Source organism: Hippopotamus amphibius, chromosome 6 (genome assembly GCF_030028045.1).
Source record: "Hippopotamus amphibius kiboko isolate mHipAmp2 chromosome 6, mHipAmp2.hap2, whole genome shotgun sequence".
Classification (NCBI taxonomy): Eukaryota; Metazoa; Chordata; class Mammalia; order Artiodactyla; family Hippopotamidae; genus Hippopotamus; species Hippopotamus amphibius.
The window spans coordinates 129,970,030-130,042,118 of NC_080191.1; the positions used below are offsets into that span (position 1 = coordinate 129,970,030).

At 42.6% G+C, this 72,089-nt stretch overlaps 1 protein-coding gene across 1 annotated transcript; it reads right to left on the bottom strand.

Moving 5' to 3' along the window:
- Positions 1-18,283: 18,283 nt before the first annotated feature.
- CLRN1 (clarin 1) lies at positions 18,284-58,152 on the bottom strand. The gene is made up of 3 exons (XM_057740163.1): positions 57,900-58,152; positions 34,579-34,758; positions 18,284-18,549 (listed from the first exon to the last, which is right to left on the bottom strand). Exons 1-3 carry the CDS (start codon positions 58,150-58,152, stop codon positions 18,284-18,286), a joined length of 699 nt encoding a protein of 232 aa, XP_057596146.1.
- Positions 58,153-72,089: the final 13,937 nt, after the last annotated feature.

The window sequence follows — 72,089 nt, forward strand, 5'->3', positions numbered from 1 at the left end:
AATCCTTTATGCTTTAATTATCATTCATTTTCTTTAGTTCTTCTTTCAGTGGAGATGGAAATTTCCTGATTATAGTCCTTCCTTAAAGAATTCTGCCAATCCACTGGAAACTAAGTTGATATATTCCCCTTTTCTTCTTTGGTGGTGTGGTAAGGAAGAGAAAGAGGGTGTCAGGCCCAGGGTCAAATCCCAGGGCCTTCCCCATGACCGTAACCTTGGAGAAGTTATTTAGTTTCTCTGAGCTTCACTTTCCATATCTCCTTTGACTTACCTCACAGAATCATAATGAATATGACTTATGTGAAAATGCCTGACCTTTAGCTAGTGATTTCTTGTCTCTTATATACTAAAAATTCTCCTTTAAAAATTTTACTTTTCCCTGCCTTTATCCATTTTAGGGGTGATAGCACAGGCTAGGGATAGAGCTAGAAGTCAAAAGTCCTAAAGTATGAAGACTGGGGCATTGGTCCCTCAGTTAGTGGCCAAGTGGTCTTTAGTTGGTCACTCCATCAGTGGTATGGGCCACAGTCTTCCTCTAAAAGGTCTTAAAGACCAATGTGGTATAATGAGATATACATATGTGGTCTTTGTCTCCAGTTCCTGGCAAAGAATTGCTAAAATCCTTGGAATTTCAACTGTAGAACACCTAGGTGGTGTTGGAGAAGTAGCGAATGAGTTGGTTTGGGGGGAAAAATATCTTTCATTTGGTACTGGAAAGAATCTGAGAACCAGTATCTAGAACACGTGTCCTGGAATCAGATTGGATGGGAATCTTTGCTCTTCTGCTATATTAGTTATTTATTGCTTCACAAGAAATTACCACAAACTTAGCAGCTTAAAACAATACCTATTTATTATCTCACAGTTTCCCCCAATCAGGAGTCCAGACATGGTTTAGCATCCTCTGCTGAAGGTCTCACAGGCTGCAATCAAGATGTTGGCCAGGCCTTGAGTTCTCATCTAGACTCAGAGTCCTCTTCTAAGCTCACATGGTTGTTGGCAGAATTCATTTCGTTATGACTATAGAACTTATTTCTTCAAGACCAGCAGGAAAAAGGGAGGCTCTGCTGCTTCAAGTCTCTGATCTTGGGGAAAGCCTAAGCTCTCTTACAAAGAACTAACTTGATTAGGCCAGGCCCACCCAAAGTAATCTCCCTTTTGATTAACTGAAAGTCAAACTGATTAGGGACCTTAATTACATCTGCAAATTCCTTCACTTTTGCCATGTAAGGTGATATAATCATGGGAATGATATCTCACCACATTTGCAGCAGTCTGTTGGCCTTCTCAGATGGTCTCTTTCTTGTGTGAGTTGTGTCTTTCAAGGAATCGGTCAGTTTTATTTAAGTTATCCAATTTGTGCACATAGAGTTGTTTATAGTATTCCTTGATTATCCTTTTAATGTCCATGAGCTCTGTAGTGAAGTCCCTTTTTAATTTCTGATATTAGTCATATGCATCCTCTCTTTTTCTTAGCCTGAATAGAGGCTTTATTGATTTCATCGATCTTTTCAAAGAACCAGTTTTTGGTTTTGTAGATTTTCTCTGTTGATCTCCTGTTCTTAATTTCATTGATATCTGTTCTAATGTTTATTATTTGTTGTCTTTGCCTTACTTTGGATTGAATTTACTCTTCTTTTTCTAGTTTCCTAAGATGGAAATTTAGATGATTGAGTTTAGATCTTCTTTACATCAATGCATTTATGCATTCAATGCTATAAATTTCCCTCTAAGCACTGCTTTTGCTGCATTCCACAAATTTTGATAAGTTGTGCTTTATTTTCATTTAGTTTAAAATATTTTAACTTTTATCTTGAGGTTTCTTCTTTCACCCGTGTGCTATTTAGAAATGTGTTGTTTAATCTCCATTTATTTGGGGATTTCCCAAGTATCTATTATTGATTTCTAATTTAATTCCATTGTAGTCTAAGAATAGACATTGCTTAATTTCTATTCTTTTAAATTTGTTAGCTTTTGTAACAACTCTAAGAGTTCAACTAGTGAACCAGGTAGATGTGTTTCATGGCCCAGGATGTGGGCACCAACCTAACATCTTATAGTATGTTAGGTATGTTTTATGGACCAGAATGTGCTCTATCTTGGTGAATGTTCCATGTGAGCTTGAGAATAATATATATTCTGTTTGTAGTTGGATGAAATGTTCTATATGTCAATTATATTTGGTTGATTGATGGCATTATTGAATTGAACTCTGTCCTTACTGATTTTCCACCTGCCGGATCTGCCATTTCTGGGAGGGGGTGTTGAAGTCTTATACTATGAGAGTGGATTCATCTGTTTCTCCTTGAAGTTCTATCAGTTTTTGCCTCATGAAATTTGATGCTCTGTTGTTAGGTACATTAGAGAATTGACCTGTTTATCATTATGTAATATCCTTCTTTATCCCATATTCTGTTGATAAGAAGCAAGTCACAAGTCCCGCCAACACTCAAGGGGAGGGTATTACACAGAATTGTGACTAGTTGTGGGGGTCACCCTAGGGTGTGTCCACCATATCTAGATACCGGCAGTGATCTTGGACCAATCATTCTCCTCTCTGTGCTTTAGTTTCTACCGTTGAAAAATGGGGATAATAATTTTAACCACATCATTGGATCGCTATGAGGATTTATTAATTAATAAATCCTAAGAAGCATTTAGAACAGTGGAACATAGCAGGTATTTATGACTTTTAGAAACTGCTAAAATAGGGGCAGTTCCTGCCCTGTTGACCTCTTAGAGTTGTTACAAAACTCAGGGGGATGCAATGTCTCTGTTAACTAAAAAAGCAGCACACAAATGGGGATGGGTTATTGTTTTAGGGCTTGTCTTCCTCACTCGTTTTTTGTTGTTGTTGTTGTTGTTTTGTTTGTTTTGTCTTCTTCTGCATCTTCATTGCTGCATGCAGGCTTTGTCTAGTTGTAGTGAGTGGGGGCTACTCCTAGTTGTGGTGTGCAGGCTTCTCATTGCAGTGGCTTCTCTTGTTGCAGAGCATGAGCTCTAAGTGCATGGGCTTCCGTAGTTGCAGCATGCAGGCTCAGTAGTTGTGACACACAGGCTGTAGGGTGCACAGGCTCAGTAGTTGTGGTGCAGAGGCTTAGTTGCTCCACAGCATGTGGAATCTTCCCAGACCAGGGCTTGAACCCTTGTCCCTTACATTGGCAGACCGATTTTTAACCACTGCACCACCAGGGAAGTCCCTTCCTCACTCTTTTAACAAAATCACTTTTTCACTATTTACCTATGACTGTGCAGTGACACATAATTGTCTCTTTACATTTGTGGATGGAAGGAAGTGAGGGGTCTGCATCTATTCATCTTATTGGCGCTTCACCTCTATCTGCTTTGAGATATTTTCTGCCTTGTTTTAGAGGCTGCTTGGGCAACAGAAAGGTCACTGGGCAGCAAATAATGAGATATGAGTGGACTGAAGCTGCTGTGTGATCTTATGAAAGTCACTTACCATCTCTGAGCCTGCAGAAGTGAAATAAGGGGTTGGACAACACTAGGTAATCTCCAGATAACCCCTTCAGTGCATACCTCCTCTGATGTCAATTCTACCCAAGTCCACCTGGAATCTCTTGACTCAGGCCCATGAACTGTCTTCTATTTATAGGCTGGTCACTGTTTTGTAATGCTTTGTGCTCTCTTCCTGGACTTTAGATCATCAAGTTTTCAATGGAATCAAGAAAGCCCCTTCAGAGACAGCAGAATTCATTCTCAGGAGCATAATTCTAGGAGCCAGAAGCAGAGTAATGCTAACAAAGTCAAAAGGCAGGCAAAATTAACAGATGCTCCCAGTAATGAACAAGGTGCAGAAAGGTTTTTCATAATGACTGCCTCTATAGAGCATAAATAGGAATGCATCCCTTCCCTCCTGTCTCTCCTCACACCATCTGTTATTTGTGTCAGGCAGTCAGTAATTGCTATATGTGACCCTTGTTGTTGGTAACAGGGACAACACTGTACATTGCAGCTTTCTTTGCTTTCTCCCATCTCCTGGCAGCTGTGGCTATAAGGTTTGTGTCTATCCTAAGATGGTAGATCAGGATTTCCCTGGCTCTTGTAACTAAATATAAATAAATCACTCACCCTCCCTATTGGGAAATAAGTTATAAATATCAAGTGGGAGCAATCTTTCATCAGAGAGTCTGTGGTTACTAGGAAACGGGCACTGCAGTCAGGCTGTCTATTGTCATCATGTATCCATATGGCGTTGCTGTAAGCTCTGGTTCTCTGTCTTTGGCCTTTCAAATGGTTCTTGAGTACACTGTTCTTGCATATTAGAGTATTCTACTCTTTGGTACATTTGGGGTTCTAATTTGGCTTCTGTCATCAACTTGCTGTGTGACTTTGGGTGAATTTATTCACCTCTCTGGTCCTCAGTTTAATTCTCAGTAAAAGAGATGAGAAGGTTCAGCTAGATCAGGGCTTGCCAAATTACAGCCCACGGACCAACAAATCTGGTCTGCCATCTGTTTATATGTGGCCAGCAAGCTAAGAATGGTTTTTACATTTTTAAATGGTTGAAAACAAAGTAAAAGAATAATAATATTTCATGACACAAAATATTTTACTATTTCATAGTATAATTTAACAATACATAATTATAGTATCTAATAATGTACATTATAATATTTATGAAAATTAAATGAAATCCCAGTCTATGTCTGTAAATAAAGTTTTATTGGAACACGGCCACACATTTGTTTACATGCTGTCTATGGCTGCTTTCACACGCAGCAGCAGAGTTGAGTAGTTGTGACAGAGATCGTATGGCCTGCCACGCCTAAAATAATTACTGTTTGGACCTCTACGGAGAGACTTCACTGACCCCTGACCTAGGTGGTCTCACAGTCAGTTTACAAATTGACTAATTCTCAGCATAGCGCCTTTTCAACTTCTTTCTGGGAAAGACGTTCAGGCTTTAGGTGAGACAGACCTGGGCTGCTTCTGGAGGATATCTGGTGCTTCCAAGTTCTGATTATCGCCCTGGTTGATGGGTGGCCTGACAAGGACTAGGACTGTCTCGGCCCGAGACAAGATTGGGTGCTGGACTCTGGTCCTACCCTTTGCCTGAGTTGGCCCAGGCCCTGGGACCAGAGTAATGAGCCACATGCCTGCCCTGAGAACCAGGGCCTGCAGCGGTCCTGGGCTGAAGCTCCTGCAGGTCTAGTGGAGAGATGGGGCGTTAGGATGTTCTTACCATGACAGAGAGGCTCCAAGTACCAGTGGCTTAAATAAGCCAGAAGATCACTGGTCTTTCCCATGAAAGTCCAGGTCACTTGTATAGTAAAATGGATGTATCAGCTGATTGCATTTAATAGAATTTATTTGGATCCTTCAAAAAAGTTTATAATTCGGGAAATTAAACACTGTATGTTTGATGGTAATAACAAGAATGGACTTGTGATCATGTTTTTAAAAAAGACTCCTTATCCTGAGATATATGCTAAAATATTTATGGATGAAATGATGTGAAGTCTGGGATTTGCCTCAAAATAATCCACTTGGGGAGGATTGGAAATGGATGAGGCCACACAGATGGAACACAGTTGGTCAGGAGTTAGTAGCTGAAGATGTGTGATAGGTATACACTGGTTCATTGTATTACTTTCTCTATGTGTATATTTGAAATTTTCCATAATAAAAAGTTTAAAATATTTAATGTTCATAACCTGTGATTTAAAATTTGTTTTAAAAGAATTTAGCCTATGAAAAATCTCACACAAGAGCCAAAAGTATATAATTACAGTCGTGTTTTTGATAGAAATTTCTGGGAAAAAGTTCCCCTATGAGAAAAAAAAATTCCTTGAAGAGGAATGATTTTATTAAATGTTGTAAGCATTAAAAAAAAATTCAATTGATGGAATATAGTTTATTAATAATTTCACTATTGATATATAATCATTTAAAATCTTAAAGCAGATAAATAAAGAAAACGTGGAATTTACCACTAATTCCCTAGCCAAATACACCAACTTTTTTTTAGCTTGCATATCAACCATGTAAATATTTAGCATTTACCAGTGCCTACTAAGATATTGCATGATGCATGTTATTATATTATTTCTCCAATATAACTGTAATAAAATTATTTCTTGGGCTTGAAAATAAATCTGGGTTGGTAGTGAGTGATATGGTGGCTTCTTAATCATCAGGAACCCAGGCTTTATCCATTTTGTGTGTCTGCCATCCTCATACTTGACTTGCACCTCATGGTCCAATATGACTGCTTCACCTCCCGCCATAACTCTGTATTCCAGAGTGTAGAAAGGGGGAAGGGGCAAAGGACATGCCCTTTAAGAGCATGACATGGAATTCGCACATGTCACTTTTGCTCACAGCCCAAAGGCCAGAATCGTGTGGCCACTGCTTGAAAGGGAGGTTGGAAATATAAGTCTTAGCTGGGCAGCCATTCATTCTACTAAGAATGTTTTTACTATATTGTAAGGGGAGAATAGCCATTGAGGGGGACAATGAATAGCTTCTGCCATTGAAACCTTATAGATATGTTTAATACATGGATTCCAGAAGTCTTCCTCTTGATCTGAGTCGCATTTCTTGCTTTCCTCTTTCCTCCATCTGCATTCTGGTCTCTCCTCCCCTCTTCCTTGCCCTCTTGTAAATAGCTTAGTTTCAGAGTACAAGTGACCACATTCCTTCAGTTCTGGTGGTTCTGATCCAGACAGCCACTCGCCTATTATTCGTGCATTTCTACCCATGCAGTTACTTGTTTCTCCCACACCCACACTCACATATTTGCTTTTGCAGCACAGGAGACATAGGTTTAATTCCCGCCTCTTCTACTTAGTCTCTCTGTGACCTTGGGTAAGTCCACTAAGCTTTGTGAGCCTCACCTCCCTCGCCTGGAAGAAGGCATATTGAATCATACGAGAGAGTCCCTGCTTAGCCTACTTCCGTGATAGCTGTGAGGGTGAGAATGCTCGTGGGGAAGTGCTTGGGCTTTATAGAGGGTAAAGAGCTGCATAGCTGGGAAATAAGGTATGGAGGGAGCCCGGGTACACCTAACTTTCCCCGAATCTGATCACACTGCCCTTTTCACAGAGGGACCCCTCAGGAGCCATGTGTCTGCACCCCAGTCACAGCTGGTTGATTCAGGCATAGAATCTTGTCCCAAACAGGCTTGATTGTTTATTTGGGGAATATGCATCTGGACTGGAGGAACAGATAATGGTGAGAGAATCCTATTAGTGGTTGAGGTCTGTAGGGACTAATCACAAACCCTGGGATCCTGGAGTCTTTCCAGGGTCCTGGAGGTTAGCAAGTCTTTGTATTCTGTGAGATGCCTTATTCCTTCAATAAATTCCATTTCTTTGCTTCAACTTATTAGTTTCTTTTCCTTTACAAGAACTTCAACTAAGCAACTCATTGGCAAATTTGGCAGAGTTTAACATTTGGTGCCCTCATCTTATAAATCTGTGCCCTTTTACCCTCTTGTAGTGAAAGGTAAATTGTGGTTTCTTCTGTTTACATGTTCTTTCTCAGTCAAGGCTTGGCCATTAGAAAAGGCTCCGATGGCAATTATTGACACATAAAAAATGTGAATTTGTAGGTATATACCTCTCTCAGTGTGATCAAATCAGCCTTAATTCTAATTACATAATAAAACATTTTTCCTAATAAAAGAATTTTATGCATCAGAAAAGAAATGAGAAGGTAGACTTTCTAGAGAAAGGGAAGCACTTTCATCCCTTTCCACCTCCACTTACTGTACCACACGGGTGGCTGCCTGGTTTGCTTACATGTGTGCCCACGTGTGTGTGTTTCCACATCTGCACACATCCACACCACACCCTGTGCAATCGCAAGTAGACTTAGCCACACTGGATTTGGAGGCAGGAGACCTGGTTTCTCCCATGTTTACCTGGCTATTTCTTCTTGCCCCAGAGACACCTCGCAAGTATTTAGCCCTCCTGCATGGCTGCTCTGACTGCCCTCGCTGAACTGTGGGCCCCGCCTCTGTGGCTCTGGTCCTACATTCTGTCTTCTCACTCCTCACTCACTTCTTAGTATCTGGGTGGCTTGTCTTTGGAAAAATTTTCAGCGGACACTTACTAAAAATGGCAAGAGAGATTTTATTCAAGCTACTGCAGTAGGGGAGAGAGACTTTGGTGTAGAACTGAACTCAACTCTGAATACAGCAAAGACAGCCTGTTCCTCACCCCTCACATTTAGTCCATCATCAGACCCTGACGATTTAGCCTCATAAACATTTCTGCATCCCTCCACGGCCTGAGTCGGACTCTCATCATCTGCTGGGTGAGTTTCGGTAAAATGTCCTTGTTGGTTGACCAGTCCCTGCTCCTGTCCCTCCTCAGCAGGTCCCAGCATGTCCTTCTGTAATGTAAATCCGACTATGCCATTTCCCTTCAGTGATCTGCTGAGAAACTCCCGCACACGTGGCCCCCTCCCCAGGATGGGCGCTTGCTTCTTCTGTGCTGCCTCCACAAAGCTGGTCTCCCCAGGCCCCTAAGCGTCTCTCCACGGCCAGCCCTTAGACCTCAGTCAGCACTGCAGTGGCCTTGCTCTGGCTCTGTGACCTTGCTGAGCCAACATAGTCCTCGTTACCTTTAGTGGGGGCCGGGGTGGTAACTCAGCTGAAGGCATGGATTAATTTGACTTGGAATCTGAGGTATTTGTAATTCAAAAAGTGCTGAAGATATAGCTTTGAACTTTCTGAGCAGGGAGCAGATTTAGAAAGCTCCCAAGCTGCCTTCCACAGAAGCTTCCAACTTCCAAAGCGAGCCATTTGGAAAATATGATATAAACCTTTCCCCACTTAAAGAAAAATGGGAAGTAGTACTAATATAACCGAAGAAGAAAGAAAAGGGAGGAGAAGCCTTAAAATTAAATGAATAAGGAATACTGAGGGCTTAAAATACCTACTGTCCAGCTTCTTTCTTGGCTCTTTGGTCTGCATGGCAGGACCCTGTACAGAACAGACTTGCAAATGCCTGTGATGTGGGGCCACCAGGTTAGGCCATCTGGTACCCCCTGCTCCCCCCTGCACAAAGTCAGTGCTCCCGGTGATGTGCTGCCCTGCCTGGCCCTGCTGCGCCCTCCAGGAAGCGCTGGATTCCTTCAGATCATTAGCTGCTTCTAGTCGAGAGGGACTGTAGAGGTTTTTGAGTGGGTCGTCTTTCATATATAATGCAGCTTTCGATCCAATCCTGACTCTACAGATCGTAGGCTGGGGTCCCTTCTGGATGCATTGATAAGACATTGACAAGAGCTGATAAGCATGACCGGTTGGGTCAGAGAAGGAAGTTTTGTAGCTGGGTGCCTGGAGAGAATGCCCTCCCGTTTGTGGCATTTGGGTAGTGCTCAGCTTGTGGATCTGATTTTGGGCCTTCCTGAAAGATATCCCAGGCACAAACAAGACTAATGGGGGCACAGATGACAGCATGTGCTCTTCTCCACCCACGCCCTCATTCCAGCACAGACTCCATGCGTTCTAGAACCCTAGGGTTGCAGAGCGTCCCTGGGGGACAATTCCTCTGCCTTGGGAAAGCAGTTGTGTCACAGAAGCCTCAGAGGCAGGTAGGCTGTAATCTGCCTTGGTGTGGGAGCTAGGATAGCAGACTTGTTCCTGAGGAGACAGGTGTATGTAGGAGGGACTTGGGTGAGAGGGCAGGGAGCAATGACTTAGTGCTCTTTTTGGCAGGGTAAGAGCCATCAAAATTTGGAAATTAAATCTAGTATGATTGCTATTTATGTTCATCTACTGGGGAAATCTAGGGATATTTAGATTGGTTTCAGGTGGGTAAACAAAGGTCAGGAAAAGTTAGGTGATGCCCCAACATGATAGAACTGGCGAGAGCAAGACTTTGGGCTTAAACCAAGTTTCTTTCCCACTTCAACAAGCTGCTTCAATTTGAATTCACTTAGAAAATAATCTGTATTTTAGTGGCAGCATAGTTTCAGTGATTATAGGAAACTGATTTCAGTTCTAAGAGCAGCGGCCAACGCCTTGCACATCTTTCCCATAGGGCACGTGGTTGAAGCTTAATCAATGTCTTATGAGTCATTTGATTCATTCACAAGAACCAGCATCAGCATCTTCTCTTGAGTGTTGTAGGCAGTTACTGGCAAAGGACTGGGAAAATGTGACAGTACAGTAGACCTTATATCTCAACAGAACCACTCCCTCCAAAATGAAGGAGTGAAAGCCCTGGTAGATTTATGGTTAGACGGAAACCGAGGGGAAGGGTACATGCACGTTGGTAGGAAGGGGACTGAATTTAGGGACTTCAGTAAAGATTAGAAGCAGTCAGGTCTCTAGGACAGAAAGAAGGGCTGAAAATTGGCCATCATCATTCAACAAAGATTTATCGAGTGCTTAGCACGTGTCAGGCCTTGTCCTAGGGACCAGGGATTCAGCAGTGAACAAAACAGAATTGATTTACAGTGAAAGCATTTTGAGGATTGGGTTATATTTTATTTACATCTCTCCTTATGCCCTTGTAGTCCTAGGATGACAGAAAGACTTGAATTTGTAAAATTTATATCCCACCTTGTTCAAAAAAACTTAAAACAACTTCTGAAGTGGTATATAATTCATGAAGAGATTATAAAATAGAAGTAGAAGCAATAGGTAAACATGTTTCAAAAAATTTAAAAATCATCGGAACCCAAACCCAGCCAGGAATAAGGCTAGTTATTAGGACACAACACATACGCTTGAAATCCTCGATGTCACAAGTGAGCCACAGATGCAGCTTTAGGCTTTTTGGTGACTAAACAACAGGGGGGATGGTCCCCCCATCGAAACAACCAACCAACCATGGTTCTTTGCAAGAAGAACAAGAAATCCTAATACCAAGACCCAAAGGAAATTTCTTTAAGAATCCTCCAAAAAAAAACAGGACGCTCCGTGGATGTGCTATGGGACTACATCACAAGCCAAATGCCACTCAGGTGAGGCTGGGAGAGCTGTCACCTTGAACCCAATGGCCGGGTCTTTGTGGGTTCATATGGCATCTCCTGCCACAACTGGGGGTGAGCGTGCCTGTAGGGAGTCAGGCCCTGCCGCTTTCTTCAGCAGACATTAAACACACGGGAACGTGTGGCTATTGATCCTGCATGTGTTTCATGAGATAAAGAACTTTAATGTGATTCACAGAATAGCTGGAAGCAAGGCATGAGGAAGATAAGAAGGCTTGAAGTGAGCTTCTTGCAGAGAAATGTGTGTTTGTAAACATGATCCGAACAATCTCAGCTCAGGGCATTTACTCACCTGGCTCATTACACACACGTGGGTTTGGCCATAGGGGTGCTGCGGGGTGGGTGAAGAAGGCCAGAGGAAGGATGGAAACTGGCTGTCATGTTAGAATAGAATGAATAAGTCTAGAAATGAAACTGCTTTGCCTTTTCCATACAAATCATCTAGAGTGCCCCTCCCCCCTTTTAAAGGAAATACACACTGACCGGTCAGCTGGGATAGCTGTGAGTGCGATACACAGAGAAAAAGTGAGGCTGGGTCTCCACATCTTTCTCTCAGTGTATCTCCATGTCTTTCTCTCTCTGATTTTAGAAAATAATAAAATGGGTAAGAAATTGTGAAGGAAGTTTGGTCAGTCATTACAAGGCAGGAAACGGCTCTAAAAGGTAGCAGGGAGTAAAGATTGATGTATAGCATGCAGAATCACATACCCGGCCGTGAGGGTACCTGCCAAACTCACATCCTCTTCTGGGAGACCTACACACACACACACACTCCCTCTCTCTCTTCCTCTGTGCCCAGCCCCTCCCTGCAGCTGTGACTCATCCTTCTCTTACTTCAGTTGTGTGGAGCAAGGATGGAGGCACCTGACCAAGGGCATCTGGTGCAGAGGCTGGGCTGCATCATCCTGATATTCATTTCCTCCCCCCGCCCCCCCCCCCCCAGCCCCCTCACTTCCCTCCCTCTCCTACTCCCTCTCACTCAGTGCTCAGTGGTGCTGGATCTTGGGGGATAATGTAGATCCTGTAGATAATGTAGAGCTGGAGTTTTCCGCCTCATGCTTTGAAAAAACAAAGAAAGCTGGTATGCAAAGAGAGAGAGGAAAGTGAATTAGAGGCACAGGGAGAAACGGGCCAGAGGCCTGTGGCTTTAGACACACACACACACACACACACACACACATGTAAGAGAGAAGAGATGCGAGGAGAAAGGTAACCTTGGTCCTGCTGGCTCTCCACCACATCTGCCTCTCTGTGGGCCCGAGTGCACAAACCATCCTCATGTACTAATGTGATGGAGATGCCTTATATCTTTTATGCACTCTTGCTCTCACTCTTTCCTTTCTTGCTTAAGATGTTTTAAGTGGGTTTTTATTTCCATATTAAACCTTCCCTGACCAAGATATTAAGTAAAATAGGAAGCTTTCTTTCTTTTGAGGTAACAAATAGAGGATTAATTGATGTGGCATAAATATATTTTACATATTTATGAATTTTAAAAAGGAAATAGGGAGCATATTTGTGCAATTATTTAAATATATTAAATAATATATTTAATATTTAATATATATTTATATATATAACTGAATGTATGTGTATATATACATATATACATGTGTATATATATTCGTTTTACATATATACATAAATATTTATATATATATAAATATTCTTTTTTGGATTCTTTTCTCTTATAAGTTATTTCAAAATACTGAGTATAGTTCCGTGTGCTATACAGTAGGTCCTTGTTGCCCGTTTCACGTTAACGTGTGTGGGAAGCAAGATTTCACTGGTTCTGTTTGCTTTTCTGCTCTCCCGTGCCTGTTTCACTTCTTCACCTGTGCTCCAGACACCTCTGCCCAGTCAAGGTAGCTGCACATAAGCTTTGGGCAGAACGAGGTGACTATGGTGAACGTAAAAAGTGACGTTAAGTTTAATACTCACTAATTTAGATGTGAAATAGAGTCAGATACATTCTTGCAAAATATTTGATTTTCTCTCCAAACTAGCTAGTAAATTCCTAGGGCTGGGGATGGGCAGAAACGGTAGAGGTACACCTAAATTATACCTAAAATCTCTGCTGGAGTAAGTACTATCTTCTTCCAGCACCAGAGAATAGCGGGGAAATGGAGGCAGTGCCCAGGTGTCATCCTCATTGCCGTCTAGGTGAAGCCTCGGCTGACAGCATGATAGCAAGGAGAGGGTTTCCCATCAGCGGCCTTGCAGGAAGGACGCTGCTCAGGGCCCCGAGACTTCGCTCAGGACTCATCAGAACTGTGGAAAACCCCTCCTCCAAATGCCCTGAGCCCTCCTGAGGGGGACGTGAGGGCAAGCATTACTGTGGAAGGGAAAACAGCTGCTTGCCTAGGCATGACCCGGGTGACACCCCAAATCTGGGCGCTGATGGAAGCCTCTTCCCGTCCCTCCTGGCTCTTTCAGGTGCATTAAAAAGCTTTCCTTGGCATTAATTAAGTACAGTGTTCTTACAACATTTTGTGAAAAATGAAACTCTAGGATAATTGTTGATTTGGGGGGGGAGGGATTTATGTAGTCGAGGAATCCCATCTGATTAGCTGGAGTTTTTTTTTTTTTTTTTTTTTTTAATTTTTTATTTATTTATTTATTTTAGCTGGAGTTTTTAACTGCAAAAATTTTAAGCTCTCTCTTTAATAATAAATTGAAGCTTTAGAAAGAAAATAAGGATATCAAAAGATATTTTTCTCTGCCCTCAACCAAAGATCAAGAAGAATGTTTTTCTGACCTTACATTTCCTACGCCCGCCTTCAATGCCTTACACACAGCTAGGTGCACTCTAGGTGCAAGATGAAACCTTTTGAATGAATGAAAAGGGTTTATTAATTGTCCTTTGGAAAAAATCCTGAAGGATACCAGCATAAGCAGAAATATTTTTTACTCTTTAGATATTTATGCAGAAAATTCACTCTCTGGTCTTCATTTCAAGTGCGGATGAGTAATGTGGCCAGAGGGCCACAGCTTTGAGACGGGCAACCGCAGAGACAGCCACTCAGTGGTGGTGGTAGAGGGTGCACCTGGTCTCAGGCTGTAACTCAGGGAACTTAGAGAGTGTCTCACCGTTGTGAAGCAGAACTTTCCTGGAGAAAAGGGCTTTGTTGGCGAGGCTAAGATAATAACAAATAACCACCCAGACTCAGTAGCTTTACAGAAAGTTTATTTACCACTCTTGTCACACTCCAGGGCAGGTCACGAAGTCTGCCTCTGCTTTGTAGCCTCACCACCCAGGTCCCACGACTTCCAAGGCTGCAGAGCCAGGAGAAGATAGAGCTGGACGATCGCACGGGAGGGTCTTCAGGGCCAAGCCTGAAAGTGGCACGGGTCACTTCATCCTACATCCCATCAATCCAGACTCACTCCCACGGCCCCAACTGCAAAGGAGCTGGGAAATGGGGCTTAGCTGTGTGCCTAAGAGGAACGTGGTGGGGAGTGCGTAGCACTGTCTGCCACAGAGGGCCAGTGGGGAACGGGTGACAGCAAAAGAGCAGGGCCAAGGGAGGACCTCTGGAGCAGCAAATGTGTCTACGTCAGCTTCTCTTGGGGTGTCTGGCAGGAATGTTCATCAGACACTGTCCCTCCCCATGTGAAGACACGTTCTTCCTTTTTCTTGGCTAAGTGGAAGGATAGCAGTTTAAGTGCAGGTAGTGAGCTGTGGCATCTTAGAATGTGTGCCTGTGAATTCAATGTGATACCCTTTTTTGTACTAGGTAAAGTCCATGACAAATTGGAACCCAAGGAGTCTGCAACAACAGGGTGAGCAGCTTCTGTGCCCTGAGACTGTGTGTCTCTGGTGGGGCGTGGGCTCGAATTACTTAAGGGACCCAGCCACCTCCTCTGTGCTCCCCCTTACAAACCAGACTGGAGGAGAGAGGGAACAGCGGCTATCAGGGGCTCCTGAGACTCTCCCTCTCCTCCAGAATTAGATTGATGACCCCCAGGGAAAAGAGGGGACTTACGCCGAGTAAGGGGCACATCCAGCTTGCAACTCACCCTGTTCTTTCTGAGTGAGTCGAAGTCCCTCCGACCAAGACTCTCATAAAGAGATATCACCCTTTAAGTTATGTGCCTTTTAAAAAATTATTGAAGTATAGTTGATTTACAATATTGTGTGCCTTTTAATTGTTGGGTGGCTTTCAGAGCACCATAGCTGTTCCCCAGGGTCTCTACCACCATATGTGATACTGTCCTTTAGGACCTGCAGGGGATACTTTCTGGAGGTTTCTGACAGGGTCATCCAGTTGGCCTCGGGCTCATTCGGACTTTCCAAACAGGCCAATGAGTCCCAGCTCTGGGCGTGACACAGCAGGTGTGTCTGGACATCTGTGTGGATGTAGGGGAATCACAAAGTCTGTCAAGCAAAGTAGAAGTTCGTTGAGTGTGCATTAGCATGTTTATCCGCAAGAGGGTGTTTCCCTGAGGGGGGGTTTTATGCTGGAAGCCAGAGCCCCAGGCCTGCCCAGCCTTACTCTGTCTTTTAGCTTCAAGGAGCAGGTGCCTCTTCTCTGATCTGAGCAGCATGGCTCTGTCCCTTGTCACTTGGAGGAGGGAGCTTACCTGCTAAAGCAGCCATCCGTCCTAAGCCACGAACCACTGCCATGAACATGATGAAGGGGGCTGAGAACAGGCAGATCACCAGGTCACACCCCAAGCACCCAAATAGCACAGCCTCCTAATATCTAAATAGAAGGGAGCGGGGCAGCAAGGCGGTTAGGAAAACCAGGGCCAGTGGCTTGGGACTGGTCTCGAAGCAGCGTTTCTCTAACAGCCACCCTTTTTACCTGTACTAGGTCTTGTCGGAAGGGGAAAGGTTGAGGGGAATTGAGAGAGAAGTTAAGCTCCCTGCTTTCCACTCCGCAGAGTCTCTCCCTGGACGCTTGTTCAGGTTTCCATAGGTAAATGATTGGGACCAACGTCCACGGTGCTGGCAGGCCAGCGGGTCCCTCCTAGCTGGTGCACGCTGCCGCTGCCAGTGTGGACCCCTCCTCCCTCCACCAGAGCTGGGAGCGGCAGGCCTCCCCTGCTTGCCTCTTTCCTTGCACATGGGCCTCCGGAGAGGAGAGGAATTGTCCTGTGTGATGTGGCAGCCACCAGCCACACTAATCAGCCTGGAATGCTTATAAAGTGACATGAGGGCAGCTGCTCTGAAGGAGTAGATGGGACCTCCAGAGCGAAAGACTTGTAAACTGCAACGTGCACACAGAGGGAAGGCACCCTCCTCCTCTTCCGCCCTCTCCCCCACCTCTCCGCCAGCCCCGTCTGTGCCGTGTTGGGTTCTGAAGCCTCCTGCGGCTCCCTGTCCACTGCCAGCTCTGCCCCGGAGGACCCAGCTGTCACAGCTTCTTGGCGCGCTTTCCCACACCATAATAATGAGCACGGATGCTCTGGGGGCGGAGGGTGTGTGCGGACACCCGGAAAGGAGTTCCCCACCGCGGCGCTGTGCTTGCCGCCCCGGAGCCAGCAGGGGGACCCGCGTCCCCGCCAGAGTGTGAGACCGCCGCTGCCACCTGGGGCGGGAGGCTGGGCACCGCGTGATGACTGTCATCCCAGGGCTTCTGCTCCCCACGGAGGGAGCCACAGAGAACGTCCTGACCACACCCCTCTTGGAGGGGTTACCCTCAGGCCCCCGCCACAAACGTTTCATCTGAGAGAAGAGAGGGAGACAGCTTAAATGCTGTCCTCTGAGGGCCCAGGTTGTATCCTGTATTTTTGTGTGCAACCCGATTTGCAGGGACCAGTAGCCCTCCTCCACTTCCCATCAGGGAACATCGTTAGTTTGCCTATTAGGCTGTCACAGAATTTTCAGCTGCTGCTCTGAGTTTTCTCTGTTTACAGAACAGAGGACAGCCAGGGAGTTGTTTTCTAAAGAAGAAAGCTTGGTGTTAGAAGTTTTTCAACTCTGAGAAGAGAGAGAGGAATCAAATGGGACTGTGGGGCCTTCTGGGATCTCAGGCCCGTTACCCTTGTGGTGAAGTTCCTTGTGATTTCCTGTCCATTCCTAGAGTAGCTGCTCTGAAGGAGCAGATGGGACCATGAGATGTTTCTGTATTTAACTGTTTCATGAAGACTTCCAGAACTAGGTTCCACTAGCCTGTTACTGAAATAAGCATCCTCTTTATCACTAGACTGACTTGTGGTCTTCTAGAAATTCTCCAGGTATGTTTCCTGAATGAAGGTAGAAAGACGAATGTATGGAAACGAAGCGAGTGTTCTGATGTCAGCCTGTGGGCCGCAGATGACCATCAGAACCAGTTATTTCCCAGGTATACAGACAGTCATTTGTTTCTTGTAAATTGTTCCAAAAGAGAAAAAAAGTATTTTTTAAAACGAGCCCTTTCAAGACCTCTCGTGTGGGGGCTGAGTACCAAGCAGCGGTGGAGAGGGGCCTGGCGGCGTGTTCTCTGTCATGCGCTGTCTCTTCCTGAGTGCTTTCTCGAGGGCAGCAGGTGGAGGATAGAGGAACACTCAGTTCCAGGCTCCGTTGTAGCGTTTGGTCAGCGGCAGATCAACCTCCTGGGTAATTCAGGGGAAAAAATTGACCTGAGTCATACTTTTGTGACAGACCAAAACCCAAGATGACAGGGATACTGTCGTAATCCCAGAACATAATATAATTTTTATAACTGGGAATTAGTGCTTAAAGACACTGAAAAGTTAGAAGCAACAGCTCCAATGAGTCATTTTGCATCAAGTTTACTAGGAAGAATCATTTTCCACAATGCCTCAGTGGTCCCAGCGATTATGTCTGTTGAAAGTACTGAGTTTCTTCTTCGTTCCTTCTAGAGGTTTACAAATTTTGACCAACAGGCATGGGTAATAAGACTGTGCTTTAAATTACTTTTTAAAAAGTACACTGATATATTTGATCAAAGCTCGTTTAATGCACTATCATTTTAGGAAAGCGGTTCCAGCTCTGTGTTCTGGTATCTGTGGCAACAAATGTATTTGTTTGTATTCAACTATATTCCCTGTGCCTTTCGATTCCTCCCTGTTGGAGCAGGCATTTTGCACTCTGATGTGGATGTGGAGTAACAGTCCATTCTAGTCAACTGTCTTGACTACCCAGGTGAAGCAATTTCCCACCAGGTTAAACAACCTTACAAAACCTTCCTTCTGCTCCCCTTACTTTCCAGCCTGTATCCTAACTTAGTACATAGTTTGTAAACATTATCACAGAGGATTTGGGGCTTTAATTTGTGCATCTAAAAGGATAGACAAAAGTAACCATATCCAAGTGACCAAAGCCTTTCCACTCCCTTACTGTGACAATTACAGAAATGTTTGCCTTTCAGTACATTAGATCTGGAGCTACATTAGTTGTCTCTGTGTCTTTAGATTTTGTAAAAGGGAACTGAAATCCAGCAAGCCGTATTAGGAGCCCATTCAAAAAGTGAACAAAAAAGCAAATGAAAACCACCCAGAACGAGGTCGTATATTTTTCACTTTGCGTTTTGTAGGCATAAGTCCCTTCTTTATAATTTGCAATTTTTTCTGAGAGGTGGTGGATTTTCACTTCAGAGGCAAACAATATCATGACGAGACAGCCGCAGGAGCCTGCAAGAGAAAGAACAAATGACGTGTTGGGACAAACATTTCCTGATTGTAAGGGACAGTGAAGAGGGTTTCTGTGCATAATAAAGGAAACCTTTTCTGGTCGTCCTCATTTGCATTCTTCTGCAAAAATATATTTCAGATTTGTAATTATGAGCCTGATTCTCCAACTGATAGCTGGTAGTGCCTGGGTTATGGCTCTGAGTGAGAAGATTTGTGGGAAGGGGTAGAATCAAGCTGATCTTACAAAGACTAGATGTTCCACTTTGCGTGAGGAGAAGGCTGAATTGCTGGGCACCTTAAAAGCACAGTGGTGGAATCAGGCTACAAAGCAGCCACTGCTATGGTGTGGCTTCAAGAGAGTGAATTTCTTTGTACTTCACAGGCCATACAGGAGAACGGGCAGTCACCCAGCCCCCTGTGAAAGGACCAAGGGCTTCCTTCAGAACGGTTACGCAGCTCCTCTCCCTCCTCGAGCTCTCTTCTGGCCACAGCTGTCCAGAGGTGTCCATGAGCAAAGGCAGCCATGGATAAGGTGTCGAGGCAGAGAGTATCTGTTCTCCTTGTTTGTAACAGAATTCAGGATTTTTACCTGGGTGCGTGGCTGCCTTGAACAAAGGCTACATTGGTTGGGGGGAGGTGGGGCTGGGATGTAGGGGCAGGAAAGTTTCCTCGAAGTGTGCAGTATTAGGGGCCTGCACTTTCTTTCCCCTGTCCTCCTTCCTGTAGCTGAAATGCGGATGCAATGGCTGGAGCACCAGCAGACATTTTGGACCAGGTGCCTTAGAAATGGAAGCCATGTCATGGAAAAACAGCAAAGGAGGAATCTTGGATATCAGATACTAGGAGCCACCAGAGCAGCCCTGAACTTCAGCCTCTAGGCTTTTATGTGAGAGAATAGTAAACACCTATCTTGTTTAAGCCATTATTATTATTTCCTCTTATTTTTTCTCGTCGGTGGCCTCGTCCAGTCTTAAGTGGTGCGGCTGTGGCCCGGATAAGATCTCTGCAGGGCAGGGGCACATCATGCTGAGTGGTGCCTGGAAGCTCTGTCAGGCCCTCCCTCCCGAGGGTGGAGGGTGAGAGCCCCCCAGATGGGTGGATGGCACTGGGGGCAGAAGCAGGTGGCAAGAGGGGCAGAGTCAGGGGCAGCGTGGAGAGCCAGGGCTCCGAGGGCTCCCACAGCTACAGCTGCGTCCCAGCCGTCACAGGGCGGTGCTGGTTCACAGGAGACTTGCTGAGATGGTTTTCTGACTTTGGTCAAACCTATTTGGGTTCAAACCCCGATTCTCCACTTGCTACGTGAAAGTAGTCCATTTTAACCTCCAAGCCTCCACTTCCTTGTCTATAAAATGTGGATAATAAAGATGATTCATAATTAACATTTGGTATTAGAATTGGCACATAGAAATGCTCACAAAGTGGTAGCTGTTCAACTGTGTTTTTGGTGTTCTCTTCATCTTGCAAGTCCTTGCCATCATCCCTTACTTTACCCTACCACACACCAAAACACCCCTGACTCCATCAGGTAGGCCCCTGTGAAGAACATATTAATATTATAGTGCCTCGTACCTCCACATGCTCTCCCAGTAGGTTTATGACTCCTTGAGGAAGGGTACACGCTTTTGCCTTCAATTACAGTTAATTCAACTCCCTGGGAGCAGCAACATAGTGGCTTAAGTTCCCATTCATGAATTCACTCATTCATTTATTGCATTTAGACTTATTACGGGCCAAGCATGGGAATATTGGTGGAGATTCAACGTTAAAGAAAATGCATATGGTTTCTGCTCTAACAGAGAGTGTCATCAGACAGGGAACTCAGATAAAACACTTATAAACCAGTCGCCGTGAGGGTCATGGTGAGACGGGTGCTGGTGGCTATTCCTGAGCGGGTGGGCAGCATCCTCGAAGGCTCTTTGGAAGTAGCTGTAGGAAAGGTTAGCGAAGGGAGGCTGGACTGTGTGGTAAGGATGTTCCAGATGTGAGGTGCTACCATGCAAACGATGCCCCCGTTTCTTTTCCAAAGGCTGGCTTTGGGTTGGTAGGGTGGGACTGGGGAGGGGGTGAGCAGGAACGGTGAAATTCCGTTTCTTCTATTAGAGTTTCACCTTGGACTGGCTTGATCCTCCTCATCATATATCCCCAAATAATCAAGTGATATAATTTGCTTGAAACTTCACCTCCTACCAGCCTCGGAGAATATTCCTTTGTAAAAATGGTCAGCCTGTTTTTTGTATTCTGAGCTTAAAACCAGAGCTCTCCCCTGGCAAAATCGTATTATTCCTTTATTGTTAGGTCCAACAAAGAGGCTGCGATGCTGTTTTCACTTTATCTTTTATTTGAAAATCGTGGAAAAAATGCCATTGCTTTTACCATAAGAACCTTCTTTGTGTGAGGAGATGGTGAATTTCAGACAGAAGCGAAACACTGCATTTCCTTAGTGCTTGAAAGGAAAATTCAAGCCCAGTTTCGTTTTTCAAGTTGTTAAATATTTTAAAGGTACGACTGTGTTAAGGATAAAGCATCACAGTGAGACTGCATTTCAAATTCTTAGAGAAGAAGTTGCTTGAGTATCTTGAGACCAGTAGCCCTTTGCTGGCGCTAATACTTCAAGAGTGCAAGCTCCCAGAACACGACGTGGTCGTTAAGAGATTCCAGATGGACCCGTCCCACGGACATCAAGGATTCCTCACCCCACAGGGAGGGTTGTCAACAGGAGAGACCCCAGAACCTTCTAAATGTGGGACCCACAACAGGAGCGTCTGTGATTCCGCTCTGGAGTCTGGAGTTGTCCATGAGGTCAATTTGGTCATTTCAAAGTCAGAGCGTGGAAACCCGGCCTGAGTCTCTGCCAACCCCTCAGCAATCCTGAGACGTGAGGAGGAATGACTAAGAGTGAATTTAGGATATTTTTGCTTCTCTCTGTCCCTGGCTCTAGAAGAAATGTGGGACCACCAATACCTATTTATGGTTTATGGACCAGAAGACACCCAGGAAGAGTTTCTCTTTGTGGCCCAGCTGCCGGGGACATGGAGTGTAAGGGATGTGAGTGTTGGCAAGAGTGGGACTCAGCACATTTCCGGTGTGGTCCTAAGACTCCTGCATGCTTCCTTCTTTCTTTGCCCAGTTACCCATGTTCACCAAGAGCCCAAACTCAGCTGGGGCCATTTGGACAGATTCCCCCAGGTCTGTCTATCTGACCAACACTGCTCCAGCTCACGAGAAAGGTTAGAGTACACCAGATTTAGGAAAACCTGACAAGCCTCGCTCAAGCTAGAATTTGGAATGTAACCAGGCATAGGAGGTTTTGCTGCTGGGTGTTCTACTCAAAGGCTAGCCATTTTCCTTTCACGTGTTTGATTTCCCCACCATCTGGCTGGTACCACACTGGTGTTTTTTTTCCTTCTCCTTTTAATGACTTTGATTACTGAGTTAATTTCTGACTGAATAGGATAGCTGAGTTATAGGGCTGTCACACCATGAATTATCAGTCAATTAACAAACATGTGTCATGTGCTAGACACCGCACACTCAGGGCTCTCCTCTGGCAGCTGTCTGGGACTGCAAAATCAGGCACCTCTCTCCTCCAGAGCTTACAATACAGGGAATGAAGGTCACAGCTAACAAGAAAGCTGCTTCTTCATCCCTCAGTGATCCCTGAGGGTGACTATGCTTTTAGGGGTGGGAACATCCTGCTAGGATCCGTGGGAGTCCAGGGTACCATGGGTTTCAGTAGCAATGTGTCCTCCAAGGTGAAAAAAAACCCAACTCTGCAACATTCCCCTATTATTACTAAGATTGGATTTGGGAAATCATAAATTAGAATTCCAAGTAATGGCCAAGATTTCCAGAAAGCTAACATGTCATCTTTAAACTCTCTGAGAGATGATGAGGAGGGCAGGATTTGCCACCCCCAAATATACCACTTCAACAGATTATGTTGCATTAAAGTTACTTGAGAAACAGCTTGTGCAGGAAGGACACTCTGACCTTCCTTTGTCTCCCTGAAATCAGGAAGTAAATCTCCCACATGAAAGGTATCCTTCTTGCACCTGGAGGGTAGAAAGCATCCTTATCACCAGAGATAGGGAATTCAGGGCCGAGGAGGCTGTATAAACAAACCTTGTTACTTCTTCACTAATTTACTACCCCAAGCCCAAACCACTTTGTCTTGTCAATTTTTCACAAATTTATTTTTCCTTTGTCCAAAAGGTATAAATGTGGCCTGCTTGCATCAATTCTTTGAGTCTCATATTTTATGAGCTCCTGCACATACGAAATTAAATTTGTTCTTCTCCTGTTAATCTGTCTTATGTCAATTTAATTATGAGGCCAGCCAAAGAAACTGGAAGGGAAGAGGGAAAAGTTTTCCTCCCCTACAGTGACAACTGTTAGAGGCATTCCATTTCCTCTACAGAATAAGTTGAAAATTTCCTTCTTTAAGGAGTCTTGAGAGGTGATACTTGGGGTTGAAAAAGCCACAACTTTTAAGGTATAAGCGCTAATTTTCTGTGAAATTATGTAATCTCACTAGAAAGTCAGTTATTATTGGTGAGGTCTCCAGCAATGATTTCTTCCCCAAGTGGAAGCTGCTCGAGTTCTAAACTGCTTTAGAGACCAGTGGCTACCACCTAGACTAGTAAAGCAAGCGAATACCTAAGAGTAGATTTTGAGGTTGTAATGGAGAACAGTTTGGTCATGTGTTTCCAAAGAGCAGGTGTTAGGAAGTTATTACACCAGTTGGGTTCAGCTTTTCCTCTTCCTCTGTAACGTAATGTCTTCTGTGATGGAGAGTTGAAGAGCCCATATCTAACTGAAGTTTTACAAATGTCATGTTATTGAGAAGAGCGATTCATGAAAAGATCCTTTTCTAATTTGAATTGATTTTCAGAAAAGGAGATTATCATTTGTTACTAGAAAATATACAGAGCTGCTTCTCTTTTATTCATTTATTTAACAAACACTTATTGGATGCTTACTGAACAATTCTGGGCACCAGGGATACAGCACTGAACAAAGCAAACAAAAATCCCTCTCTTCATGGAGCCCTTAGAGGTGGAGGGAGGCAATAACAAAATAAGTAAGTCCGTTCTGTGGTTTATCAGAGTGTGATATGTACTAAGGAGAATAGAATAAAGCAGGGAAGAGGGATGGCCAGGGGAGGCCTCAGAGAGAAGATGGCATTTAGTGCCTCTTGAAGAAGGCAGGGGGTGAGAAGGCAGGGGAGGAGCATTTCAAGCTAAGGAAATAGTGAGTGCAAAGGAACCAGGGGATTTGAGCAGAAAGAAGAAGAGAACCAGGCAGAGAGGAGTAAGAGGTGAGGTACGTGTGCAGGTTTCTGGCGTGGGCACAGCAAGTGCTGCTTTGGAGGTCGTAGCAAGGACTTGGGTTGTGACTCTAAATGAAACAGAGGGGAGACACACGTGCATGTTCTGAACAGGACAGGAGTCTCTTTGCAGTTGTCATAGGACAAGATTGAGCATCTCTTTGCATGAGATCATGCATGGCCGGGCCCTGTGCAAAGGGAGTTAAACAGTTCTTCTCCTGAGTCATTGCCACGAGTACACTCGCATCACTGTGGTTCTGTCCCTTTATGCGCTGCCCTGCATATCAAAACAAAATTCCTTGCCCATTGGCCATCACGGGCTGGCTAATATTACTTCTCTTCCTTCTGTGGCCTCCTCCAAAGTTTATGCTGAGAAACTAGTAGAATATTTTTGTCGTTGACTTTTCCTACCACCAATCCTGTCCTTCCCTCAGGCTCTGTGACTTTGATGCTTGGACATCCCTGGATCTCTTTCTCAGACTGAACAACAGCTCCTCCATAAGGACTGAAGTGGAACTAAGTCGCAGGTTGTTTTTCACTAACAGTTGCAGAATAATATGCCCTAGACTTATTACAGAGGCCAGGATATTATTAATACTGAAACTGATATATAACGTAGGCATCCTTCTGTTTCTGTGCTGCTCTTTATTTTCCTGTCTTCATGTTTTACAGATGACTATGCTTATTTATGGTCCATGCCATGGTTGTAATTATCATAATTAATTACATCCATATTAGGAGTATCCCCTTGTTAAAGAAAGGCAGTTGTTTTCTTTGTTTGCTTTGCTTGGTGTAACTCAAACATGATGCCACATGTAAGAGAAGGTATAATACAGTTTGCAACAAGTCCACATTTTGATGGTTTCATCACCTCTAAAAGGCCTGAACCAGTACATTTCATAGCATCCTCAGAGAATAGTCACTGAACTGTCTAGGATGTTCTACCAAGGATCCATGGCAAGTCTTCCATGTAACCTGCTCTCTTACATGCATGTGTGGATTAGACTCACTCTCATCAGTTGGGAAACTTCTCAGTTGGAATGTATAAACAGCAAACACTCATATATCAGTGCTCCAGTGTGAAACTATGGGTCTAGTTGCTTCTGTATTCAGCTCCTTCTATTTGGGCTCCTTCTCTTTCTCTACCTCCTTAGTTTGAGTGCATCTCCCTCTCCTACTCTATGATAAATCTTGAGGGAAGTTTTTTTCACCCTCTTTTCCCCATTCTGCCTTCCCCTGCCACCCTTTCTTCCCTCTCATTGACTCTCGCAGGTGGCCCCCTTTTCACAAACCTCACTGTTGACCTGTACTCTTTTTTTTTAAACTTTTAATTGGAGTATAGTTGACAGCAAAATGATTCAGTTATTTATATGCATGTGTATATATATATATATTCACACATACTCTTTTTCATGTTCTTTTCCATTATGCCTTATTACAGGATACTGAATATACTTCCCTGTGCTATACAGTAGGACCTTGCTGTTTATTTATTTTATATATAGCACTTAGTATCTGTTAATCCCGAACTCCTAATTTATCCCTCCCCTCCCCTCTTCCCCCTTTTGGTAACCCTAAGTTTGTTTTCTGTTGTTGACCTGTACTCTTGAAACATCCCCCTCTTGTGGCCTCTGGGACACCACGTCTCCTGATTTTCCTTCTATTCCGGACACGCCTAGTCAGCGTCCTTGGCTGGTTCCTCCTCCTCTCCCTTATCAACCCCAAAATTAACTGATGGTATTCTTCAGGGAATGGTCTTAGGCCAGTTTTTCTGTATCTACATTTTCTTCCTAGATGATCTCATCCATTTTCATTGCTTTGAATAGTATCTATATCCTGACAGCTCTTAAATTTATGTCTTTTGTCTAGACCTCTTCTCTGAGCTCCAGACTCATATATCTGACTGTCTACTTGATGTGTCCTCTTGAACATCTCATAGGATCTCAAACTTGACACACCCTAACTAGAACACTTGATTTCTAATTCTAAACTCCTCTCCCAACCTCTTTTTTTCCTAAACTCTAAGCCTGTTCCTCCCCTGTCTTACTCATCTTGGTTAATGCCACCACTGTCCACTAATTGCTTACGCTACCTACAAAATGTTTTGGGTGTACTTTCAAAATGTTTTTAGAATCCATTCATCTCTCTCCATCTCCAATGCAATAGCCTAGTCTTTCACCAGATAATTCTTAAAAGGTAAGTCATCTATTAGACAGCTTCTTAAGGCCTTTCAAAAGCTTCTCATTGCAATTAGAATCCATTCTAAAAGACTTCCCATGGCTTTGGAGGTCTGACATTAACTGACATCAACTGATCTCTCTAATTTACTTTTGTTTTGGCCGTTTTCCCCTCATTGCCTATTCTCTAGTCACATGGGCCTTCTTTCAGTGCCTGCAACAAGCTGGGTTCTTTCCCTAGCATCCTCATGTGTGTTTTTTCCTCTCTTTGGGAAGCTCTCTGAGGGTCCTCAGCTCTTTCGTACCTTTAGAACTCAGCTACCTGGAGTAGCCTTTGCTGACCACCATACCAAGACCTGATCTTCCCTTCCCTTCATTCTCTATCATAACAGCCTGTTTATTACCCTTATCGGGATATTGTAATCTTTACTTCCCTATGTAAACTTTTGTTGACTCTCCCACTCGATTGTAGGCTCCACGAAGGCAGGATTGTATGGCTGATGAGTTGTGGTATCACCAGTACCTCTCATAATGGCTGCTACATGGTGGCACTCACTCAGGGTTTGTTGAATAAATGAAATGTGTGCACCTGTATCAATGGTTCTTGACACTGGTCACACATTAGCATTACCTGAGAAACCCTTAAAAAAAAGATCATAAATAAGGACATACAAGCTTTAAATGACACATTAGACCATCTCAACTTAATTGATATTCATAGGACATTCCATCCAAAAAGAATACACTACAGAATACACTTTCTTCTCAAGTGCACACAGAACATTCTCCAGGATAGATCACATCTTGGGTCACAAATCAAGCCTCTGTAAATTCAAGAATATTGAAATCGTATCAAGCATCTTCTCTGACCACAACGCCATGAGACTAGATATCAATTACAGGAAAAAAGCTGTAAAACACACAAACACATGGAAGCGAAACAATATGCTATTAAACAACCAAGAAAGCACTAAAGAAATCAAAGAGGAAATCAAAAAATATCTAGAAACAAATGGCAATGAAAACACAACAACCCAAAACCTATGGGACGCAGCAAAAGCAGTTCCAAGAGGGAAGTTTATAGCAATACAGTCCTACCTCAAGAAACAAGAAAAATATTGAACAACCTAACCTTACACCTAAAACAATTAGAGAAAGAAGAGCAAAGAAACCCCAAAGTGAGCAGAGGCAAGAAATCATAAAGATCAGATCAGAAATAAATGAAAAAGAAATGAAGGAAACAACAGCAAAAATCAATGAAACTAAAAGCTGGTTCTTTGAGAAGATGAACAAAGTTGATAAACCATTAGCCAGACTCATCAGGAAAAAAAGGGAAAAGATGCAAATCAACAGAATTAGAAATGAAACAGGAGAAGTAACAACGGACACCACAGAAATACAAAAGATCATGAGAGACTACTACAAGCAACTATATGCCAATTAATTGGATAACCTGGAAGAAATGGATATATTCTTAGAAAAGTACAATCCTCCAAGACTGAACCAGGAAGAAATAGAAAATATGAACAGACCAATCACAAGTATGGAAATTGAGACTGTGATTAAAAGTCTCCCAACAAACAAAAGCCCAGGGCCAGATGGCTTCACAGGCGAATTCTATCAAACATTTAGACAAGAGCTAACACCTATCCTTCTCAAACTCTTCCAAAATATAGCAGATGGAGGCACACTCCCAAACTCATTCTACGAGGCCACCATCACCCTGATACCACAACCAGGCAAAGATGTCACAAAAAAGGAAAATTACAGGCCAATATCACTGATGAATATAGATGCAAAAATCCTCAACAAAATACTAGCTAACAGAATCCAACAGCACATTAAAAAAATCATACACCATGATCAAGTGAGGTTTATCCTTGGGATGCAAGGATTCTTCAACATACGCAAATCAATCAACGTGATACATCATATCAACAACTGAAGGATAAAAACCATATGATCCTCTCAATAGATGCAGAAAAAGCTTTTGACAAAATTCAACATCCATTTATGATAAAAACTCTCCAGAAAATGGGCATAGAAGGAAATTACCTCAACATAATAAAAGCCATATTTGAGACACCAAAAGCCAACATCTTTCTAAATGGTGAAAAACTGAAAGCATTCCCTCTAAGAACAGGAGCAAGACAAGGGTGTCCACTCTCACCATTTTTATTCAACACAGTTTTGGAAGTTTTAGCCACAGCAGTCAGAGAAGAAAACGAAATAAAGGGAATCCAAATTGGAAAAGAAGAATAAAATTGTCACTCTTTGCAGATGACATGATATTATACATAGAAAACCCTAAAGACTACCAGAAAACTGCTAGCACTAATCGATGAATTTAGTAAAGTAGCAGAAAACAAAATCAATGTACAGAAATCTCTTGCATTCCTATACACTAACAACGAAAGAGCAGAAAGAGAAATTAAAGAAACTCTCCCATTTACCATTGCAACAAAAAGAATAAAATACCTAGGAATACACCTGCCTAAGGAGGCAAAAGACCTGTATGTAGAAAACTATAAGACACTGATGAAAGAAATCAAAGATGACACAAACAGATGGAGAGACATACCATGTTCTTGGATTGGAAGAATCAACATCATGAAAATGACTGTACTACCCAAAGCAATTTACAGATTCAATGCAATCCCGATCAAATTACCAATAGCACTTTTCACAGAACTAGAACAAGAAATCTTACAACTTGTATGGAAATTCAAAAGACCCCGAATAGCCAAAGCAATCTTGAGAAGGAAAGACCGAGTTGGTGGAATCAGGCTTCCTGACTTCAAACCATACTACAAGGCCACAGTGATCAAGACAGTATGGTACTGGCACAAAAATAGAAAGGAAGAGCAATGGAACAGAATAGAGAACCCAGAGGTAAACCCAAGCACATATGGGCACCATATCTTTGACAAAGGAAGCAAGAATATACAATGGAAAAAAGACAGCCTCTTCAACAAGTGGTGCTGGGAAAATTGGACAGCAATATGTAAAAGAATGAAATTAGAACACTTCCTAACACCATACACAAAAATAAACTCCAAATGGATTAAAGACCTAAATGTAAGGCCAGGCACAATAAAACTCCTAGAGGAAAACATAGGCAGAACACTCTATGACATACATCAAAGCAACATCCTTTTTGACCCATCTCCTAGAAGAATGGAAATAAAATCAAGAATAAACAGATGGGACCTAATGAAACAAAAGCTTTTGCACAGTGAAAGAAACCATAAACAAGACAAGAAGACAACCCTCAGAATGGGAGAAAATACTTGCCAACGAAGCAATGGACAAAGAATTAATTTCCAAAATATACAAGCAGCTCATGTAGCTTAATACCAAAAAAGCAAATAACCCAATCCACAAAGGGGTGGAAGACCTAAATAGACATTTCTCCAAAGAAGACATACAGATGGCCAACAAACACATGCAAAGATGCTCAACATCACTCATCATCAGAGAAATGCAAGTCAAAGCCACAATGAGGTATCATCTCACACCAGTCAGAATGGCCATCATCAAAACATCTAGAAACAATAAATGTTGGAGAGGGTGTGGAGAAAAGGGAACTCTCCTGCACTGTTGGTGGGAATGTAAGTTGGTACAGCCACTATGGAAAACAGTTTGGAGGTTCCTTAAAAAACTAAAAATGGAACTACCATATGATCCAGTAATCCCACTCCTGGGCATATACCCAGAGAAAACCATAATCCAAAAAGAAACATGTACCATAATGTTCATTGCAGCACTATTTACAATAGCCAGGACATGGAAGCTACCTAAATGCCCATCAACAGATGAATGGATAAAGAAGATGTGGCATATATATACAATGGAATATTACTCAGCCATGAAAAGGAATGAAATGGAGCTATATGTAATGAGGTGGATAGACCTAGAGTCTGTCATACAGAGTGAAGTAAGCCAGAAAGAGAAAAACAAATACTGTATGCTAACTTATGTATATGGAATCTAAAAAAAAAAATGGTACTGATGAACCCAGTGACAAGGCAAGAATAAGCATGCAGATGCAGAGAATGGACTCAAGGGCACGGGGTTGGAGGGGTGGGGGGCCAAGGGGAATCTGGGACAAAGTGAGAGAGTAGCATAGATACACTACCAACTGTAAAATAGATAGCTAGTGGGAAGTTGCTGTATAACAAAGGGAGATCAACTCGATGATGGGTGATGCTTTAGAGGACCAGGACAGGGAGGGTGGGAGGGAGTCGCAGGAGGGAGGGGATATGGGGATATATGTATAAATACAGCTGATTCACTTTGGTGTACCTCAGAAGCTGGCACAAGAGTGTAAAGCAATTATACTCCAATAAAGAGCTTTAAAAAGAAAAAACTTACTGAAATAAAAAAAAAAAAAAAAGACTGGTGCCCAGGCTCCACTCCTATAGACTCCAGTTTAGTTACTGTGGTGGGGGACTGGGCATCTGTTTATGTTTAGAACTTTCTTCTGGTGATTCTTTTGCACAGTCCAGGAAGAAGATCACTGTCCAAAGTGATTGATGGGAGATCATTAAGATATTACTAAAATCCTAACTCAGGGAAAGACTTCTCAGACCTAGGTTATAACTGACAAGATGAGAAAGAGCAAATTAACTGACTTGGGTGGGTTTTTGTGGAACAACGATAGTGGGCAGAAGAGTTACATGAAGAAAAGTTACATGGCTGAGGAACGTGAGCCAGACTGGCACCCATGAGAAGTGGAAGGCACTTCCGGTCCAGAAGGGCGACAGGATATTGGACCACAAGGACAAGCAGGCTGTGGTGCCTGAAACCATCGCTGGCCTCATCCAGAGGTTGGCTCCCTGTCCTTTTCTCCTCCTAGGCCCTGGCATGCGGCGCTTCGGGAAACACAAGGAGATGCTCGCAGCATTGTTGCTCTAGGCAGCGGGCAAGGTCCCAGACAGACAAGCAGGAAGAGCTCTTTCCCTTCTCTCCCCCCCCCATCTTCATACCTCGGGATGCCAAGCCTGGGGGGTCCCGTGCAGCAGGGAGGTAGACAGCTGAAGAAGCAGCCCTGGCATGACATTAACGCAAGGAAAGGGGGGCATCTTGGGGAACCCAGGGATGAGTGGGAGAACCAGAAAAAAAGGGAAGGAGCTTTTCTCTGCTGGCTGTGAGGGAGCTCACCTGGGCAGAGAAGCGGGAGGAAACTCAGCAGAAGAGAGCTGCCCCAGCGGAGGGGAGTCTCTGATGGAGTAGACTCCCACCGGCACTGAAGTACCCCCAGTACCGGCCCCAGCCCCTGAGTGTGTGATTCATTGGCTCATATTCCTAGTGCTTGTGATGAGGGCGGTGAAATCCTCATCTTTCCACAGGAGGGGTTTAAAACTGGAGTTTCTGTGAATATTAAAACTTTAGGTAAAGTTTTCCAAGCCTCCAGGGGCTTCCAGATACTATATGTAGATCAAAGGGAATGATGTAGTTAGTCTGTGATTCAAGAGTGACCTGTTACCCCTAGAGGTCACAGACTGTCATTTCATATGACCTTCGAACATCTTTTGTTGTCATGTAGTTTTTTAAAATTGTTGAAAATTTTGGTACTTAAAAGTAGCAGTTTGGGGCTTAAAAGAAACATAATCTGGGAACACTAGGCCTTTATCCTCTGCAAGACTCAGATCTGGAGCTGGCTCCTTCCTTCCTTCCCCCCACCCCGCCCCCCCACCATCCACAAACCTTTACTGAGCACCTGCTTTTGCAGCAAGTTCAAGGATAAATAAGATACAGTGTAAGCACAGGGCCTGTGTTCCCGCATATATTTCTGCGCTCAGGTTTTCTTTGCATTAGACTTGGCTACAAGCCGAGATAAGATCTGGGACTTGGAATAAATTCTGCATTCTCTGAGTCATCCTGCCTTTCAAGTGCGCTTAGTTTGGTCGTCCGTTAAAACTGTCAAATAATTTGTCTTCCAAATGGGTTGTTCTCAGTTTCATTCAGAAGCTGGAGTGTGAGATGGCTGTGCCAGTTAATCAGCTGTTGTGTCTCAGCCTCAAGCCAGCTCTTCTTTCCTCTGCTTTGTGATGCTGGGTCCAGCCTCCCCATGCTCTGGTTCTACCAATAGGGAGGACACCAGGGCAGGGAAGGAAGGTCTGGCTGGCCTTGCCACAGGGTAGCACTTCTCAGGGCATCAGCTGAGGAGTTCCCAAGCCTTCTGCACAGTCCCAGAGCTGCCTGCTCGTGTCACATGATGGTACCATCTCCTCTAGGTACAGTGCCACCTCCTCAGAGGTCTGAGCCCCAGTACCCCGGGGCCTCTCCTTAAGCCTCTAGGTTCTGGTAACCCTCAACTCTTCCCTGGGTTCTCTAGCCCTGGAGCTGGCCACTGCTTTCTGACACGGCCATCTCTGTTACCTCAAGGTCTCCTTTTTTTCTGTCCTCCAACATGTTTAATCAACTCCCTGTAGCCCTGGTTCTCAAACCTGAGCTTGTGTCAGAATCACCTGGAGGGCTTGGTAAAACACAGATGGCTGGGCCCCGCGCTAGAATTTCTGGCTCAGGAGGCTTGGGGTGACGCCGGAGAATTTGCTTTTCTGACAGGTTCCCAGGTGATGCAGATGCCGCTGGCGTGGGGACTCCACTTGAAGGACCCCTGCTGAACCGTATATTCCTCTGTTAAAACACTGTGTATCCCGTTGTCTAGGTGGCCCCTGGTTGGTTCAGGGCCTTCACTAAAATAGCGCACCACCCACATCCGCCAGTGTGGTTTGCTGTTTTGGTGGGGGGGTGAAGTAATCCCAGTACCCACTTCTGACCTTCCCTTGAGATTGAATCACTCTCTTTGTCTGTCTGTGTGCACCCTGTACCTGTGCTCTTGCTCCTCTGCCCTGATTGCGAAGCCCTTGGCCTTCCTTTCCATGATTCTCTCCCATCTCTCTGAATCCTGTCCCGCAGCCTGCATAGGCCTACTCTGCTAATTCCATCCCATTCGAATTCTGATTCCTCTAACCTGTGCGAAGTGACCATCTTAACATCTCCTTCTGGCCTTGCTTTTGCAAGTCAGTGAATGTGTATTGAATTGTTTACTGTGTGCAGAACCCCATGCTGGATGCTTTTGGCCTCTTTCCAATTTCTGTTGATTAAGGAGCCTAAGAACCCAGGTCAGTAACAAAGTGTGCTCAAGTAATCACGCGTAGAGGCTAGCATACTGCTTTCTAAGCTGAGTGAGCACCCGTTAACTACAAGGCTTTGTTTGATAGAGAGGGAGCGATGCAAGCTTGTGGCTGGAGTTGAATTGTGCAGGGAGAAGGGAATGGTATCAAGAAAGAGAAGGGGCCTGGGGGCTGGCAGCTGGCAGCCAAAGGGCAGCTGCAGAGGAGAAGGAAAGAGTCTAATGTGGATCTGAATTCAATGCACTGTTTGCTAGTGTGAGTTGTATTCCCTGTCATCTCTCCATGAAATCACTAATAAAATTACTTGCTTCCTGGGGACAGGACGAAGCATTGAGTCTTTTTGCAAGTTTGGAGTGGGGTGAAATCAGAGACCTCCCATAGACGACCGATGCATATGAGTTATGTAGACACTTTTGATTTTCTTATCTGTCTCTTTCTCTTCCTCGTAAATATATCCTAAGCTCCCCATGGCACTGACTGGCTTTTATATTGTTTCCCATCAGCCCTAGTTATTGAGTAGGATGTGTTTATTGATAATCTAATTTTGGGGTTTAGAGTTTTCCTTGCCCAGATACACCTGCTTAGGCTACACAAAGTCCCTATGGGCCTGAATATGGTAACTCTTGTGTGAGTGGACACTGGCTCTTTACTTTTTTTTGATGGCTTTTATTTATTTTTCTGATTATGAAGAAGTAAATGCACATTACTGAGCATTTGGAAATATTAAAAAGGATGAGAAAAAATGAAAGTCACCCATAATTTTACTGCTCAGAGATAACTACCCACAGAATAGACTCTCTTTCTCTCTCTCTATGTATATATATGGAGGAGATATATATGGAGAGTCTGTTTATAATATATGTATATATTCTCTCTATATAAAATCAAATTAGGTTGATGTTTATAAAATCTTATATACTGTTTTTCTTGCTTAACTTTTTAAGATTTTTTTTTTTTTGATGTGGACCATTTTTGACGTCTTTATTGAATTTGTTACAATATTGCTTCAGTTTTGGTCCCCAGGCATGTGGGATCTAGCTCCCTGGCCAGGGATTGAACCTGCACCCTCTGCATTGGAAGGTGAACTCTTAACCATTGGACTGCCAGGGAAGTCCCTCATTTGACTTTTTGGTACAAGCATATGTCCTTTTGATTATGTCTTCTCCAAAAATATAATTTAATGCCAGCTAGTCAAATAGACTACCATAGTGAAGTTCTTGAATTCCCTATTGTTTGATAATTATATTTTTCTCCACTTTTTGCTCTCATAAATACTGCCGCAGTGAACATCCACGTATATGTACCGTCACTTTACATTTGGGTAGTTCTGTCTTTTGCACATTGAAAAGCCCATTTGTTTTCAAAGGTAGAATTTTGTACTCACCTGAAATGAAGCTCAAGAGGTACAACCCCAGTGGGCCGTGCAGAGTTTCGAAGGGCTTGCCGAAAGCATTGTACATGAAGAAGGCTGTCCCCACCAGGGTTAAAACGATAAGGATCGTGGAGAAGAGAATGACATTGACGTGGATACTCACTGGGATGGCTTTGAGCAAGTCTGGGAAAACTGAATATAAAACAAAGATTAGAAGAAATTTCATTAGTGGTCGTCTGCAAGTGTAATTTAAAAAAAGTAAATCCCTCTTTTTTTTAACTTTAAAAATAACTAAAATCCTTCAGATGAATATATTCTCACTTACTAATTTACAAGGGATTTACGGAAAGGTTTAAACATGGAATTATTTTATAGAACTCACCAGTAAAAACTAGCAAAGGGGAAGATTTGAAGGAATTTTTTTTTTGCCCTCGGTTATATGTAATTATTTAAATAAACAAATGCTGGGTTTATAACCCAAAACTATACATTCTAATGACCAAATTTTAATGACATTTCTCATTAGTCTTTTAAAAAATCTATCTTAACTTGTAATGACATTTTCAGAACTGGGGAAATTCAAACATCAGGAGGCTTTTATATTTCCTTTGCTACAAAAAAAAAATTGTTTCTAGCCCACACCAAGATTAAAGAATGGGGTATTTTCAGTCAACTTCAATATTTTGATGTAGCACAAGCTGTGGGAAAATAATTTCTGGTGATACAAGAAATATTTTCCATTTAGAAAACATGCCAATTCTATTTCTAGATTTTGTGTTCAGGGCAAGTTTTTCTCGTTTGCAGAGGAAATGAAATACTCTATAAATGCAGGATTTCTCTTATCTGGTGAGGCATCAGCAATCTTAGCATCAGTGAACCTGACAAAACTAATCTGGAGAAATGTAGTCCATTTTAGTTTCCCAAACTTTATTTATCGAGCACCTACTGTGTTCCAGACGTTGTTCTAGGTGCTTGGAAATAAGATAGACAAGGTCCCTGTTGTCTTGTGGAATTTATAACCTAATAGGAGTTGATAAACAAATAACAGGTAAAAAAATGAATGTGATAGTTTATTGCCAAAACTGGCGACCATCAATTCCTTGCTTCTTTTTACATCATGTCACTTCCGCTTTAAGGGGTAGAATTTATTCCTCAGTCCCCTTGAACCTGGGCTGGCCTGTCACTGCTTTGACCATTTGAATTTGGCAGCAGAAATACATCATGCCACTTTCAGGCCTGGCTTATAAGAGGACCAACCATTTCCACTCTTTTCTCTTGGAGGCGTGAGCTGCCACGCAGGAAGTCCAGTTCTCTGCTGGGAAAAGAGGCCACCTGGAGGAGCACCGGGGCACCAGACAAGGGAGGGAAGAATCTAAGACGTCCAGCCCGGAAAAGCCTCCAGATGACTCCAACCCCAGCTGCCGTTTAACTGCAACAGGGAAAGACCCAATCAAGAGCTGTCCGGCTGAACGGGTAAGTTTTCGTTTTAAGCCCCTGAGCTTTGAGCGGCTATTACACACCAGTAACATGACACTTTCAGAGGGTGATAATGCTATGGAGAAATAAACATGGTAATGGGATTTTGAGTGACTGGATGAGTGAATGACGGTGGTCAGGAAAGTGACACCTGAGCAGACACCTGGATGTTGAGAAGGAAGTGACTATATAAAGATCTGGGGAAGTGTGTGCCAGGGAAAAGGAACAGAGCTGAGGCAGGAGTGAGCCGCTACTGGTCACAGTGCCTGGTGAATGAGGTGGAGGTAGAAGTGGGGTTTCTAGGCTGGGATCATATTGTTGCACCTGCTAGATCCTGGTCTGATGACCATGGTAAGGGTCGGGTGTGGGAGGTGGTCTGCCTTTAGTCTAAATTCATTTGGAAGCCACTGGAGGGTTTTAAGTAGGAGAGTGACACAATATACTTCATAATGTAAAAAGATAGCTCTGGCTGCTGAGTAATGAGTCCGGGGGTGGGGAGGGCAAGGGTGAAAGCTGGGATACTGGGCGTGGGTGTGGGGAGGTGGTGGATATTTACAGTGATAAGAGATGGAGGCCTGACCTAAGATGCAGCAGTAGAAGTGGTGAGCAGTTGTCAGATTTGGAGATGGAAGATAGAACTTGTTGAAGGAAAGAAATCAGGGATAACTCCTAGAGTAACTCAATAAATGGTGATGCTATTAAGTGAGACAGACAAGCAGAAGGAGCAGGTTTGGCTGTGGCAGTGGGCAGTGCTGCAAGAGTTCTGTTTCAGATGTTTTAAGTTTCAGTTGTGTGTAAGATGGCCAAGTAGAGAGGACAAGTAGGATTTACATGTCTGAGGTTCGGGGGAAAGGGCGGAGGTATCTGAGGAGGTAAAGCTAGGGCGAGGAAAGCAAGGTACCTAGGGCAGATGTGGAAATTTAAGGAGACAGTCACGCTCCGGGGCCAACCCTGCACTTGCATGAGCCCAAGAGTAAATGTCTCCTTAACTTTTATGACTTAGGGACCTCAGTGGCCTCCCCCTAGTCCTGGCTCTCATACTTAAAGCCAGGGAATGGCTATCACCTGTGGAGAAGCTGTAGCTAGAGGAGAGAAGGGCCCAGGAGAGAAAGCAAGCTTGTGAGTTAGGAGCAAATCCATGCATTGGACAGACGGGAAGCCAAGGGAAGAAAATGTTTCAAGGAGGAAGTGGTCAGCTGTGCAAATACCTGTGCTATGGCCACAACGCTGTACTCCTGATCACATGCCAGACAGCATCCAGGTGAAGGAGTTACACTGGTTCAGAACAAACCCTTCACCACTGCTAGATATAGCTGACTACATACAGACGTGCATAAAACGTGCTTAGTGCCATTGGATAGGGAACATCCTCTTCACGCGTACAGACAAGGTCTTCTGTGCCCTGCCAGCGCTCACTCAGAGTCCTCGCTCAGGCGTCATGGGCAGGTCTTTGGACCACCGAGCTTCACTTGTACTGTATTTCCTTTACCTTCTCGCAATAAGAGAAATGCACGCTAAATCGATGAGATAGCATTTTCCACAAATCGTATGTACAAAGATTAAAAATCCAGTGAGATCCTATGTTTGTTAAGGTGAAGGGAAATGAAGCCTCTTGTGTACTTTTCTTGGGAGTGTACCCTGGTACAGCTTTCTCTGGGGTGGTTGGGCACTACCTATAAAGTGTTAAAATGCACATATCCTTTAGCTCAGCAATTTTACTTCCAGGAGTTTATCCTATGGATATTTTGCACATGAATCCAATAAAACATTACAAGGATATTCATGGCAGCATTTTTTCGGTAAAAACAAGATTGGAAATAATTACATGTCTATCAGTGTGGCATCCATAGGTTGGAAAAGAAGTCAGTGATCTCAAACAATGAAGTGAATCTTTAAGAACAGGAATGGAATTATCATCCAAATGTGATGTTAGATGAAAAAAACATGCTGAACAAAGAGGAAAGTGCCTCATTCTGTCATTTGGGAAAAAGCCAAGGGAGAATGTATATAATAACAAGTAATTATTTAAGTACTTTATATATCTGATTTAATTCTCTCAGTGATGCTGTGAGATAGGTACCATTATTAGTTCTGTTTCACCAGAGGGCAAAACTGGGGCTCAGAGGTGATGTCACGTGCCCAAGATTTTTACTTAGTAAGTGGCAAAATAGAGACTCAAACTCATGTCCTCACTCTTATCCACCAGGCTACAGCCTCGGGGACAGTCATGCTTGTCTAGGCAGAGACTATTTCTAGAAGATAACACATGAAACTGGTAACATTGCTTCTGGGGAAGGGGACTGAGGAATATTTCATTGTGTACCTTTTAGTACAGTTTGGAAAAAAATTTTTTACCACTGCAAGCATTATCTATTCAATAAATACATGAATACTTAAAAAGAAAACAAAAGGATTAATGAAGACAAAAAATTCCCATGACTATTCTAGATTAAAAGAGACTTAGGAAAAAAAAAAAAAAGAGAGACTTAGGAGGTGTACTAACCAAATGCAATGTGTGGGTATTGTTTGTAATTTGAACAAAACTTTATAAAAGACATTTTTGAGATAACCAAGGAGAATTGAACATGGACAGTTTTAGATGATATTACATAACTATTATTGGTTTTGTTGGTTATGTTAAAGATATTGTTATTGTGTTTTGAAAAGTCCTTATCAATTAGAAGTTGGATGGATGTATAGATACATAAAGATAAAATAAGAAAATGCCTCTGCTTTGTTTGGGAGATGGTACAGAGGCACACGGGGTGTTGAAGTGCACAGGTGCTGAGCCTTGGTCATCAGTGGTTGTACTGGACCACACTGCCCTGTGCTCTGGGGGCGTAGAGGGAAGCAGCTGGTCTAGGATCACCTGCCCTCCAGAGATTACAACCTGCTGAGACCACTCAATCAGTCCAACCTGCTGTTCTTATACTTGGTTAGCTGTTGGCTTGGTTTTGACTAGCAGTTATTAAAAAAACCTTGCTTCCTTCCATCTCCCCACCTGTAGAAAAGGTAGCCGCCTCTTTGAGTCTGACAGGGCAGGTGGGTGGAGCCCATCTGAAAATTGAGGGTTGTTAACAAATTGAAACAAAGGCAGAAGAAATTGCACTGATTTGCCTCCTGGAAAGAAAAGCCAGAAGCTAAAATAAATTTCATGTGGAGCGTATTAATTCTTACGAAGTCTCTTAAAATTCCTACTCTTATGAGAAAGTCACCCAGGAGGGCACTAATCCCTGCGTGTTATGCTTACATTTTATCAGGTTTCTTTGTTTGATGAAAATTCCCCGAGTCTGTAATGACCAATCAGAACTCTGATAACAACCCTCCACTTACCAAGGCTAATGTGACTTTTCCTTTGGGGAAGATGAGAGCAGACCACAAATAATTATTGGGAGGTGTCACTTTAATGATATTGGATATCGTGTATCGAGGAGGCAGATTTGTTTGGTCTTGCCGTTCTTTGTGGTGTAGGATTACAACACAGAAAAAGGATTTGAACATTTTGATCTGCTGAGGGGCTATCATTAATCCAGAAAGTCACTTCTGGCCTCGAGAAATTACTTGATTAGCTGTTGACAAGTGAAAGGGAGTTATTTATGAAAATGGGCAGCCAATGCCATGTTAGTAGCACGGGCTTGGTCTGTGGGTTCAGCATTACTCTCTCTCCTTCGTTCCCTTACCACTGATTTCCTCCATTCTGTCTGTGAGTCTGTGTGTCTAGGTCTCCTCATCTTTCAACCACCCCAGACCCCTAATTACCCTTCTTTTCTCTCCATTATTTCATTACTATATTTCTTCAAAGAGAAATATGCGCGTAAGAATAATATGAATAAAAATAACAGCCAATAATTATATCGCATCTGCTATGTGCCATGTGCTTTAGGTATATTGCATAAGTCAACACATTTAATTCTCACAACAATATAAGGAAAGTACTGTTTTATCCTCAGTTATAGATTTAAAAAACCCCAAAGCACAGAGAAGTTAAGTAATTTGTGTAAAGTTACACAGTGGCATTGCTGCCTTTGCTTTTACTTCGCCCCCCCCGCCACCACCTGCGACTAAGACAAAAGTAAAATTAACACAGTAAAAAATTCTCTTTAGTGTACAGTTCTGTGAGTTTTGACAAATGCTTACAATCATGTAACCACCACCACAATCAAGTTACAGAACTATTCCGCATTTCCCAAAACTTCCTGTTTCCGCTTTGTAGTCAACCCGTCCTCCACCCCCAGCTCCTGTTTGTGTGACTTTATAAGAAACTGCCAAGTGTTTTCCAAAGTGGCCGTACCATTTCACCTTCCCACCTGCAATGTATGAGGTCCCAGTTGTTCTGCATTCTCGCTGGCATTTGGCAGGTTTTTAAAAATTGTAGTCATTTAATAGGTGTCGTTTATCGTGTAGCTTTAATTTGCATTTGCCAAATGACTAATGATGTTCAGCATCCTTTTGTGAGTTTATTCGCCTTCCATATATATATCTTTTTTGTTGAAGTGTCTGTTCATATCTTTTGTGCATTTTTATTGAATTGTTTATTACTATTATGATTGAGTTTTGAGAATTCTTTATGCATGCTGGATGCAAGCTCTTTATCAGATAAGTAATTCACAAGTGTTTTCTCTGAGTTAGTGGCTTGTCTTTTCATTCTCTTATCAGTGTCTTTTGAAGAGCAGTCCTTATTCTTATGAATTCCAATTTATCAATTTTTTTCTTTTATGTATCATGTTTAGATGTCAAATCTAAGAAGTCTTTGCCTAATGCAAGGTCACAAATAATTTCCCCTATGTTTTTCTCCTAAAAATGTTTTTAGTTTAGGTTTACATTTAAGTCTGTAATCCATTTGGAGTTATTCTTTGTATATGGACAAGGTTAATTTTTTTTTTTTGTATATGGATATTCAACTGTTTCAGTACTTAAAAAGCTGCCCATAGACTTAGCATATGACCCAGCAATCCCACTCCTAGATATTTGCCTAATAGAGTTAAAAACATATGTCCACACACAAATCCACATGTAACTGTGTAAAGTGGCTTTATTCATATTTATGAAAAACTGGAAACATCTTAAACATTGCTCAGCTGGTGGATGGACAGACGAGCTGTGGCCTGTCCGTAGAATAAAACGCTACGTGGTAATACACAGGGATGGAATATTGGTGCCCACAGTCGGGTGGGTGGACTGAAGTGCATTATGCTCGCTGAAAGTAAGTGGATTCAAAAGGCTGTATATTGTATGATTCCATACATGTGACATTCTAAAAAAAGCAAAATGATAAGGACAGAAAACAGATCAGTGGTTGCCCAGGGTTGGGGGTGGGGGAGGAGATGGACCGCAAAGGGGCACAAGAGAAATTTGGGGGGTGATGGAAGCGCTCTTTATCTTGATTGTGGTGGTATTTACAGGCCTCTGTGCATCAGTCAAAATACATAGACCTGTACACCTAAAAAGAGTGAGCTGTACTGTGTGTAGTTATACCTCAATCAACCTCACTAAAAACAAAAACGAACAGGAGGAACAAGGTCTAGAATGAGTAGGGTCCTCCAGATGTGAGTGATAGCCTTAGCAAAGGTGACCATTTGGCAGGGAAGAAGGAAGAGCTTAAAGACAAGGAAAGGAGCCCTGGGCTAGGAGTCAGGTACCCAGGTTCTGATCCACTATGGGACCAAGTTAATGGGTCCCACTTTCTCTCTGTGAAATGAGTGTTCTGTGGAGAGGCTGGGGAAAGGACCAGGCCTTTGAAATTAGACAAAGGAAGTTCACGTTTCAGCTTCTTTCTAACTCTGTGAACTCCCTAAACCTTGATTTCTTTATCTGAAAAATAACTCATCCCACTTTTCTCTCATATCTGTGAGGATTCAGTGACATCACAGATATGAGAGAAATAGGTATGTGAATAGGTATGGAGAACCTAGCACATGGTAGATGCTCAGTAGAGGTCTGCTATGGTGCACCCCTGTCTAAGGCCAATTCTACCACAGTCCACCCCTTCCCACCTCCTCAAAGATACTGCTGAGGAATTCTCTCCTCTCCCTGCCACAGCATCAGTTTCCCTCATCTATTGGATCAGTCCCAACAGCACACAAACATGCTGTCATTTCCTCATTTAAAAAAAAAAAAAAAAAAGCTCACTGAAGTCCTCCTCCAGCTATTACCCCCTTTCTCTGTTTCCCTTACAGCAAAAGCTCTCAGGGAGTTGCCTATACTCTCAGCGTCTCCTTCCTCTCTCCACTTTCTCTCTTCAACTAATACTGCATTTCCCAGGGCACCGAAGAGCTTCCAGCTGCCAAACCCAGTGGTCCATCTTTCTCCTCATCGTACCTGGTCTACGTCTGACACAGTGTTCACTCCCTCCTCCTGGAAATGCTTTCTTCCCCTGGCTCCCAGAAACGGCACTCTCCTGGGTTTGCGACCTCCCTGGCTACCGTCTTGATCTACTCAGCTGGTCCATCCTCATCTCCAGAGTCATCCAGGGAATAACTCAGTTCTCTGACCTGGTCTCTTCTCCCTCTTCACACACACCCCTGGTGCCTATGCAGTATCATGGCTTTGACTAGAAGTACTCTCAAACATTGTATTTCCAGCCCAGACTTCTCTCTGAATCCCACACTTGTATGTCCTCCAGTTACCTTCTGAACATCTCGACTGGGATATTAAATAGGCATCTCAAAGTATCCCAAACTGAACTCATAATCTCTTCTCCTCCTTGCTTCCTTTAGCCTTCTTCATTTCAGTTGCTAGCCATTCCATTCTTCCTTGGCCTCATCCTTGATTCTTCTCTTACTCTCACATTTCATGTTTAACCCATCAGGAAAACCTACTGGCTCTACCTTCAGAGTCTGACCACATCTCCCTGTCTTTACTGTTCCACCTGGTCTAAGCCACCATCATCTCTCACTTGGATGACTGCCAGGGCTTCCTAACTGGTCTCCCTGCTTCCATGCCTCCATCCTCCAACCTGCCCTCAACCTAGCAGCCAGTGGGATCTTTTAAAAATGAATTGGTTTACTTCAGTCTCCTGCTCAGACCCTTTCAGTGAATTCTAATCTCACCCAGAATACAAGCCAAGCCATTACAATGGCCTACTAGGTTGTACATGATGGGCCTCCTTGTCAGACCTCTGACTTCATCTGCTACCTGTTTCCTTGCTCGGTGTGCTCCAGCTACTGACCTCCTTACTGTACTTCAAACATGCCAGGAACACCCCTACCTCAGGGCCTTTGCACATACTGTTCCCTCAGCTGGTGTGTTCCGCCTCCATGTTTTTACTCAGATGCCACTTTCTCAGGGAGGCCTTCTTTATTTAAAGTTGCAACCCCCTGTCTGTCACCCACCCCGCCCCTGAACTCCCAACACCTTTCTTGTTTTTATTTTTCTCCATAGCAATTATCACCATTTGATAAGTTGTGTATTTTTACTTATTTGTTTCTTTGTTTCCCCCATGACATGAGGACAGGTGCATTGGTCTGTTTTATCCATTGCTGTATCCCTAGCACCTAAGAATGCCGGCAAAACAGTATTTCTCAACCTTTTGTTTTCACTGTTGCTCCTCACCCCAGGAGTCCTTTTAGATGTTTCTCCTGATCACCCTCCACTCATGAGATTTTAATACCACAGATATATTGTATATTGGTTTCTGTATTGTACTTGTATATGTACTTTATACATATATAATACATGCTTTTTAAGGAGAAGGGGTATTTTCTTCCCCTCAAGAATCAATTTTCACCTCCTTAGGGGGATTCTGCTGCTGTGAAGAATGCATGATGTAGCTGCTGGACACAGATATGTTGGATGGATGCGTTTTGCTTGGAGTAGGAGGCAGGGATGGAGTCTGGTTAGCAGGTTTGGGGTTTCTTGGTAGAAGCCAGTGATTCTGATGGAAGGGAGTTAGTGCCACATCGGTGGGGAGGGAAGGAAGGAGGAGAGGACAGTGCAGCTAGTGACCCCAGGGCCAGAGGAGAAGAAGAGGGGGGTGGGCACTTTTAAGTGTGATGGGAGTTTCTGGTTGAGAACCAGAATTTGTCCTTTGAGTCAGGCAGTCACTGGTGACCTTGATATAAGTTGTTTCTGGGGTTGGTGGTAATAGAAGCTGAATTGAGTTTTTGGAGAGAATCTGGGACAATGTGGAAATAAAATAGAATAGTTGCCAAAGGGATGATAGGAGCCAGTGTGGTTTTTTTTTTTTTGGTTTTTTTTTTTTTCTTTTAAGCAGTTGAAAGACCTGGCTGGCAACTGGAATAGAATTTCAAATGTCTTTATTAAAAGAAAAATTTTAATCCAACATACTTGGGAGATTGTCACCATGTTAGATGGAAACTGACGGCTGTTTATTAACAAAGTTTAAAGTTTGGGATTTGTGAAAGAATCTGTCTCAAACTTGAACATGACACATCTCTTTTTTGTTAGCAGGGCAGGAGGATGGGGGAAGATGGACTTGCTCTCCCCATGTTTCTGTTAGTTTGTCCAAAGGTCCAACTGTTTATGGAGAGATCTTATAACTGAACAACATTATAACAGTGAAATAGAAATTAATGTACAAATTTTACCCACAATCCCACCAACATAAAAAGCAAGCTTTTCCTTTATTTTTGTTCCTTTCAAATCTTTGTCCATCTTAATATTTACTTCATATATTACTATAATCATAATGAAGTTTTGAGGTCACATTCTGGTTTTTTTTTTACTCAGAATAAAAGCATTTCCCATATCACACAGATTGTCTTCATAACTACCATTTAGATAACTACATGATTTTCCATCAAACCAATGCCATCCATTAGGTTGCCTTCCATTATTTCAGTATTATAGCCAATGCTTCCATGAACATTTTCAAGTATGTACCTTTTTCTTGCTTATGGGGATGGAATGAGCAGGAATAACCTTTCTGGGTGAATTCTCAGGAAAGGAATTACTTGGGCCAGCATGCTTTCTAAGAGAATGCTATCCAGGTATGTAAAGATCAAGGGAACCTAAAGATAGTGAGTTATATTCTGTAACATACATGTTAAATTCCTGGTTCAAAGCTCAATTTCCCCTTTGTAAGTCTGAAAAGCAGAGATTTCTGACAAGATATCGAGTCATAAACAGAGCTAGAAGAAACTAGCCATTGGCCTGACTCTCCTAATAGAATAGAAGGCACCCAAGTCACAGGAGGGAGAGGGGAGAAAGGAAACCCACATCGCATAGCTCTCTCAGCACACAGAGGAAGGCTGTGGTACCCTCATGACTACAGTCTGCTTCTATAAAACGGAGCTGTGTAAATCATAAGTTAATGACTGGGAGGTAGAACACAGTCACGGGGAAGTTCACCCTCCTGCCGTCATTTGGTGGGAGGCTCTATTCCTTGGGCTGTACGTCTTGCCTCTGGACCCCAACTTTCCTTGAGTCTCTGATCTGTGGTCCCCCCATTTCTGCAAAGCCTTTTCTCGTCTTTCCCTCTTCTGTCCCTCATCAGATATTCTAAACCTCCCCCTCTCTTAAGCACCTGTCACACCCCCACTCCATTTACCTTAGCCCTGTGTGCCTGGCTTACAAAAGGCTCAGAAGTATCTAGCAAACCGAACTCTTCCATTTCACAGAGAAAACAGAGGCTATCAGAGGAATTCCCTTAACTTTTCAGTCCCCCAGTGCCACCCTTCTTTTTGGTTCAGGCCAACCTTCCCTCCATTCTTAATGAAAAATGTTTTCTCCTGTTCAAGGCTTGGCCTCTTCCCTGTGCTCTCAGACCCTTTTCCGCTTCACAGGGTCCTTTCGAAATCCGTTAATTACCTACCTGTGCTACCTGTCTTCAGCCTTTTCCTCCCTACTGCTCTATGCCCTCAGCATAGAATCATACTCAAGATTCTCCCATTGTAAACACACACACACACACACACACACACACACACACACACACCCTGAGCTTAGGACTCTTGTAGCTACTCCCAGACCTCAGTCTTTCTTTGGGTCCTTACCTCTCATTCCCTCCTCAGCTCCTGCAAGGACCTCCTTTCCTAACGGAGGACCACTCCATCAAGATTGTTTTAGCAAAGGCCCCCCATGATTGTGTGTAAGATTCACAGGTCTGTCTTCGTTGTCTCTTACGCGACGCCTCTGTGATGGTCAGGACGGTTGACCATAGCTTCCTGGTTGCTCCTCCCACGGTTCCCCCTCAGCCGACTCCCTCCCAGCTCACTGCCCATCCTCTCTCAATCTCCTTTGCACGTCCCTTCTCCTTGACCTGGAAATATTGGTGTTTTCTAGAACACATCTTCGTTTGCCTCTCATTTGATTCCCCTCTCTGGGAAGCCTCCTCTTCAGCTGTAGCTCCAACTACCACTTCCAGTCTGCCAATTCCCACCTCTCTGTCTCCTCCCCAGCCTCACTCATGACCTCCAGATCTGCCTAACTGATGGACGTCTCTTGTTGCTGGCCCATAAGTGAACCTCATTAAACGTGACCCAAAGTAATTTCATCTTCTCTCTAAACTTCCCCCTTCTGTATTTATCTCGGTGAATGATCACAGCCATCCAGCCAGCGGAAAGCTGGTGTTCATCCTCTGTCACCAAGTCCCGTTGATTTTTGCTTCTGATCATCTCGGAAATATTTGCCCCCCTTTCCAGTCCTCTGACAGTGCTTTGGTTTGGACCTCCAAATCTTGGAGAGGCCTTCTGACTCTCCTCTCCACCTCTCTTTTGGTCTTTGAATCCATCTTCTGTCCTGACACATACCTGCTAAATGGTCTTCCAATGCCTACAAGATAAAGTTAATTGCCTCCATACAGCAAAGTCCCTCACATTCTGGTCCCTGCTTCCTCTCCAGCCTTACCTTCCTCCTCCTTCTCTTCCTCCTGTCTCTCACGCATCCTCTGTACTCTGGCCACGATAGGCTCTTCGTACCGTGGCTCACAATGGCTTCTTCAATGCCATCTGGTGAAATTGGACTCTGATCCTTACTTTCCTCTGAGGTCTCTGTGCCTTGCCCTGACAGAGAGTAATTCTCCTTCTTGGAGCTTTCTGATCAAAAATGTTGATGGAGATGGTAGAGAGTGCTGTTCCACCACCCACAGTTCTGGTTCTTCCCCACCCTGGGCTCACAATAGGATTGCACGTTTTGACCCCTCTGAGGGCCCCTTGTAACAGCCTTGGCCAAGAAAATATAAGTGGAAGTGGTGTGTGTCAGTTCCGGGTCAGAGAATTTAGCTGCTAGTGTGAAAGCCTCCACAGCTCTTTGTTACAGCAGCTGGTCACATTCCAGATGGTGGCTGTGTCCGGGAATGGACCGACAGCTAATCTCTGATGAATATGTACTGTGAGCAAGAAATCAATCTTTTTTTTTTTTTTATGGAATCTCAGATCCCCAACCAGGGGTTGAACCCAGGCCATGGCACTGAAAGCCTGGAATCCTAACCACTAGGCAACCAGGGAACTCCCATTCTTTGTTGATTTAAACCTATAATATTTGGCCTTATTTATTATTAAAACACAACTTAGCCCATCTTGACTGAGGAACCTGTACAGTGCTTACAAGTGGTCAGTTATGTAAAAACACTTCTGCTAGATTCTTAGTTGTTTGTCCCATCCCTTTTGTGTCTCAGAGTCTAGAAGGACACGGGTATGTAAGCACCAATGATCTTTTTTTAGGGGGTGAGGGGGTGAGGGCACATAAATTTTAACTTACAAAGAATTTGTATCTTACATGTGAAGTCACACTTTTCAATAGATCATTGGAAAGTAATAAGAATAAGATAAAAAAAGATTTGCTTTTACTAAGTACTAAGTATGTTCTTTTATTACTTGCCATTAATCCATGTTTTATTTGATCTCTCTAAATGTATGGCTTTCATTTCAGTTGCCTTAAAATTTATTTTATTTCTATCTCCTGGGTTCTTCTGTTATATTTTATCCTGAAACTTTATTCTCTTTTTATCTCTTACTGATTCCAGTCTAACAGTCATATCTTTCATCCTGCGCTTCTTAAAACAGGAATCAGTAAACCTGGTCTAAACCTATGTTTAGGCACTAACCAAGAGTGTGAGGTGGTTAGAATATCACGCATGACCAAAGCAAGAAGGTCAGGGAGCTGGTGGGAAGAGAGAAAAATAGCCAGGTATTAACCAAAGGACAACATGGCAGGTTCAAAAAGCGTAGCTTTTGGAATTAGGAAAGTTAGAGATTAATCTGGTTTTGCCGTTTACTACTCATGGGGGCCTCTGATACCTCAGATCCCTTATCTGTAAATGTAGGTGGTAATAGAATTAATTCACAGACCTTTTGAGAGATACAGTGAGGTCATTTATGTGGAAGCTCTTTGTAAATTTCACATAATCACTTAAACATTTTTTAACATGACAAGAATGGCAGAAGACTTGTATTTCCACCAAGAGAGGGAGATTTAAGAACTCCGTGCAGTGGGAGTGCCGGCATTTTCAAGTCTCAGATTTGATCACCGGGGTGGGTGGGAGTTATCTGGCCCACAGGTGGGGCCACATCTGTACATTAGGACCTAAGACCCTCCCATAGGAGCCCTTAGATTACATGGAAATCAGACAAACTATCTTGTAGCTCAGTTTTTTTTTTTTTCCTGACCCAGTAGGTGACTATTGCTGTGCGTCCTCCAAGAACTTTGGATGTAGAGTTAATCAGTTGTTTGCTAGCTGTCACATGCTCCCCTCAGTGTCTGATCTACTGTTCCCATTCTTGTTTCTGTTTCCCTTGTACAGTTTCTTGCACATTCTCTGTAATGGTTTGTCTAAAATGATGTTTGGGCTGATGGTGCACCTCCTAAGAGGACCCCGGTCGTCTCTTAGAAGGAGCAGAGCTCTTCTCCTCTACAGGAGACCGGCAGAGGGAGGCCAAGATATTAGCTTTATTTCTGACAAAGCTCTGGAGAATGTAGTTTAGATCATCCACCCAGTCGCACTGAATTAAGCAGCCTCACCCTCCACCCCAGTCACAGGCAGGGCTGGACAGCTGAAGGCCTCTCTATCTAGGGCAGAGCCGGCTTCCTCACCCCGGCCACGGACAGAACAGACTCCTGTAACTGGTGGGTAGATTTGGAAAGGGGGGAAGACTTTCAAGCCACCGGGGCTGGGAGCCAAGTATGCTCAGTTTCTTACTGCAAACGCATCAATCAGATCTCTCATTCCCTCCGAGGCCAGGTGGGTGTGGATGAAGAGTGAGACCCTTCACAGAAATACGCAGCTAAAGGGATGGAAAGCAAGCATCTCAGCTTGAATTTGACCAGAAACCCTCTCAACTGTGTGGAAGCAATGCCAAATACTGCTTCTGCCCTGCCCCCCTGCCGTCCTTCTGGTGACCTCGCCCAGCCCTAACACTGAGGGCTTCTGACTCTCGGCCTCGCCTGATGCCACCCGGCTTGGTCGTCATCCACCGCAATAGTTCTCAACCTAGGCTACATATTAGGATCACCTGGGGGAGCTTCTAAACCATCCGGTGCTCAGTCCTGCCTCCAGAGATCCTGATTCAATTGGTCTGGGTTGGAGCCTTGGCATCAGTAGTTTTCAAGACTCCCCGGGTGATTCTAAAGCACAGCCAGGGTTACAGACCACTGATCTAATGGGTTAGGTCTCATCGACCCTCTTCGTCTTCATCTGGCCAGATGTAAACTGCAGGTAACACCATCTGTGAAGCTCTCAGAACGAAGGCAGCCTCTGATAATGGTGTCAGCAGTGGTGCCGCCACTTCTTCCTAGATTAAAGCCACGATGGTATAGCTTCAGAGGTCCTGTTTTTCTTCTCGACTTGTCCTTCACATGAATGGCAGGTTTCAAAAAGAAGTTGTATCTGGCCCCTTGGTGCTCAGCTATTCGTTTTCTTGAAAGGGAGTAAGGGGGAAGATTTCTTTCTTGTTACAGAAAGGCTCTTGATCTGACTTTCCCCTCAGCCCATCTGCAGCCAGTCATTATGAAAATGCGGTGAAAGACGCTCCCAGACATACGCTCAACGCATTCATCTCCTTTAACTTCACCCCTCCTCTCACACCCAGGCATCGAGCCAGGCTTCTGATGGCTCCATGGTCAGCGAGAAGGAAATCTCTGACCCCAGCGCTTAAAAAGAGGAGACTTGATGATATGATAGAACCTTTTAAAATACAGTTTTCTCGGTACCTCTCCTGAATTTCTCTCAGCTGAGCTGTACCTACCTGACTCCAGCCTATTGGAAGCAGCCCCATCAGTGAGTCTTAATCACCCACAGTGGCTGAGGGACGGCAGATGCTTCGGTGCATATGTGTCTCTGATAACAGAACCCATTTAACTGCTCCGAATCCACGGGGTGTGATTATGTTGGGGTAATAACTCCCAGGAATGGCTTTGTTACAGTTATAACATGCTGAGAGGGAGCGAAATACGAATCCTGCATAAATTAGCCTGCCAGGTACAGTGAGCTATTCGTCCGTGCTATCATACCTGTAATAAAGGGCATCACACCACAACCAGTCTGGGTGTTCAGCTGCATGACTAGATGAAACGCACATTTGCCGTTGTTTAATTTGAGTTTTGTTTTTAAAAAATATGCCTTTAATGTTATGAAATCCCTGATATAGTTCAGAGATTCAAATGAGCTTTTACTTTTCATCTTTTGAAAAAAAAGAAATCTTAATCTACACGCTAATTCTATCCCATTGATTCCTCCTACAATATCAGTTTTTGTAGTGAATCAAATGTACCTGCTTTTTTTTTTTTTTTTATCCCTGCCTCTGTTTTGGAACTGTTCATGTCACCTCAGGAAGGAACCTACCATTTTGGTCATTGCTGTGGTAAAATATTTATTGTAGTCCAAGTAACTAACTTTGAAGATCATACCAGGAAGATTTTAGTTGGCAGGATTTTAAATCAGCTAACTGCATGTGCAATCAGATATCTCTGCCTTCAACATAAACTACCAACATAGTAGGTTAGGTAATATAATTACATAACCCAAAGATGTAGCCATAAGCATATGACCTGCTCAACCTAGATTCTTAAACAGGCTTGGCTTGACAGTTTTACTTTCCAAAGGTCAAAATTGGGGCTGAGATCTCAGGGCCACTGAAATGTGAAATAAAAAGGCAATGAATGGGGACTTCCCTGGTGGCTCAGTGGTTAAGAATCCACCTGCCAATGCAGGGGACACGGGTTCGATCCGTGGACCAGGAAGATCCCACATGCCATGGAGCAACTAAGCCCGTGCACCACGACTACTGAAGCCCACACACCTAGAGCCTGTAAGAGAAGCTGCCACAATGAAAAGCCGCACCAAAATGAAGACTGGCCCCTGCTCACCACAACTAGAGAAAGCCCGCGTGCAGCAATGAAGAGCCAATGTAGCCAATAAATTAAAAAAAAAAAAAAGGCAATGAATGTATTCAAATCTTAAGGCCAAGTACCATCAACTGGTTAAGGGATGTAAGGAGTCAGGAGCTGGGGTTTACTATGTGGTATGCATGGGTTTGGTGGATCACTGTGTATTGTCGAGTAGGTAAAGGCTTACTAAGAGAGTGAATACATAAGCCTGGATTATAGCCACGGCAAATTCGAGAATAGTAAGATGAGGATGAGGAATGTGATAAAAGCTGTAGCCGTACTGACACTCATTAGTGCTAGAGTTGCTAGCCCTTATATGAGAACTAGTTCTTGTGAAGTACCAGTTTCATTGTTTTTCATCTTTGTGTTTTTTTTTTAAATTGAAGTATAGTTGACTTACAATAGGATGTTAGTTTCAGGTGTACAACATAGAAATTTGATCTTTTTATAGATTATACTCCAAAGTTATTGTAAAATATGGACTATATTTCCTGTGTTGTACATTACATCCTTATAACTATTTATTTTATAACCAGGAGTTTGTGCCTCTTAATCCCCTTCACCTACTTTACCTCCCCCACCCATCTCCCCCCTGGTAACCACTAGTTAGTTCTCTGTATCTGTGAGTCTGTTTCTGTTTTGTTGTGTTTGTTCATTCTGTAGTTCAGAGTCCACATACAACTTTCTCTGTGTGACTTATTTTACTAAGTATAACATCCTCCAGGCTGAGCCACCCTGTCACAAGTGGCAAGATTTCATTCTTTTTATGGCTGAGTAATATTCCATTGTATATACAAAATGTATCTTTTTAATCCATTCAGCTGTTGATAGATACTTTGTTTCTTTTTTTTTAATGAATTTCTTTTTCACATTAGTCACTTCATTTTTAAAAATTTATTTATTGGCTGCTTTGGGTCTTCATTGCCACGTGCAGGCTTTCTCTAGTTGTGGTAAACAGGGCTACTCTTTGTTGCAGTGCTCGGGCTTCTCAGTGCAGTGGCTTCTCTTTGCAGAGCATGGGCGCTAGGCATGCAGGCTTCAGTAGCTGCAGCATGTGGGCTCAGTAGTTGTGGCTTGTGGGTTCTTAGAGCACAGGCTCAGTAGTTGTGGCCCATGGGCTTAGTTGCTCCGTGGCATGTGGAATCTTCTTGGACCAGGGCTCGAACCTGTGTCCCCTGCATTGGGAGGTGGATTCCTAACCACTGCACCACCAGGGAAGTCCACATAGTTTGTTTCTATATCTTGACTATTGTAAATGATGCTGCTGTGAACGTAGGGATGCGTATATCATTTTGAGTTAATATTTTTGCTTTCTTGGATCAATATCCAGGTGTGGAATTGCTGGATCATGTGGTAGTCCTAGTTTTAATTTTTTGAGGAACCTCCATACTGTTTTCCATAGTGGATATACCAATTTACATTCCTACCAACAGTGCATGAAGTTTCCTTTTTCTCCATGTCCTCACCAACACAACATAATATTTTAAATAGCTGGTGACACTGAGGCCTACTCTTAGATTTTCATCTCTTCACCTCCCTTTTGCATAATGCAAGGAGACAGAATGTGGCAGAGGAATGAGCAGATTTTCAGTCCTAGGTCTGCTACCTACTAGATCTGTGTCTTTGGGAACTTTTGTGACCTCTCTGAGTTTCCAGTTTCTGTACTTGTTCAAGAGACGTAGCAACATAACACCTCCCATGTAAGGGTTGAAGATAACATATGCAAAGTCCCTGGCACCTGTGAGGCACCCAATAAATAGGCAGCAGAAATTAGTATTTTTTCTTTTGGATTGTCTGAAAGTCCTTGGGGAAGATGAGTCACCCTCAGAGATTAGAAGTGAAAGCAGAGCAGCAAATTGTGAGAAGAATTGAGGAGTCATCCTCCAGCAGGTAAAGTTCACACAGCAGGGCTGAGTTCCAGAAGTTCCACTGAGGACCTGCCACGCAGAGCCTCAGAAGCAGCCCCGTCAGCCTCTACCTCGTCTCTAGGAAAGCCCTGGTCAGTGACTTCACTGGCTGTCAGGGTGGAGGGAAATTTATAGGGAAGGAAGGTGTGTGTGTGTGTGTGTGTGTGTGTGTGTGTGTGTGTGTACACGTATATGCAAAATTATAGTTGTCAAACAAGGCTGATTTTGTGGATTTTTTTTTCTGATAAGGATATTAGAGGTAGTTGTTAGGGAGGAGGGAGAAATAAACATTCTTGTCCTGGACGAGCCAAGGAGAACAAGAAGTTCCTTTTCTCAAAAGCACCTTTTCCATATTTTTCATTAATTCGAGGATAATTTATGCTTAAGTTCTGCCTTTGGGTAAAGAATACCCGTGGAGTGTTAAATATACTAGTCATTCCTCATTTCTTGCCGTTACCAGTTTATGAAATCAGATTCAGGAAAAAGGAGTTTTTCAGTAGGGGTAGAAGAGGAGTTTCTAGAAAAAATGAAGGAAAAAAAAATGGAAGGAAGTAGGGCAGCCTCTCCCTGCCTTTTGACCTTCTCCCATTTTTACTTTCTCAATAACTCTCTCTTAATTGCCCGAGTGTTGATGGCTGTTCCTGCTCTCTGGAACCCACTAACCCATCTCCCTAAAATTTCAAAATATCCCATTTTTCGTTTTCTCCTTTAACCTGCAATTTTGTACACAAAAAGCAAAAGGTTATGATAGGGAAAACAAGAAGCAGTCACTTTGATAATGAAGTTCATCTGGGTCCTAATAAATGGTACGTACTTCAAAATACTTTAAAAATCAGGAGCTTGAGAATGAAAGAGCAGAGGCACACGCAACTTGCCACTTCTAATGATGGTGGCTACAGTCTGTCAGTGGAGGCTTCAGTTGAAACTTGAAGGGTCGCGCAGATTTAAAGCTGGAAGGGCCTCGTCTAGAACAGCCAGCCCCCTCTTATACAGACCATAGAGTGTTTGAACTGGAAGAGACGTTAGAAATTGCCTAGTTTCACCTCCCATTTTATAGATGCAAGAACTGAAAACCAGTGAAGTGACATAGTTTGCTGGAAGTCTAATCTCCAGGGAATGGCAGAGCCCTGCTCTCATCCCAAATTACTTCATCTCAGTAGTGCCAGTTTACCAAAGATGCATTAAGTACCCCTTTGTGACATGCATCATGCTAGGTCCTGGTTTGAGGGAGTACTGGGGATGCATAGTACACAGTCCCTGCCTTCCTGGGGCTCAGCTTCTCCTTGCAGTGAAGTACACATTCTCAAATACTTTTAATACACGGTGATGAGAAATAGCAGAGTGAACGTCAAGGTCTGGGAAGGATGAAGGAGGAAACAGTGATTTGGCTGTGGGAAGCTGGCTTTCCCCTTCTCACCAGTGCCTCCTAAACAGTACTATTTTGTATCCCACTAATCACTTTTTCCCAGCAGTGGGAGGAAAACAAGATCTCTATTAGCTGCACTGTTTTAATGGGTGAGTGAGACTGGACAATCGGGCCTCCGGGCTAAAAGACCGGAGGGGCCCCGGTACGAGTGGCTTCCTTCCCCCTTCCCTCCCACCCGGTAGTCCTCCTCAAACTCAGTAGGTGTCCCTCCCACCCCCACCATGCCTGCTTCCACACAGGCAGTGAGCTAAGGAAGGGGGGGGTGTGGGGGTGTGGAAGACAGGCAGTGTTACCAGAAGGAGGTACACCAGAGACCTTTGCAGCTCCACCATGTGTAGGCGGGGTGATGGGAGAGATGCAGGGCGTATAGGATGGTGATCAGTAAATCACCTGAAACAGGTGGGATCAGCAGGAGACGGGAGTCACACTTGCAGGAGACCCTGGGGATAGAGTGATGGTCACAGAGACCCTGAATCCCAACTATTCTACCCCAAAATATGTTTGAGAAACCATCTGCTTGCTCACAGAGGTAATTTCAACATTCCCTCTGCAATCTGGGTCATATGCCTCATTTGGTCAAGAAACTCTGCTTCTCTAAAATGTTGTAATTTTTACAAATTTTCAATCATAAGTTCCAAATTAAGATGCTCTTAAAAGTATGACTCAAGTTACAAGCTGTGATACATGATTGGTTAAATTTTATTTTTCACATTTCAGAAAAAATATTCCATATGTTTTCCCCAGCTCATTGAACTGTCTTGGCAATGAAGAGATCAGCGTATCTAGGAATGATTGATACCATATGACTCTTGGGCATCGTATTTTGACGATGCTCCGCACTGTTTCAAACCAAAACAGAAACCCACCCAAACACCCTGAGCTCAAAACTGGCACTTTTTGTCTTGATGGCTACATTTAGAGTTTAAATATCATCATTAAAATTTTACAGGTGACATATCAGGGAAAATTAAGCCAACCAGTTGTGTTGCCCTGAAAGGAAAACAGTCCTTCATTATAATGAATGAAATTGTGTGCTAGGTATGAATGCTGGTGACCTCTAGAAGATGAAGCGATGACCCATAAATGGATGAGAATCAGCCAGAGTAAACGAGGCAGAAGTTTTCCCAGCATAATTGTGTGTGCCAGCGGGGGAGATTTTTGTTATAATTAAAAGAGATAGAATGGTCAATAGGGAACATTTAATAGGAGCAAACATGACAACATCGCCTAACTATTTTTCTGGTCCATTCTTCATCCTCATGTTATACCATACATCTGGGTTTAAAAGTGACACATATGTTGCACATAAAAATAACACACATAAACTTGTACCGCAGAACCAAGCAAAAATGCATTTAGAATGAGGACACTGTCAATGCCCAATTTATTCAGAGTGAATCTCCAACTAAATTTGCACTGTCCAATGCAAGATTTTCTTCACAAGGCTGGGGAAAAGATTCAGAGTATCATGGGGACTAACGCAATCCTGGGAGACAGGTGAGGGCATCGTTGAAACCCCACCAGCTCTGTGAGTCTTCACAGAAAGCGGAGGGACACCTGATTAGAACAACTTCATTACGGCCGGGGCTGGCATAGGACCAGCCATGAAAAGAATTCTTTTTTGAACCACCGAGGAATGTGGCTCTGTGAGGATTACATGAGACGAAATGTGCCTGGTGCTTGCTGTGAAGTAAGTGTTTAGAAAACATTACTGTTTTGGAACATGTCCTGTGCTACGAGTAAAGTTTATCTTCATTTCACTGTGCAAAATGCTGAGGCTCCAGAAAGCCCCCTGTAGGCGCCCTGCTTTTGTCTAAATTCATCTGTGAGAAGCTTTACTCACACTTTAGCTGCCAATGACTCACGCTTAAATCATTTCACTCATCTTTTTTCCTTTTTTGCTTTTTAATACAGTTGCAAATCAGGTGACATTCTGCTTTGTTCTTTTTCTCCCTCCTAAGGGAAGCTAAGCAACTGGATAACAGCCCCATTACCTTAATGAACTAAAGCCATTCAGTGAAAGGGGTGGGTATCCACTTCATCAAATCTAGCAGATGATAATTTCTTGAAAAGCTGAAGACTAATTCTTGGGGATTTTCTGGAGCCCTATGCAAATTCATATCGCTTAATAGCCTATGTGAGTTGAAGGTTGGTGTCCAATGACTGCTAAGAAGTTGTAAGGAATGTTGCAGAAATATAAATAGGCCCACATTGAAATTAAATTAGACACTGCATATGTTAATAATAAATTCAATTAATTTAGCCTTCTACCTATGCTAGAAAAAAAAAATACCCAGGCAAAATAATAATTCATTTTAAATGCCTCAACTGGTAACCTTCTTTCCTGAAGAGTGATTTATGCAGTAATTTACTGGCTGTGTCTTCATAAGATTGTTCCAAACCAGCCCTTTCGAAATAATAATAATTTCTGAATGTGTGCTGGGAGAGATATAACAAACGACTTCTTATTAATTTTCATTTAATGAGTTGCCTATTCACATGGTAATTTTTAAAAAAATTCTCTTCTTAAGATAAACAGGTTGTAAATACTGCGGGGACACTTCCATTTCACAAATATCATGACAGGAAAATCTGTCTCATATTCTGTACGTGATCTGAAGGTCAATCAGTGGCGAATTTTCTATCTTAAATAGGCATCTAATTCTTTTCCAGTTATCACAGCATATCATTTTAAATATCTATAGTCAAGTCATCCAAGTTGGGTAAGAGAAACAAAAAGAATGTTTATCAATAGCAAAGGTCCTAGCAGGGAAAATGGGGGTATAGACAGGAAACAAGGTGATGTTCAAGGGGCAAAAGCAGCTAGAGTTGGTTAAGGAGCCCATGACACTGGTTCTTTTTTAAAGAACAAAACGAAGATCATCTCTGACAGCTTTCCTATTTCGCAAGTTCCTCTCTTTTTACAAAAGAGCCCATAATTTCTTACATAAATATTAATATTTAAGAATTTTAATTGCTTATCTTTTCAAAAAGTTTAATTCTCTGGCAACTCATTAACTATGAGTTGTCATAAGAAAAACAGCAAGAATGAAATCGTAAAAACAAAATAATAAAAACTAGGAAGAAGAAACTGCTCAGAAGAGACCTAGATATTTCCAACAGTTCACACCTGTTTAAAAAGTCCTGCAATAGACAGGGCAGGGCTCTTAAAAATAATTTCTTGCCACACTTGGAAGAGCTTGTCTAAAGTATTAAATAATTCAAATACAACAGTTACTTACATGAGAACCGAAAGGGCCTGGCTCCCAACCCACACTGCCTCACTCCCTCTCCGTGGAAAAGCCCGTACCGCATCTCGCCCGTGAACTTGTCCAGCTCCTGCCCCGAGGCATTGACAAGCAGAGCCCCAGTTTTGCAGAGGAAGGTGGCTTTGATCCACAAAGGTGTCCCCAGGGCTGTCACGACTCCAAGGGCACACACGAAGCTTAACATCCCAGCCATGCAAAAAATGATTTTCTTCTGTTGGCTTGGCATGATGAGAAATGGCTCTTGTGAGGGTGAGGTTCAAAAACCGGACCTTTGTGACCGATGAGAAGTGACTGCCCCTTTGACTGCATTTATTATGGAAGCTGAATGGACAGATCCCAGCTGAAAAGGCAACCTCACCGTTGACGGCGTTTCTCACTAGGTTAAATGTCAGAATGCCAGGTTGAAGGCAGCTCCATCACGCTTACTTGTTTTTTTCTCTCCTTTTCTGCTGCTGCTTCTACTTTGAAATCTTTGGACTAAGAATCTGTGAAATAAAACTCTTTCAAACTGCCTTCACGTATCTCCTCTTGTGTCCCTTGGTAACAGAGGTCTAAGATAACAGATGGAGTCTTCTATGTAACTTGATCAATGCCTCCCCTCTCCTCTGCCTCTTGTCTGATTGGGTGAGTTGAAACTTTCAGAAACAGGCTGCACTCCCATGATAAATTTTCAGCAACTTGAGAAGTTCATTTATTGATGTGTTTCTGTTTTTGGTTGGGAGAGAAGAGGAGTTTCATTAGAGGTAGATAGACTATGTATACACACACACATATATATTGGCAATTAATTGATTTGGAAGAATGTTCGTTGTAGCAGGATAAAATAAGGGACCAAATTGGATTCTGTGTGGTTCTGAAGCACTGCAGACCAACCACTGGGGCTCCTAACTCTTTTTCTCCCAGATCAATGATTTAGAACCAGTGTGTCAATAGAGAATTTGATTCAGTTTTTTCCTGGTACACAAAAATATGGAGAGGCAGGTGCAAATATCTAGATTTCTGAATGTTTCCCTTTGAAATATTTGGCTCCTTTGGGACAATGGCAAGGGAATGTGGTTCTGGATCTGAGAAATATCAGAATCTTAAAGAAGACAAAGGCATTGTCATGGAAATAATGGATTGTGGTCAGATGGAAGGCACTAAGAATTCATCGCTGCAAAGCAAGGTCCCAGCAGCGGTAATCGGTCAGGGAGAAAGAGACAAAGGCGTGAGCAAGATTAAGTAGCAAAGTGAGTTCGGTTAAACTATTAAGATCTGAAAACTAAAGTTCAGGATTCAGTGACAGCTTTTTAACTCTGCATTTCCAGTGACATTCCTCTTTCTGCAAACAGATACAGTACTCATTTGTGTGTGTGTGTGTGTGTGTGTGTGTGTGTGTGTGTGTGTGTGTGTGTGTATTTAATGAATGTCTATTTATGCCACAGTATTGTGCTCCGCTCTGACCTACAAAGTGAACTTTTAGTAAGAACTTATTATGCCTGGCACCTTGCTAAGTGTTTTACCTAAATTATCTAATTCTCACAATTACTGTATAAAGTGATGAAGCAGAAGATCACGATGATACCCCATTTCATAGATAAGGAAACTGAGGCTCAGAATGAGCAAGCAACTTGCCCAAGAGAGTAGTGGAACTGGATTCAAATCCAGGTCTTCTAATTCTGAGATTTATGTGCTAGTTATAGCAGTCCTTGACCTTGAAGAGATAACTAGCTCTTCAGTTTGGGTTGGCTTGGGCTGGGAGTAACAGGGCAGGGTAGCCCATCATCTGTTCTACACCTTGGGTGGCTGGGGAACACAGACATCTGCAAATAGAACATTCGCAGTCGGTCAGAAGCACCTGTTTATGTTAGCTTCTAGTCTTTTGATCCACCTTTAAGCGTGGCAGCTTAGAAGAAATTAATCAGTGAAGATTCCACACCATTGCCAGCATAAATGAGTCTCTGGGTTAATAGTACTTTGAGTGGAACTTTTTAAGATATACTCTTGGACTTCTTGGCACAGCTACCTGCTTTTAGTAGTTGCCAGAGGCGTCTTGTTGAAGATAGACAACTAAGTATAGAACCAAATCAGTAATGCCAGTGTCCTTTCAGGGGAGGGGAGGGGAACATAAACCATGGCCACAGGACAGGGCACACACAAGATTCGCAAGAGGCACTCAAAATTAGGTTTACAATATAAGTAAGTCTATTTATTTCATGTAACTTGACACATAGAATAAAGAACTCATCGCCAGTTATTTGACTTCCCAATGAATTCTCCACTGGATTTGGAATAATTGCCATCATTGTCCACTAGCAAAACAAGGGGGCACCAGTGCCCCCATTAAGTACTTATGTGGGGGTGCCTATGCCACACCCATTCCAGAAACTTTAAGATGTCTAAGGAGATCTAAGTTAATTAAATCAACATATTCTGTAATTGGAGGAGAGAAAACATTTCCAAGCCTGGAAGCAGAAATTACCTACAACCTAATCAATACAATTAATACCTCTACAGAAAGGATATGGTAGTTCACATAGAATGTTGGTTTCATGAACAAAAACCCAGCCAAACGTACCTAAAGCTGTCTAAGAAGAAAAGCCCTGACTGTGTGTGGACAGCAATTAGATCACATCAGTTCTTAAGTTTGCATCAGTATATAGTGAAGTTTTCCATGATCTGTAGAAACATGAGAAACATAAATACAACATATTTTGAGTTCACCTTTTATTCTGAAATTATCTTTCCTAATTTTTGTTAAGATTTCCTTTCTTTAATGGAATAATAGTAGTTGAATTTTTAACATTCTTACTTGGCAAGTTAAAAAATTGACAAACCTATATGTTCCCAGTTTAAAAAAAAAAAAAAAAAAAGACTTGTCTATGACATACGAATTATGGACCCCATGTGGAAACAATGAGGCCTAAAGCCTCATGGTGGCCTGGCTGGCCTCTTTGTCCTAAGCCAGTGGTTCTCAGCCGCTCGTTGGAATCACTTGATGAGATTTTAAAAAACGGCTGATGTCTGAGTCCTAATCCCTGAAATTCAGACTTGTTTGATTTTAGAGTGTGGCCTTCGTGCTGAATCACCCCAGATGATCGCACTGTGCAGTCAAGGCTGGGAACAGAGTTTAGACCCCATTCTACACAGCTGCCTTCTGATAACTGACCAGGCTTTGCAGGTATCTTGGGGCTGGAATGCATCAGGCATGGCCATCCGGTCACTAGGGAGGAAGGTTCTCATTATAAATTAAGAAACTGGCACGATCCCTTATAGCTCAGACTTTCCTGAATTCTGTTCAGCACCCAGAGCATGATCTTGTCGAATTGTCCCGAAGAGATCAAGTTGCAGCCCATCCAAGATGAAACACCAGGTCGTGGATCATAGCTTTACCCCAAGTCACCATGTGTCGGCGGTGATGCCTCCTGGTTGTGAAGGGTCCCCCTCGGGTCCTACTCCCACCTCCCCTCCTCTCTGTGCAGCTCCCTTTCAAACTTCAGTATCAACCACCCACAAGCTGCATAGTAGCGTGTGTGATCCACCCTCTGAGAATGATATAATAGAACCTGGCAGTCATTATGCCTGACAGCCTTCTTCTGAAATTTCATCTTAAGTGTCTTGAATGACAGGGATGACACCATTTTCCTTGCAGTCTCTCTGAGAATGAGTCATTAATGTCAGCAAGTTTTCACCAAGTATCCTACCGAAATCTTTACTTCTCTCAATCTTAATAGCAATACATTTGGTGACATAAGAAAAGGAAACTGAGCTTGCCACCCTCCCGCATGACCCCTTTCCGGTGCTGGAGGATGATATAATTCCTCAGTGTGACTGGATGCCGTATGGAGAAGGGAGCACAATTGCAGACGATGTTTTCACTTCCAGGGTAGTATCTGTGTCTGTTCTCACACGAATTTGGCTTCACTGGTTTTTCCTTATGGTCATTCTAAAAAAAAAAGCTCCAAACCAAAGGCATGGAGATTCTCACCTGATTTGCTCCCTGAGAGTTAAGAGGTAGCATGAGATGGTGGGATATGGAGAGAGTGCTGGGGGGAAAGATGTGCTCCAGGGTCTGGCTCCAGGTCTGTACTAAATTAAGAATTCTTTAATTTCTCTGGTGTTCGTTTTAGTTATTTGTGAAAAGAGTGGTCTCGGCTATACGTATAGGCAGTTCTCAAATTATTTTTAACCACAGAAACCATTTCCTCAACTGAACTCTTGGGTGTAATAAGAGATAAAAATTGAGCTTTTATTCTGGGAGAGATGGGGATCCAGGAGCTCTGTCACTGGGCCCACCCCTCACTCTTTGTTCCCTAAGAAGCCCCCATCCCAACCCTAAAGTCAGCTTTGAGAAGCACAGTGATAAACCTGGACCACACGATCCTTTCATTCCCTTCTAGCTAAAAAAACATTTTTTTCACAAGTTATAGAATTAAAATTTGTCCATTTGCTAGATATTTCTCTCTTTTTCTTTGCTGCACTAACCTGTTAGGTATTATAGAACAGTGCACTGCTGAGAAACACTAGATGGTTGATTATTCCACTTATTAATTTTTAGATTATTTAGTGGCATTTCTGAGTTTTGTCTGATTTGTCACTAGTAATAGTGATTTCGATTTTCTTCCAAATGGATCATTATTCCCCAAGGCGTCTCTAAGAGAGATTCAACAAGGGTTTATCAAGCTTCCTATTCTAAGACAAGAGGGCTTTGTGAATCTGTCCCATTTTTCTCATCTTTAAAGCAAAATCTGGCAAATTTGATTGACGTTCCTTGACTAATTCAAGTTGCTGGTGATGCTGAAGTAGCATTGTCATTCTCTAATGACTGTAAGGGGGAAAAAAACACTCCACAGAAAGAATTGATTGATTTATTAGGGGGAAAATTACCACATGTGCTAGACCTTGATTGCAGCTAATATTTGTAGAGCTAATTGCTTGAACTAGAGGATTAAAAGCGTTGAGGGAAGGGAAGAAAAAGAAAACAAAGTTCTCTTGGAATACAGATGAAGCCTCTGTGGATTTGGACTGGGAGGGAGAATTCAGTGTGAGATTTTCAGGGTTGGTGATGATTGTGGGGACATTTAGAGTAAGTACGAGAGGTGGGCTTCTTATACAGAGCAGCCGGAGAGCCGGAAGCGGAGGACAGTTGCTGCCTGTGTCAAATAAGATGTGTGACACCCCCGATTTTTCTGGGTTTCTTGTTGGTATCTCATCACAAGGCTATGCTGATTCTTAAACCTCAACCCAGCAGGATGCCTGCGCTGTTACAGAAGGAAGGCACAGTCTGAGATACCGCCTCTAATAAGAATGGATGAACCAGATTCCAGTGCAGGGAAACAGTGACAGTTTTCCTCGTTGATATAACCCAGGGTAGGTGTGTTGAGGTGGTAAACTCTGGAATAGTTTGAGTCTGTCATTATCAACTATTATTATCGCATAAATGTTTTCCTTTCTGTGGGTGTGTGACACTTAAAATACTGACAATTTCCTTGATGATTTGCATCAAAATAATAGTAGCAATATTAACAAAAATGTAATACATAGGGGGCTTACTCTGTTTTAGCTCTTATTCTAAGTATTAACTCATTTCTTTTCAGACACACTTGGGCAATTATTAGATTTCGTATCCCTTCTCTGGTTAAGATGTTCCAGGTAGTAGGATAGCTTAATTTTCAGTCAGGCAGATCACAAAGTCTCCTAAAATATTCTCAAGATCAAGAACTGAATGATAGTACAATTAGGTGGATTTATATCTTGTCAAATCTCTAGAAACAAGGAGGGTTGACTTATGGAGCTATGCTAGCTAGAGAGAGCTTTAGACTAACTCTAAATTTTATTTTTTGTTGTTATACATTTTATTTCTACATTTGTTATAAACTCCATAATACACTACTATATACATTATTATATACATGATTTTGTTTAAAGCAAAAATAAATTGCTTATTAAAATGAGTGATTTTTAATATTTTTCCACATCTTCACTGTTTTCTTTTTTAATATATTTATTTATTATTGAAGTATAGTTGATTAACAATGTTGTGTTAGTTCTAAATGTTAGACATTAAAGTTATTTTATTTTATTTTAGTTTATTTTATATAGTTGATTAACAATGCTGTGTTAGTTTCAGGTGTACAGCAAAGTGATTCGGTTATACATATAGATATCTATAGTTTTTCAAATTCATTTCCCATTTAGGTTATTACAGGTTATTGAGCAGAGTTCCCTGTGCTGTACAGTAGGTCCTTGTTGGTTATCTATTTTAAATGTAGCAGTGTGTACATAGACATACATTTTTATCCGTGACTTGCATAAAAGCATAGATTTAGTCTCTCATCTAAAATGTTAGCTTCATATCAGACCTTTATTTGAGCATTGACTATGGGCAGAGACAGCTAAAAATAATAGATGACAAAATGGAGACTCAAGATTATCTGAATATTTTCTAAGGAGGGGACCAAAGCAACAAGATGTCTTCGGGTTTGAAAATGTTAATTGCTTGGGTAAATCTGGGTTGGCAGGGCTTCACATGAAAAGACAATTAACCAGACAGTGAGCCCCACGGAGCCAACGGTGTGAAATGACAACTGCAAGTGCTACTACAGTCTCACACATACGCCTTTGGGGTGTCTGCCCAGCCCCCAGCACTTTCTTTGAGAACTTCCTTCAATACCCACAGATATCGGCTCTGAGACTGTCACCTTTGTAGTGTGTGACCCGCCCTTTCTTGCCTATGTTGACTAGGAGCAGACATCTGGACCAGTCAGAATCTGTCTCCTGGAAATTTAGAGGTGTATTGAGAGGCACAAGGTCGAAGCTTTGGAGGCCAGTCTGCAGAGAGAGAAGGAAGCAGAGTCTTGCACCACAAAGAAGGCCTTGAATTGCCCTCTACTGCTTTAGCTGATTGCTCCATTTTTCTACCAGCTTCTCCTTCCCAGAAGTCAAATGTAGGTCTCCACTGCCAAAGTCTTCATAGTCTTTTACCTGTTCGTTTGCTTTCCTGGGAAGCACTGATTTCAGCTCTTCTGACCGTGTGGTTCTTGGTTTGTTGCACCAGATGAAATGGCTGGGAGGGTCACCTGAGTGAAGGGTGTGTGGTGTCAGCCTTGGATTCCATGTGCAATACATGAGCATGTGTGTGTCAGTGCCAGTCACAGGGCCCGTGTGGCCCACCCTGCCCTAACTCTGGGAGCTTTCACTCAGGCTAGTCTTGTCTGGTCCCTCCTTCGTCAGGCACGAACACTTGCCTTTCCTGCTGTCCCTACCCTCATAGGTGTTCAAGGCCCCACCCTCCAATCCTGGAGGAACCACAAGAGTCCTGGGCTCCTGACCTTCCTGGGATTGACTTTATGGAGGGGAACAGAAGGGGGTGGAGAGGGCTGAGCTGAGTCCTGGGACACAGACAGGCAACCCTGCTCCGGGTCTATAGCTGGCAATGGTTGGCGGCCCTCCAGCGGAAGGCCCTCACTAGCTGGTCCTGAGATGGACTGGGTAACAGTGCAGTTAAGGTCAGACAGAGAAAGACAAATATCATATGATATCACTTATATGTGGAAACTAAAAAAATGATGCAAATGAACTTATTTACAAAACAGAAATAGACTCACAGACATAGAAAACAAACTTATGGTTACCAAGGAGACAGTGGGGGAGGGGGCGGAGGGGGGAGAGATAAATTAAGAGTTTGGGATTAACATATACACACTACTGTGTATAAATAGATAAACAACAAAGACCTGTATAGCACAGGGAATTATACTCAATATCTTATAATAACCTATAAAGGAAAAGAATCTGAAAAAGAATATGTATGTGTGTATGTGTATCTGAATCACTTTGCTGTACACCTGAAACTAACACAACATTGTAAATTAACTGTACTTAAATTTTAAAAATGGTTAATTAAGAAAAACCAGGGCTTCCTAGGTGGCGCAGTGGTTAAGAATCCGGCTGCCAATGCAGAGGACATGGGTTCGATCCCGGCTCCAGGAAGATCCCACATGCCACGGAGCAACTAAGCCTGTGTGCCAAAAAAAAAAAAAAAAAATAAAAAAAAAAAAAAAAAATAAAAAAATCTCTTAAAAAAAAAAAAAAAAAAAAAAAAAAAAAAAAAGAAAAACCAAAACACACACACACACAAACAAACCCAGTGCCTTTAGGTACGGTGATCTGGGACTTGACTTCCACTCCCAGCCCTAGCTTAAACTCAGTTTCCCTCTACACCCTCGCCTGAATACTGGGTCCCTTCCTCTTCTTTGCGTTCCCAGAGTACAATGTCCTTTAGTAAATCTGCAAGCAACAAGGCATGCCCTACTCAGATCTGATTCTTTCTGCCTACCCTCCCAGGGTGGATCACACATGAATTAATCTTTCACATATCTTTCTTTCTACCATAACCGTTTTCTCCCTGCCTCCCTATCCCTCTCTTCCTCAGCTTAATTAGAAAAATAAATATTTTGTTTACCCGTGAGAAGATCTTGCCAAAGTGCATATTTATTCACCTTTGTAAAACAGTACCATCTCCTTGGATGGTAAAACTATAAGCTAGTCACTAGGACATCAAAGTGTTAAAACTGAACACTTCAAACCTGGTGGCCAAGACAGTTTCATTAAACTCCTGTAAAGCAAGGTAAAATTTCTAGGTTAAGGGTCTCTTTCCAGGAAATTCAGATTGAAATGAATATAGATCTTCATTAATTTTCTGACTTCTCTGTGCATTATCCTTATTTGAAAAAATAATAAAAGCGAATTGTAGACAAAGCAGCCTAGAAGGCTATGAATGCTTTATCTTTAAAGGCTCTTTCTGAGATGAGCATGCACAGATGGATAAAAGGGTGGTGAGTGCTGGGAAACCCAAGCTGGTCTGGGAATAGCCTGTGGAATTACCATACTTAGGAGTCAAAATTCTTTGACTTGTCATGTGCTGAAGATCACCAGCAAGTCAGATCAGACATGACGTTGTGTCTTTAAATGATGTCAGATCCCTGGGCACTGAGCCTTGGGCACTGCAGAGAATAGATGTAAATTCAGTGAACCTGGGATCCTTATGAAAGAGAACCATGCTTCACTCTAAGCCTTCATTTCTTTTGGAATGAAAGTTAGGCTAGCCAATGACTTTTTCATATTAATGACACAAGAAATGTTTTATCATTATGAAAAAGTTTACTTTAACAAACATATTTTAAGAGGAGAACCATATCCTATTAAAAATTAATTAGAAATGTATTATAGATCTAAATGTAAAACCTAAAATATAAAGTTTCTAGGAGAAAATCTTTGTAACTTTAAGTTAGGTAAAGATTTCTTAGACAAAAAGAGTATGAACCATAGAATTAAAAACTGATAAAAATGTCTGCTCTTTGAAAGACACTGTTAAAAAAATGAAAAGGTAAGTCAGACTGGGAGAAAATATATGAGAAATATATCTCTGTTAAAGGACTTATGTACAGAATATATAAAGAACTCTCAAAACTCAGCAATAAGAAAACAAATATCCTAAGGAAAGAAAGCAGGCAAAATATTTTAACAGACACTTCATCAAAGAAGAGATATGAGTGACAAATAAGCCCTTGAAAAGATGCTCCACATCATTAGTCAAAATAGAACCACAGTGGGATACCACAGTCCACTTATTAGAAGGACTAAAATTAAAAACAAAACTGACAACACCAAGTACTGGCAAAGATGCAGAGCAAATGGAACTCTAATGAATGTTGGTGGGAAGGTAAAATAGCACAGCCACTTTGGGAAAAATTTTAGCAGTTCCTTAAAAAATTAAACATACACTTTCAATATGACCCAGTAATCTACTCTAGATATTTACCAAAGAGAAATGAAAGCATATGGCCACATAAAAACCTGTACTCAAATGTTGATAGTGGTTTAATTCATAATCGCCCCCAAATGAATACAATCTAAATGTCCACCAACTGTAAATGGATAAACAAACTGTGGTAACAGTACACAATGAAATACCACCCAGGAACAAAGAGGAACAGTCTACTGACACATGCACCAAAATGGATGAATCGCAAATGTTTTTTGCCAAGTGAAAGAAGTCAGACTCAATTGTATGATTTCATTTATATGACGTCTCAAAAAAGCAAAACTATTGGGACAAAAATTATATCAGGGATTATCAGGAGCTGGAGGTGAAGGGAGTTGACTATTAAAAGACAGGAAGGAAATTTGGGTGATGATTGTGGTGGGGTTACATGCCTGAAAACATTTGTCAAAATTTCTAGAACTGTACACCTAAAAAGGGAGAACCCTACTATATTGAAGCCATACACCCCAAAAGGGGAAAAAATTAAAATATCTTGAAATGCCACCACTCAGCATATAGCCCTCCATATATTTTCTCCTGCAAGAAGTTAAACCACTTCCCTGGGAGTCCAGTGGTTAAGACTCCGAGCTTCTATTGTAGGTGGCATGGGTTCAATCCCTGGTCAGGGAATTAAGAGCCCATATGCTGCATGGTACGGCCAAGGGAAAAAAAAAAAAAGTTAAATATGAATTAACCTCTTTCTTAGAATAGAGAAACAGGATATACTAGTCAATTCAGTATTTTGTATAACAGGAATTATTGCTCCTAAAGGAATTATAATTCAAGAAATACTTCTTCCAAAATTTGTTCTATAAACATTCAATGTGTTTTAGAAGAAGTGGCATAGTCAAGAGACCTGGCTTCAACTAAAGGTCTTGACACTAACTTATCCGATGACCATGGACAAGTAACTTGCCTCTTTGGCTTTTATTTTTTCCTACTTCACATGAGTAAATTTGACATGATTCATAGTTCTCGACTTTTTTTCTACCTATACAGATGCAGCAGATAAAATCCACTGTCATTGGGGGTAGCTTTCATCACAGATAGTGGTTTCCAATGTAGGGGAAGCAACAGGAGAAAATAACCCTCAAGTGGTCATTTTAGTATCTTTGGGGGTGATGAGACATTTTTTAAAATATTTTTCTTTCTTTCTCTTTCTTCCTTCCTTCCTTCCTTCCTTCCTTCCTTCCTTCCTTCCTTCCTTCCTTCCTTCCTTCCTTCCTTTCTTTCTTTCTTTCTCTTTCTTTCTTTCTTTCTTTCTTTCTTTCTTTCTTTCTTTCTTTCTTTCTTTCTTTCTTTCTTTCTTTCTTTCTTTCTTTCTTTCTTTCTTTCTTTCTTTCTTTGTTTCTTTCGTGCCAGATCTTAGTTGCGTCACACAGATTCTTTAGTTGTGGCATGTGGACTCTCAGTTGCAGTATGCATGCAGGATTTAGTTCCCAATCAGGGATCGAATCCAGGCCCCCTGCATTGAAAGCGCAGAGTCTTACCCATTAGACCACCAGGGGAGTCCCACTGATGAGACATTTTGAAAGCTCTCACACATCTGAAGTTCTTAAGGGAGTCACCCTCTACTTGTTTGAAAAATTATTGGATTAAATAATCTCCATGAATCACCTTATTTCATCCTGGGATTCTTCTGAGAACATAATATAGATAGTGTCTACCTAACACTGACTTGATGCTGCAAAAAAGTTCATCTTTCTGTGATGATTCAGAAGACACGCTAATACCCTGCAGTGTCCCAGGATCATCACCACGGCCACTTGGACCATCAGCTCCCGTCAGGCAGAGTAGAGGGTACAGATGATACAGAGGATTAGGCTGAATCTGTATTGACCCTATGACACCCTGCAAGTTCTATTTTGAATAAATTAATTTGGGTTTCATTATCATGTGTTTCTTTTTCATAGAAATAGAAAGAAGAAAAAAGTTATTTGTATTTTCTGGTTCCTTGTGTTATGGGAGGGAAAAAGAGGGAGCAAGGAATTCCAAGAGTAAGAAGGTGAGCCACATCTCCCCCAGAGCTCTGGGAGATGGACCATCAGATGATAGTGATTGGAAGGATCGTTTAACAAAACCAAAACAGAACTCCTCATCCCTGCTCCCTAATCCCGATCCTTTCCCATACTGTTAATGGCATCCCTGTCTCCCCTCAGCTCAGGCCAAAACCCAGAGTTGTTCTTGATTTTTGCCACCATCTTCTACTCTGCAACATATAGTCTATCAGTACATTCTTCCATCTCCACCTCCAAATTATATCCTGATCCTGACTGTGTGTTGCTATCACCCTAGTCTTAATCACCATTGGCTCTGACCTGGGCTCTTGCAATTACCTCTTAGGTTCTCTGCCTTGTATAATTTATTCTCAATTTGGCCAACACAGTGATTCTTTATAAGTGTAAATCAGGTCCCATCATACTCCTGATGGATGCTTTCTGGTGACATCCCATCACACTTGTAATATAATTTGGATTCTACCTTGACGTATAAGCTCCTATGGAGTCCAGCCCATCTACCCCATGACATTCCTTCTTATCACTTTCTCCTTGGGCTTAGTACCTGTCTGCTTTCTCTTTCTGGGACACTCAGTGCTTGTGTGGGCCCCAGGGACTTTGCCCTTCCCCCTTCCCTGTGCTGGGAATGAGTATCCCCCAGATCTTCCAATAGCTGCATGCAGATCTCAGCTCCAACATTACCTTCTCAGAGTGTCCTTCCTAGATCATCCTACTTAAACAGCACCCCTTGACCCCAGCCATTCTTGTCTCATTACTGTTTTATTTTCTTCATATTACCGCCTGGAATTGTATTATATGACTTATTTATTGGTCAACCTGACTATTATCTGTTTCTCCCACTGGAATGAGAGTTCCATGAGGAAAGGGAACTTTTCTGATTCTCTACTATGTCTCCAGGGCATGAAACACGTATCTCCTGACACAGGGAGGATCCGAAATAAATACCATTAACTGAATAAATGGGTGCATATGTAGGCAACTGGCACTCTAAAGGCAAAATGTTTCTCTAAATCAGAAGTGGGAAGAACAAGCAAAATCTGACAATAATAGCCTGTCTAAAATCTTTGCAGAATAAATAGTACTAGCATGTCTAAGTGAAAAATGAGTCGATCAGAAGAATTAGCAGAGAAAATATTAAAAATGTCAGAGGGAGAAAAAGTTAGCAATGTGCCTTCAGTTGTTGGGAGAGGGAGGTTTTGGTCTTTAAACCTGATATGTTGGGTTCCTGATACAAAGACATTTCTGCAACAGAGATGGACACAAAAAGATGATGACAGCTTGATCCTTTGAACACGAGACTCACTGAACTCCAACTGCTCTGACTCCAGTTGTCTGCCCCTGGAGGAAGGAGAGAGCATTAATCTGGCTTTACCCATGGATTTCTCTGCTGGGAGGAAGGTGCTGTCCAGAGCAGATGAATGGCCTGTCCCTTTGGAAGTTCTAGTTTGTGGGTTAAATAAGGAACCTGTGTTCTGATTTATTTTTCAGTCTTTTGTGACCTTAGTTAGTGGGAGTCTACCCCCAAGAAGAGAACAATTCTCAGAGCCCTAGCAGAAGTAAGTTAATGCATCTGCAGTGCTGAGGGTCAGGCTTTGCAGTGTGGTGCCCTGGTGAACCAAAACCTCTAAACCACCCCCTTTCAAATTTATTTTCCCCTTCCTTCCTTCCTTCCTTCCTTCCTTCCTTCCTTCCTTCCTTCCTTCCTTCCATCCATCCATCTATTATCTATCTATCTTAGTCTACCATCTCTCTGTCTGTCTTAGGGTCCCAGTTAGAATCTTTGGCTTACTCAAATATGGTAATCTGAGCAGGAGAGTTTAATAAAGAGGCAATTTGCAAAGGTGTGGGCAAAGTTTAGGGAGATCACAAGGGATGATGTCATGCTCTATGAGAACTGAAAGGGACTGGAGAGGCACAGTTCTCAGAGTCTATAGATAAAGAAGGGGGTGTGAAGAGAGCCACCTAACAGCAACTGTGCCCTTCTGTCAACTTCTGGAATCCACCATGACCCCATAGGGAGCAAAATGACCTGACTCTCCTTTCCTCTCCTCTGATCTGCTACTGGTGCTCCCATTGGCCAAACCCAACTGGAAGCTAAAAGTCAGTCTCTCAGAGTATTGGGCATGGTGCAGAAGAGTGGAAAATTGATATGTGGGGGAAATGTAATAAATCTTGCTGACTATCAATATCTATCTATCCATCTATCATCTGTCCAACCATCCACCCATCCATCTGTCCATCTATTATTTGTCTATCTAACTGAAGTAGTAATGTATACATGTGGTTTACAAAATTTTAAAATGATAACAAATGTAAACGATGAATACTTAGTCTTCTATC

Bases quoted from the DNA above. Each gene is read 5' to 3' on its own strand.
- CLRN1 (XM_057740163.1), bottom strand. From the start codon at position 58,152: ATGCCAAGCCAACAGAAGAAAATCATTTTTTGCATGGCTGGGATGTTA. The intron at 34,759-57,899 runs GTAAGTAACTGT...TTTTATATTCAG, and splicing joins CAGGCCCTTTCGGTTCTCAT to TTTTCCCAGACTTGCTCAAA. The intron at 18,550-34,578 runs GTGAGTACAAAA...TTTCTCTTGCAG, and splicing joins CCTCTTGAGCTTCATTTCAG to GCTCCTGCGGCTGTCTCGTC.